Source organism: Gymnoscopelus braueri, assembly GCF_963280865.1.
Source record: "Gymnoscopelus braueri genome assembly, chromosome: 9".
Lineage (NCBI taxonomy): Eukaryota > Metazoa > Chordata > Actinopteri > Myctophiformes > Myctophidae > Gymnoscopelus > Gymnoscopelus braueri.
In genome coordinates, this window is record NC_137610.1 from 220,007 (window position 1) to 292,095 (window position 72,089).

General features: G+C 40.5%; 4 long non-coding RNA genes across 4 annotated transcripts; all 4 read left to right on the top strand.

The window, feature by feature from the left end:
* Positions 1 to 18,080: 18,080 nt before the first annotated feature.
* On the top strand, positions 18,081 to 20,328 carry LOC308091865. The gene is made up of 3 exons (XR_013933747.1): positions 18,081 to 18,150; positions 19,476 to 19,577; positions 20,208 to 20,328. It is a non-coding gene; the product is annotated as an uncharacterized lncRNA (long non-coding RNA).
* On the top strand, positions 20,327 to 21,475 carry LOC308091864. Its single transcript, XR_013933746.1, has 4 exons — positions 20,327 to 20,418; positions 20,542 to 20,716; positions 20,927 to 21,018; positions 21,156 to 21,475. It is a non-coding gene; the product is annotated as an uncharacterized lncRNA (long non-coding RNA).
* Positions 21,476 to 22,397: 922 nt separating this feature from the next.
* On the top strand, positions 22,398 to 22,894 carry LOC308091829. Its single transcript, XR_013933745.1, has 3 exons — positions 22,398 to 22,491; positions 22,669 to 22,783; positions 22,868 to 22,894. It is a non-coding gene; the product is annotated as an uncharacterized lncRNA (long non-coding RNA).
* Positions 22,895 to 28,127: 5,233 nt separating this feature from the next.
* On the top strand, positions 28,128 to 29,947 carry LOC308091501. The gene is made up of 5 exons (XR_013933727.1): positions 28,128 to 28,418; positions 28,736 to 28,853; positions 29,379 to 29,469; positions 29,647 to 29,761; positions 29,846 to 29,947. It is a non-coding gene; the product is annotated as an uncharacterized lncRNA (long non-coding RNA).
* The last annotated feature ends 42,142 nt before the right edge of the window (positions 29,948 to 72,089 follow it).

Here is a 72,089-nt window from a genome sequence, read left to right on the forward strand (position 1 = left end):
AAAATGTTTGAAAATAGACGATCTACAAGCTCACAACGCGTCGCAATGGAACAAACATAGAATACCTTAAGTTCTTATTCTTGGCATCGCAGTGGAAACTCAAGGTTTTAAAGAAAACAATACCATGACATTTATTTTTACATTATTGTTTTATTAATATTAATGTTATATTCTATGACACTATATTATATGACACATATGAAGCACAGACTGTAATGGACACTTTATTTGTTTTTACATTCGTATATTGTTCTGTATTGTTGATGCTTCTTGTTTTTTATTTTTGCCTTGTATTGCTGTACACAACAACCGTAACTGCTGTGCCGCCTCAGGGCGACTGAATTTCCCCCGCGGGATAATAAAGGTATCTATCTGCAGTATATCTATCTATTATTGTTCAAATATTTGTGTTTTGCCAATTATTTGACTCTCAACCTGCCCACAGGTTGAGAGTCTATGGTGACCAAGTTTATTATAGTTAAAGGGATATTTCACTTTAAAAAAAATGTGGGTGATTATTCTTATTTTTTTAATTTAGAGTAGCCAATTATTTTGTACCCCTTTTTCTCCCCAATACGTTATGCCAATTGATTCTTATCTTCCCCACACACATTGCTGTGTTGTCACTGCTGTCGTATCCTACTGACTCACCTGCCAGTGAGGAGCCCCCACCAGGAGGACGTAGAGCCTTCGTCCTCCTCCTGCCCAACACTCCCAGCTGACGTATGAGTATGTGCAATGTACTCGACTAATATCACCCTCCCCGCCCGGCTTCCCTCCCCCCAACACGGGCCAATTGTGTTTGTGTAGACGCTCAACAAAGCCGGATGCACTACGTTGGATTCGAACCAACAATCTCCGTGGTGGTGGGCAGGGACTTTACCATTGCGCCACGCCGCCACCCGAGCGCAATTTGGGTCATTTTATTGTCTACTCAGGCTTTTGGGAGCACCCCGGACAGTTTTTAAGTTCCTCGATTCAGTATTTAGATATTTGATATTCATTTTAGCAGACACGCCCCCTTCCTATACAAACCCATTGTAACTTCAAACTCCATTTTAACCATGTTAGATTAATCAAAAACACCCGTCGTTGGTTCTGTTGACTCATACTGCCCTCCTAATACGTGAGGGGGCCATGTTTTTTCAATAACTTTTTTCATTAGTTTTACAACTTTTCTTCATTTACCCCCAAAAAACTTCTTAAAAATAAATGAAAGATTATCTGTTCTGTTTATCATATATTTATAATATATATATGCATATTCAAAGATTTCCACAAAAGTTTGACGATTAAAAAAAAAAAAAGCAGATCTACAAGCTCATAGCGCGGCACTTCTGTTATTTTTTTAATAGCCAAATAAATCTGAAAATGACAGAGATGCGTTCCCGGTCTTAAAGAGTTAACCCATTAAGACCTGAGGCTGATTCTAAAAATGTCTTCTAAATCCTAACAGTTTTCTTTAAAAAAAATAACATTGTGTTGCTATATATCAGTGATTCTCTGTGTTGTATGTTTTCATGTCAAGGACCCCCAAATGTATTTGGTTGCTGACCCCCATCTCAAAATATTTTGTGAGAGGTACCGCCAAGAAGCAAAGATTTGAGTTTAAAATGTTCGCTTTAAAAGATATTATGATCTGCACACCTTTTCACGATTTTTCAAAAATAGCTTGTTTGTTTGTTTATTTCGGTTTGGGTGATGGGGCATTGGGGCAAACATATTTGTAGGGCTGAAGTGGTTACTGTATGTTTTGTAATAATTATCAAAATCTACAAAGTTTTCAATTCATTGTAGTGGAATAAAAGTACAATATTTGCCTCTGAGATGTAGTGGAGTAGAAGTAAAAGTACTATTCACACCTTAGACCCCATGGAGATGTGTCATTGTTACAGTTAATGGGATCATTTGTGTCCTTTGTGCGTAGCCGTAGATGTGTGTAAAGAGCAACGAGTTGTAGTGTTACTGTGTCAACTCGAATGCTACTGAACGAAGTTTATCCTGGTGTGCAATTCTTCAGATGGCAGCCAAACCAAATCTCATGCTTATCCTGGTGGTGCACTGTGAGCTAGTTATGGGTCTATCTTAATAAAAAATGTAAACTAAATTGTTGTTCGAAATAACTCCAACCCCTGCATGTGTATATATCGTAATTCTGATGTTCAAACATAAGCAACTGGTCTCAACTAAAGTCTAATTTATGTTCCATCACACGACACGCCCCGCGGATCCCGTGGTGTAAAGTAACTAAGTATATTATTTACTCAAGTACTGTATTAAAGTGGGCCTGCAGTTTTGAGGATTTTTTACTTTACTGGAGTATTTCCAATTTTCAGTACTTTTACTTTTACTCCATTACATCTCAGAGGCAAATATTGTACTTTTATTCCACTGCATTTATTTGAAAACTTGAGTTGAATCCCCTCCTGGATGGCACCCTTGCGTGGAAGTCCTGTGTATGGGTTCTCATAACCCAGCAACCCTAGGCAAATTATGCCATTGCTTGGAGATCAGATATTTTGGGCAGCAGTAGCAGTCTCTTTGGTCCTTTCAATGTGAGATTTGCTCTCACCACTTAATGCACGGATAATAGCATTGCGTCTTGCGCTGATCTTAAAGGGAATGGCAGTGGGTACTGTGATTGGATTGATTAAAGTAACGCCCAAACACACCCATGACTAATTCAGAGCAGTTTTACCGCATAGCACCTTGGTGCAGTGCACACTGCACACATTACCACACCCATAATAGCAAAATGGCTTTATTCACACCTCCACGTCTTAAATTAAGTAATAACACCAGCTCTTACCTTTGAAGTCCTTAATAGATCCCAGAGAGAGAGAGAGAGAGAATACATGTCCGTGCTACTTAACTAGGCCTACTCCTGTGTGAGGATCAAAGAGTAGCCACCACAACTCAGTAGTAGTTGAATTATTTGAGACACACATACGGGTATTTCGGGGAGTGGCCGAATCCGCCATTACTTTTTCGTGTACAGCTTTGACCATTGGAATTGCACTACGAAACGTACACGTTGTTACATTTTATGGGTTTATTTCGTCATAGCGCAATATATGGTGAAGTATAGTAGTGCAGGTCATTGCAACAACCACCAGTCTTGTGAAAAATGAAAACGGGACCGCCAAATATTCTAAATGTTCTGCGATTTTGCCAATAATCATATTCTTTGAGACACATCTTTGAGGACATGACGTATATGTGTAGGCAGAAGAATAGACTGCTAACGAGCCAATCAGCGACAACATCATTCCACAGCTGGGGAGAGACAAAGCTTCTCTACAGCCGGGCCATCAGCTGGGCAGGTGGGGGAGGGGGTAATTAGCAGTGTCGTTAGAGGTAGTATGAATTTACTTTTTTGGAAATCATGTCTGGGTCGCATCGGAACTCTCCGCGGGCCAGAGTTATATACCTATAAGGGTCTGTCCATTCAATTTAGTTATTTTGAGATCTACTGGGCCTAGACTTGAAAACAAACAAATTAAATAGTTTATTAACGACATGACTGGTGGTAGCCTGTATTTTTAGCCTATCGTTCTTTGTAAGCAATGGCCATTAGGTTTAAAAGTGTTTCAACTGGTCAGCCAAACTATCCTCCCCCAACTGCCCCGCTAATGTGTGTGTGTGTGTGTGTGTGTGTGTGTGTATGTGTGTGCGTGCGTGCGCGCGTGCGTGCGTGCGTGCGTACGTGCGTCTGTGTGCCAATTACTCTGTAACTGTAATTACAGTGTTATAAGGATAATATAAGAGAGTTATTGATAAAGTTAAGGACTACCTCCGTACAGAGAGCACAAAACACAGCAAGGGACCTACTCCTACACCTACTCCTACATAAATTATGTCAGGCAATAGGTTACTACCCTACTGTTTTTTATGATGTCCATCATGTCCCTTCTTTTTATGCATATTCGATGCTTAAGATACTGTTGCATCTTTTGATTTCTGATTTTTATTTTGCGGCTTGAACAGGCAAATGCATACTTTTTTAATGTAGTTGCTTGTGTGGGGGTATCATTGTTACAATGTTGTTATAAATTTGTGTTTAAAAAATAGAAAGGTTCAAATGCCCAATGTGTTTCTTCATCTACTTTACTTTGGTAGCTTATGTCAGATACTGTAGGCTAAATCAATTGATTTAGCGATTGTTATCGCTCTCCTCCTGCATTCACAGCAAACAGGAAATAAGTACATTTACTCTAGTACTGCATTTAAAGGGATACTTCACTTTCGGGCCGGGGACACATTTAAAAAAAATATTAAAAATAAATGAAAAAAGTTATGGAAAATTCATGGCCCCCTCACACATTAGTAGGACACTGCGTGTCGTGAGGGGGCCATGAATTTTCCATAACTTTTTTCATTTATTTTTAATATTTTTTTTAAATGTGTCCCCGGCCCGAAAGTGAAGTATCCCTTTAAGTAGAATTTTTAGGTACTTTTTTTTTTTATTTTTTTTGACTAGTTCCAAATTTCAATACTTTTTCTTCTACTACACTACCTCTCAGAGACAAATATTGTACTTTTGCTCCACTACAATTATTTGAAAACTTTAGTTACCAGTTACTTTGTAGAAATAAGTTATATATCATACATACTGTATCATATCATATCCACAAATCCACCATCCATTTAACTTCCACATTATGAAAACCATTTGAAAAACAGAAGAAAGAAACCAATGTGTTTCTGATTGAATATTTTATTGATTAAGGACATTTTTGATTCAGTTCAAATAACAGTAGGCTACGTTTACTCAAGTAACATGTTGAAAACAGGAATACACTATGGTATTACTACTGTTACTCATTCCCTGCCTAGAACGTAAAAAACGTAATTATTTCTAATTACCAATTCTGCCAAGAACGTAAAAAACGTTTTTTTTTTTTCATTTTTTTTTTTTTCACTCAAAGACCAAGGAGATATGATTTTTCGAAGATCTAGACTCCTATCCACTTCCTTGTTAACTTAAAACTTAAAAAATCTGTATCTCGGCTCCTGAGTACTTTTTTTTTCAATGACAAATCTCTGGCAGTGGGCAAACGCGGCCAGAAATAATTCAGGCAGTGAATGATAAGGTAATACAAAATCCGGGTCTGTACAAAAAAAAAGTCTGAACATCTTGGAATCGGATGAAATTGTCACGGGTCCACCCGGGTTTGGTTTTGTTATTTGAATATACATCAGAACGAGTTGGAATCGGATCAGATTTCACAGGTCCATTCCGGTTCCGGTCCGTTTCTTTTTTTTAGAGGTCTAATACAAACCTATATCTACAGTACATACCAGACAGACTGTGGATAATTACATTTCTTGAGTGAGGCATTTATACAATGTGCAATTAATCTGTATATGCAAAATGTTGACCGTTATGTGGCCTGTGCTGGATTCGTACCGACCAGCAGTGCTCAGGAGTTGTTAAGTTAACAGGACGAAAATCCACTTTGTTTATCCACTCGACCACCAATCTGGGAACCCATCGCCAAATAAAAAGGAAAAACAGCGCCCTCTGCTGTTTTTTACTCTTTCACTTGGCTCTGGGGGGAGGTAAATGGAGCACCCGTGCGCAAGGAAACGGGGGTTTTTGGTCTGCCCTCAGCGCTCCACTTCCGGTGGTGCGCTTATGTTTTCATTCCCACTAACAATATTTCTACACGGAACACTAACACCACTTCTCCAAGAGAACATGGATCGTTTTGGTTATAAGCCCACTTGTTTCTATGATGAAAGAGCAAGTGGTTTTGTCTGCTCCGAGGACGCTATTGTTAAATGCACAGCTCTGGAATCACCCACGGTTACTCTGAGAAGGAAGGGACAGATGGATCACCGTGCCAAAAAAACTGTCTCCCATCCGCTCCCATTCTATTCCTTGCAAAAAAAGACTCCATATTTCCTTAACTTTTTACAGTGGGGAAAAACGAGTCCCGTTCGATCCGAGATCACTCCGCCTGGTGACTCGCGTGAGAGATGGTATTGTTCCAGGCGTTAGCCAGGACCATCCACCATCGTGCACGCATATATTGTTTACAATAGGGTGCTCGTCGTGGAGTCTGCAGCTGTAAACAGCGTAGCGCTACAAACGGTGAGATCTCTGGCACTCAACGTCACTTAAAAAAAAAAAAAACTCTGGCACCCAATGTTAAGTACAATTTTGAGGTACTTTTACTTTACTGGAGTATTTCCAATTGTCTGTACTTTTAGTCCTACTCCACTACATCTGACAGTATTGTACTCTGCTGTTTTCAAACATTTTAGTACTTTAACTTTTTGTACTTTATGTACATTTTGATACCAATACTTTTGTACTTTTACTTGTACTTTTACACTGCAAAATGTACAAAGTAGCCTATCTTAACGACTAATAATAAATAAAAGTACAGCATTACATTTTATGACTGTAGTGGGGAAAATACAAACTTTAAAAAAACCGTTGGTACGTTTACGTTTACTTAGCATGTACACAGGGTACCTGAGGTATCTGTCTGTCTGTCTGTCTGTCTGTCTGTCTGTCCTAATAAAAGGGGCAATGGACTACAGCCCCCATGTTTCCTTTAGTTCCAGTCAGACCGGCAATGTCAATCACTGTTTTTTCCTGGCGGCTGTTAGAAGATGCTATGGCCTTTGTCACCTTACTGGCTAGGAGGCTTATCTTAATGAAATGGAAATCTTCTGACTCTCCCTCCCATACACATTGGATGAGAGATGTCCTGTACTTTCTTAAATTGGAGAAAATCAGATTGTCCCTGAATGGTTTTGCCGAAAAATTCTGGAAGGTATGGAGTCCCTTCTTCCAATATGTACAGAGGATAAACTTTCCTTTCATTCCAGATTAGGGTGTTGGGTGAGGTCTGGTGGTGTAAATGTTATTGGGATGTTGTGACGGGAGCGCTGTTTTGCGCATTACACTATAATTTTTCTGCAAGGTTCAGCTGACTGACTGATTTTTTTTTTTTGTCTTGTCTTGTCTTGTCTATGTTCTTGTTGTTGATTTTATGTATTGTTGTATTTTATTTTTTTTTACTTCTATTTTATTTCTTGTAAGTCGAGATTTGTCCTTTGTGTTTTCATTTGGGGGGAAAAAACAAAATAATAAGACTATGTAACTCTCTTCTTTGGGCTATACATGGGGCATTGCAATGACATGTTTTTTTTTATATGTATGCTAGAAATGCCTCTGTAAAAAAAACAATAAACAAACGTTAAAAAAAATAAATAAATAAATCATAAACATGCACGCACGCACGCACGCACGCACGCACGCACGCACGCACGCACGCACGCACGCACGCACGCACGCACGCACGCACGCACGCACGCACACACACACACACACACACACACACACACACACACACACACACACACACACACACACACACACACACACACACACACACACACACACACACACACACACACACACACACACACACACACACATTTTAACAATTTATTTATGTCCACTTAAAGGAACGCATACAAGGACACAAATATTAAAGGTGCAGTAGTTACATTCACAAAATCAAGACATACGTATTCTTGATACAATAAGCATGTCATTCAGTATTCTATGGGTATAAGTAACAGCATCTGCAAATTATGGCAGACAGCACCCTTTGCTTTTTGGGCATTCCAAGTTGTTGAAACCCTCTAACAACCAGTCTGTGCATGTGTCCTAGGCTGCAAAAAAAAAAAAAAAAAAGTCTGAGATGGTATGTAGGAGTGGTTGATATTTAATATTTAATGACCTTCGTCATAAAAGCTTCCTCTAGGCGAGGGTCAAAGTTGCAGGCTATCTCTAACACAGACACTTCTCTGGACCACAACAACATCTGGTGTATTAGCTGTCTGAAAGATGTAAAAATGTCTGGGTTGTCACAGAGAGGAAACACACACACACACACACACACACACACACACACACACACACACACACACACACACACACACACACACACACACACACACACACACACACACACACACACACACACACACACACACACACACACACACACACACACACACACACCATGATCTCCGGCTCTGCTTTCGGCGTGACAAAGGCGGAGATAACGAAACTGAGTGTAACCATATAAGGTGATGAATTGTTCAAGCACTTGAGTAGGCAGGATGCAGGTTTGGTGTGGTCACTGTTTGCAGTATGACACCCACCCCACCCCAGTCCAACACCCAATGACTAAAATTTACCATGACACACATCCAAAAGATGGTGTAATCACTATCCTAAATATTATCAATCTGCTCTACAAGTTCACACATTGCATTGCGACACATTGTGAACTTGTAAATTGGCTATTTTCAAAATTTTCAAAATAGAACTTAAGTGGCTAATTCATGATCTTTGTAAGTTTGGGTCCAGTTGTAAGTAGTACAAGTAATTGTTTGAAATGTTATAGTTAGTTGAGTTAAAGTCAAAAGTTTCCAAAAAACAAATACTTAAGTATCAGATACAAAAAAAAAATGCAGTAATCAAATAAATGTCGGCTATTTACTGTCCATCCCTGGGTATGTTGTCATGTGGCACAACAATATGTTAATCTGAAAAACACAATGAACTTTAAATGTAGTGGCACTCCCCCATGTCAAAGGGTTTAACCAATTATGCCTTTTATACTTCATATACTTCTTTTATACTTCCCCCAGGGGTCTAGACTTGGCCCCTTCTTTTCCCCCGTCTCCACCAAATCTCTTCCTCAAAAATAGCTGATCTACAAGCTCACAAAATGTTGTGTTGCCCTGGTGTGCTAGGGTACATGTAGTTAATTGTGAAATAATAAAATATCAGTTTTCAAACAGTCCAAATCTGAAAAAGGGTATTAGTGAGATAGTATAATTTGAAAGAACCGGAGCACACATAAATATATATATTTTTAAACCAGAGAGTTCTAAAATAACTAGAGTGGTCTCCGTGAATCCCCGCCCATTCACTTCCATGGAGTTGCTCAGCCAGTGCATACCCCCTCTTTCCCCCCTTCTTAAGTGTTTGTTGACGATGATGTCGCAGGGTTCATCCACGTCGTTTCACGTCGTCTCGCATGTGCAGTAGTGCCACCTCTGTGCGCAACCCCGTGCAGAGGAAAATCGTGCAGAGGAAAAACTGCTGGCACAGCTGGGGCGCCACGGCCACTATGGCCGTGAGGGCATGTCATTTTTCGAGGGGCTCACGGCCAAAGAGAGGGGCAACGACGGACATGTATAGGCATACAAGGGAAAAGGACTGAGAGAGACCTATATCTCCATATATGGGCATATACATGGTAAATGGTAAATACTGTGACATCAGGGATCTCCATATATGGGCATCGGTCGGATTGGCGGTGCACCGTTGGTGTGAGGGCAGCGTAGCGGCCCGAACCTCTAGTAACTAGTAATCTAAATCTAGAAAGTAACTTGCAAATACAGTTTTCAAATAATATAATATGTGCTCTGAGATGCAGTGTAGTATAACTATTGGACTAATGGACATACTCAAGTCAAGTAAAAGTACTACAATGGAAATTATTAATATCCAGTCAGGGTGAAGTGTTGGCTATTTATTAGGAACATTTGAGCAGAATGACAGCATTACAGATCATAGCATCGGCCCCAATCTCAGACAGTTCTTATAGTCCACTCTAACAGAGGAGCTATTCTAAATGGTCATATAAGGATATGTACTAAAGATAAGGGCAACACTGTACACACACATAGATACAGAAGTACAGATTATAAGCTGACATAAAGAGTATAGAAGTCACAGTCCAAGTATAGATTTGCTGACAGAGTGAGAGTAAGCATGGAGGAGTCAGCTCAGCTGTTAGAATGACATCTGTAGTTGAGTTAGAATTAGCACATTGATGTGAAAGGTTGCTGAATACACGTAGATGCATAAAGACATGTTTTAGAACAGATTGGCATTCTAAAATATCTATTACAGTATCTCAGAACTGTACTTAATAACAGTAATTGAGTAAAGCTACTTAGTTAATTTCCATCACTGATGGCGTCCTCAGGTGATCTGTCTGTGCTGCATGTTGAAGTAGAGCAGATATTTTTATTTACTGTAGGATTAAACTAACACAGCGTTACTCAACCCGCGGCCCGCGGGCCGCATGCGGCCCCTCATGGTCAAATTTGTTTTTTTTTAATTTTAAGTACAGGATAAAAATATACCTTTCCGTTCAAATATATGGGTTGCTTAATTTTTTTTCATACTGTACAGGTGCATCAATTGTTACAGGTATAATGCATAGTTTTCTATGCATTTCAGTTTTTTTTGGGGGTTTGACCCCCAAATGTTTTCGGCCGCGCGGCAAAGCCGCGCGCCCAGGATAGGTGTCCCTTATTTCATATGGTGAAATTTCATTATTTCACATGTCAAAATGTACATTTTTTTATAACAATAACAATGTGTAGTGTGTTACAAAATCGAAAAATCCAAAATAGGACAGAAAGTTTTAGCTTGCGGCCCTTGGACTTTTGGTATTTTTCTGTGTGGCCCCTGAGCCATCTTAAGTTGAGTAGCCCTGAACTAACAGAATAATTTCCCATCTGTGTGTGTTTGCATTGTTCTTACACTCCAAGCTGTCAGTCTAACTAATGTTTGCCTCCGTGTAACAAATGTTTGCCTCCGTGTAACATCTTACAAAGTAAATGTCACACTTCAAGTTGATTTGTCATGTACACATACTAAATATCATGCACCTTACAGTCTAATTCAATGTGTCCTGCCTCTCAGACATTTAAACTATCTTAAAACAAAGACAGATAATAATAATAATAATAATAATAATAATAATAATAATAATAATAATAATAATGTTTTATTGTTGAAAACTGGGCATGTAACCTGTGACATCGCCCCTCTCCCCAACAAATAAATACATTAAAAAAGGAATAATAATAATAATAAAAAATGGTGTTGCGAAAATATGTGTTAAATAACTATATTCTGATGGTAATCATTGCTGTAGTCCTTGTCTCTCCAGCTCTTTAATAAAAATAAAATAAATGTTCAGGTCAGTATACCAATGTTATCCAATCAGGAGAGAGAACAGGATCCAGGATAAACAAGTGAGATTGTGAATACGTGATGAAAAAATAAATGTGCAGACACGTTTGGATCAAATGTGTAAGCCACCTGAAAATAGCCTGGCATCCAGACTGATTCGCTTCGTTCGGTGGATTTGTTTTTTCTCACTTCGCCTCTCAGTCTGGTAAACCTGCTATTTCCAAGGGGCGGGAACATCGGGAAGGGCACCCAGGCGTTTGTGGGGGTGGGGGGCAGGACCACTCGAATTTGACCAATGTCAAATTCGAGTCACTTCCCGACTTGCCAATGTAATTGGTGACGTCTGGAAATCCAGCTCAAACAGGGTGTTGGCCAGACAAAGAAGCAAAGTAGCTGGGAGTCAATTTGGCCAAAATCATCAAGATTGTGCACTTGGTGACACGTTTTTGATACCAACTTGCTCCCAACTAGGGGGCGATCCTAACTTGCTTGCGATGGTTTTTGAAAACCTTATGCCCATACCTAACACCATGCCAAAAATCTAAAGCTTGTCACCAAGTGCACAATTTGTATGATTTTTTACATATTCCCCTCCAGCTTATAGCCATTTTAAGCTTCCAGGCTAACCTGAAAATGTATTTTCCGTGTATTGAAGAGCTGGAGAGACAGGGAGACCCCTGTTACTGAGCAAACACTCCATAGCAATGATTACTAACAGAATATAAGACTTTTTAATATAAGCTTTTTGTCTTAACAATAAATACATAAATAAATAAACTATATGGGCGAGCAGGCCTGCTGTACAGTATACAGTATCCACAGGCGTGTCAGTGGTTAGAATGCAACTGGTGATAAGGCCTGATGGTCAGTCACATAATCTGCTCTGATAGCGATAATGACTGCTGCTGTTTGTCTAGAGGGAGTCATGGACACCAGGAAAGAGGCTGAAACAAGATTTTGTCTCTGAAAATAGCAGATCTACAAGCTCACAACATGTCCCGGGTTCAATCTGAAATGAAATAGTTGTTTTCCAATTACTGCCTCATTTTGCACAATGTTGTTTTGCTATTTCTGTGATGACTAAATATACTAAATATTATTAACTAGTTATTAAAACACTTCAATTAACATTAAAACATTTTATTATCTTGGTTTAGATTTTCTTTTAAGTACTGTAGATAATGTGTTATAAACAAATACATTACTATAAATCATTTTGATAACTATAAGTCATTATAAAAGGCTTTAGGACTATTTTGTTATGATTGCATTGTGTGTGCTTATGAGTGCTTATAAGTACTATTATACAGTACTATATACCCCAGATTATAATGCAATGCACGCATGCAATGTGTGTGTGTGTGTGTGTGTGTGTGTGTGTGTGTGTGTGTGTGTGCGTGTGCGTGTGCGTGTGCGTGTGCGTGTGCGTGTGCGTGTGCGCGTGCGCATGAACTTAATATGCATATTAAACCATGAAAGCCTGTTTTGGGGGTCAAAGGATGGGTCTCCCCCTGTCTCTACATTCCATCTATTGAAGCAGAGGCATGTCTCATTTTAATCAATGACCACATTTGCATCTAAAATGCCCACAAAAAGTTCGGAAACTTAACTTCAGTTGATTATTTCTTATCTTTAATAATACCAATTGTTATTGTGTATTGTGTATAATTTTTATTGCTGATGATCACCTTTACAACGAGGTACAATTTGTAAGGATCGGACATTTGTGGAATGAGCAACCCTGCTAAACGTGTGGGTAGCCCCCCCCCCGCCCCATTTGCCAAAATCCCCCAATATGCTTCTGTTGGTAATCGCTGCCAGCACACACTTGCCACACTTGCCAGTGTGTGCCAGTCACAGGTGTGTGACTGGCACCTGAGCATGGGTTCTGCAACTTTGGAGAGTTTGTGTATGCTCCAAGTAGTAACACTGCCCCCATGGAAAGATGCCACGTTTGTCCCTTCAGGATAAGGCCTGTGCAATAGGGAAAGTGGCAAACTGACACCAAACAAGGCATAACGGAACACCACGGGACAAACGTGGCATCTTTCCATGGGGGCAGTGTTGCTGCTTGGAGCATACACAAACTCAACAAAGTTGCAAGACCCATGTTCAGGTGCCAGTCACACACCTGTGACTAGCACACACCTCTCAGCAGGTGTGATGATATAAAACACAATACCAATTGGTATTATTGAAGGGGGGACATAATCAACCAAAGTTAAGTTTCAGAACTTTTTGTGGCTCAGTCAGCACTCCACTGACACCTGGCGTAATATACAGAACCGAACAGGTGTACCCATTTATTTATTTATTTTAATGCTGAACAAGAATTTCCACATGAAAATATTGAATTGGTGCACTATACCCATTCACAGCAACACCACTCCATGTTAAGAGTAGTGTTGGGGAAGAGGAGCGCTTGTTTGCCTTACTACAACATCCTCAATAGTGAACTGTGAAATAGCTTCTACATTTTTTAACCCAATTTGAACAGAAAGTGCAATGAAAAGGTTCAGATTTGTTAGATTTTCAAATAGCCTATGTATATAGTTGAACATATTCTGATGCTATATTAACTCATTTTGCTGGGGACCCCAGCAAAATTAGGTTCAATTAAAACAAAAGTTTTAAATGAAACATAATTAAGTTAAAATTATCTAATGCATTAAAATGCATGAGATAAATTGATAAAATAAAGATACAGCCGATAAAGATAACAACTGCGAAAACAGCAGCTACTGAGCCACTGAGACAACCTATGTTGTCATTGTTGTGTTTTTTCTCCCTAGATGCCAGAGCAGAACCTCTGCACCAAATTTTTCACATGGGCCTGTTATAGCGCCACCAGCAGGCCAATTTTGGCAAAACACATTTCTTGACAGTACTCCTACAGATTTTGCAAACATCATGCAAATCGGTACACAGTATCTCTATAGTCCTTAAACCAAACGGGTCTTCCAGATTTGTCATAGTCCATGATGATTGGCTAAGATTAGCTTCAAAAGTTTGCAGGATTAGTTTGTTTTGAACAAAATGCCTCAAATCATCAACGCAGCATGCGATTTTCGTGAGATTTTGCGCACACATTCCCACTAAGCAGAGGAAGGAAATGCCACTTGAAAGTTTTCATGGTGGCGCTATAACAGGCCGATTCGCGTTTTTACCTATGGTATGGCCCTGCGTGAAACTTTGCAGGGCCATACCTAGAGGCCAAGGATAAACCTTTGCCCTGCATTTTTTAGATCTTTCTTTTAGAGCACCAGCAGGAGGCTGACTTTTGTAAAAAAATGTTTTGCTATTACTCCTTCAGTCCAAAAATCATGCAAATCGTGTTTTTTTTGTTTACAAATATCCATGGTGTGTTTATAAATATTCTGTATTTGTTTATAAACATTTGGGGTCTGTTTACACATATTCGGGATTTGTTTATAAACATTGATGGTTTGTTTATAAACATTTAGGGATTGTTTATTAACATGGGTATAAACATTTAGGGTTGGTTTATAAACATGTATGGCTTGTTTATTTTGAAAGCTGATATAACACATCAAGAAAACTCATGAAAACTCACTATTAGTCCAAAACCGAAATCCTTATTGTTCAGTAAATCACTTGACACACAAAAGTAGATATGTTCTATTATGTACACTCTCAAGTCACACGCACACACGCACACACGCACACACATACGCACACACGCACGCACGCACGCACGCACACGCACACACACACACACACACACACACACACACACACACACACACACACACACACACACACACCAAGTTGAAAGTTGACATTTGATCTATTTCAATAAGCTAAATAAACCCATTTGCATTCAGCAGCATCCCATAGAAAAATTAGCTGGGAGGGAATATGTAAAAAATCATGAAGATTGTGCACTTGGTGACACGTTTTAGATTTTTGACATGGTGTTAGGTATGGGCATAAGGTTTTCAAAAACTATGTCAAACGAGTTGGGCTCGCCGTCCGTGATGGCTGCCGGGAGCTAAATTGTCATTCATTACTCAACGTAGAAAGGTATTTTTTGTGTCTAACCGTAGGTTTTAGGGCTCAAGGAATGTGACTGAATCAGTAAAATGACCATCAGTATTTATTGCCAAATTCAAATTCATGATGTGTGCGTGTGCGTGTGTCCATGTGGTACATAGACATACTGTAGACTCATATAGTGTGATTATGTAATGCTCAAGGCATGGATTCCCTCCTGAATCTCCTAGATTAGATAAAAACACTGCCACCTGGTGACACAAACCTCTCACTGCACACTCCACTGTGAAATAAGACAGCTATGAATAAAAATAAACTCAACCAACCTTTCCTCACATTAAATATTTACTCCTGAACTGGAAGTGTTTATTTTGCTGAATGTTGTATAATATTCAGTTTTACACAGTCATAATCTTTATTATTTTTGTATGTGAACATAGAGTAGAAATCAACCTTTGGGTGAAATTCCTTGCATTACTCTATGGGGTGGCAGTGGCTCAGGGGTAGAGTGGCCAGTAGAGCAGCCAGATGGAAGCCGTGAGGTTTCCAGTTCGATCCCGCGCTCTCCCAGAAGAGTTAGTGTGGAAGTGTCCTTGAGCAAGACGCTGAACCCCTAATTGCTCCCGATGAGCAGGTTGGTGCCTTGCCATGGTTTCCTCCACCATCGGTGTATGAATGTGTGTGTGAATGGGTGAATGTAGTGCACAATCTAAAGCGCAATCTAAAGCGCCGGATCTGTAACCGTTTACCAGCAGTTGGTCGGAGACAATCTAGTCTGACTAGTCATGGTTAGTGTTATGTTCTTCCAAATATAAAATATATTATTTTAAATGTTTAAATCGTTTCAGTCCTTCCTTAACCAATCTCGTCTATGATGCCAGTGCCACTGCTACCTGCACCATCAAAACACAATAGACATTATATATGTGTATATATCTGGACTGGGACGCTTTGTGTTTCAATGTTAGTGAAGCATCATTGCCAGACCTTGTCTCGCTCCTCCTGCAGACCTTACATGCATCACTATGAATGTACTAAATGTGCTATGGGGTTAAAACAAATTCTGTTAAAACACATTTTTTATCTATTTTATTCAAATCAATTATTTTAATAATCATTTGATTATTTTGATTAAATGTAGTTAAATTACTTTTTATTATTTGTTAACATTTAGTGTTAAACAGCTCTATATTTTGATAGTAATCATTGCTATAGGTTGTTTGTTCAGTAACGGGTTCTCCCTGTCTCAGCTGTTTAGTAAACAGAAAATACATTTTCAGGATACCAATTTCATCCAATCAGTTGAGAAAACACTTACAGGATACCGGATAAAGTGATATTGGAAGTGATGACATGAAGAAATGAGCAGACAAAATTGAAACTGGAACACTGATAAATGGGTACTCTCCTGATTGGATTAAAATTTCAACACACCTAAAAATATGTTTTGTTTATTAGAGGCGGGGAGTCCACTGTTATTGAAAACACTATAGCAATCATTACTATCATAATATAGAGCTTTAACTTTTTAACCAAAAATATCATGCAATATCCCTAGCTTTTACTGTTACACCCCTATTTCAGACTGACTAAAACAATGCAATTTATAATGACAGTAGACAAACAAGGGGTGAAAATAATTGGCTATTGTACATAAAAAGAAACACAATTATAATACTTGGGTTATCTTACATTTCTAGGGGTATTATTTGTCATGATACATTTACACATTACACTATCTGAAATTCTTCCTCTACTGCTCCTAACTATTAGGAGCAGTATTAATACCATTAATACGACACCCGGGGAGCAGTTAGGGGTTAAGTGACTTGTTCCAGATATTTTGACACACTACACTGGACAACCCGAGGGTCACACCTGAGGGTGGCCCCTCTAGCCTCTTGGCTATGGCCGCCACATTCGGTTGACCTCAAGTGCTCTTTTTATAGTGCTAGCCAGTAGCCTCTTCATTGTGTCCGGGTTGCTCAGTCGGTAGAGTACTAGCCTTTGGGCCACATGGTCCTCGATTCAACACTGGGGGTTCGATACCGGGCACCACCAACTGAGTGTATGAGTAGCACTGCTTGGGTAAGATGTGCGATAAGGTCTGGGAGCTTATGGTAGGTCTCATCTATACATCTACCAGGGGTCTAGCGTGTTGAAAAGGGGATAAACACCCTCGTTCCTGGTCGATACTGACAAAAAGCCACTCCGACCTACTCACTCAAATCCTGAAATTAAGAAACGTTTTCTAATCCTAGCATGATTTGACTGGCACACATTTAACATGAAACATCTTTTGATATAGGCGGCGTTTGGTCCAGAAACCTAAAGCGTAGTAGCATACATTTGATGTATCTAGATCCAAAAACAGAGAAATGACAAAAACTGTACAATGATGTGGTCTATATCAAAGCATACAAAACCTTTATAAGTCTGATCCAAAACATATATTAATATAGATTGTGTACAAATGTAATGGTTCTACATTATAAATACTGCTTTAATAGGCTAATGTTTTCTGCATTACAGCTGAACCGTGCCATTCCAGGTCTGCTTCCCCAGCTCCCCCTAATGCAGAGGCGTGCTTTGCTTCAGATGGTAGGTCATTCAATGTATAATGTTTTGTACATTGTATCTGCAAAATAAAGTCAGACCTTTCTGTTTTAGTTTTTTTAAAGCTACTGATCAGCAATCGCCAAACATTATTCACAATGTTTAATCTTAACGCGGTTACAATTTAATGTCCATGTTTTTGTTTTTGGCCAAAAAAAAATATTAGTGGGCCTCTTTCTTTTACAACTGCAATAGAATATCTTCTGCGAGATCTGCTGCAGTACCTGAGCTGTGATGATGAGCCAGAAGAAGACGCAGTTCAAAGAGCTCCTCAGGCTAACTTGGATTGGAGCACACGTAATACTCTTTTTTCAGAAAGATGGAGGGAAAAGAGACCGTGCCATGTTAACAGCATGCTGGCACAGGGTAACGTGGCAACACGCGTCTGCAGCCAGTGTGGGAACAGCATGGCAGCTGTGAAATGTCTGCTGGTTTCTTCCAGCCATTGCCTCCAACCAGTTGTGTTGTGGACAAGGCTATTAGACCCTGTGGTAAGTTACAATTAACAATATAGGCATTTAGCAGACGCTATTATCCAGAGCAAATTACAAAATCAAAATAACTGAACCCTAGTCAGCAAACATGATAAATGGTCACATAAGTAGATTGCAAAGAGAACAGTCTAGTTTCAAAAGTAGGAGGTACCAGGTAAGCATCCAACCCCTTTCGGGACCCTAGTTTACCTTTTTTGTATTTGGTAAGGCGGTAACTAGGGTCCCTCCAACCTCAATCCACTCTCATGGTACCTGAAGGTACCACTGTCTGGTCACAGACAAATATAACGTTGCTCAAGTGTTCCACCGATGTTTCAAAGATACTCACAACTGCAGTAGGCTCCCGCGGAAACCTACGCTAAATCGGCGCTGATCGGCGTTGCCGCTAAACATTTTTAATCTATTTTTTTAATAAAAAAAATTAAGTCTTCTCCACTTCCCATGTCACGCCTCCCCCGTCTTGTGGTTGACTAGATGCACTTTTCCAGCCAATCACAAGACAGGGGAGGCGGGACATGGTGCGCAAGAGATAGCAAAACTAAAATTGAAAAAATAGATTAAAAATGTTTAGCGGCAACGCCGATTTAGTGCAGGTTTCCGCGGGAGCCTACTGCAGTTGTGAGTATCTTTGAAACATCTGTGCAACACTTGAGCGACGTTATATTTGTCCGTGACCAGACAGTGGTACCTTCAGGTACCATGAGAGTGGATTGAGGTTGGAGGGACCCTAGTGACTGCCTTCCCAAATACAAAAAAGGTCCCGAAAGGGGCTAGTAAGCATCCAACCAATCTAAATAACAATATATAATTTTATAATGCTGCCAGTTTGAAGAGCATCCTGATAATGAGTGAAACCTGAAAAAATAAAACGGTTCATTAGTTAAACCACTGGTTCTCAGTATGAGGGAGTAAAGGCCATTGCACACAGGATGCGATTATTCGCACGGAAAAAACGCACCCTGTCTGAGCCAACCTAAAACAAACCCATGTGTTTTTTTTTTACAGGGGCCTAAATGATTTGTAGTTGGGAACCAAATTGACTTTAAAAAACAGGGTGAACTAACAGATTTGTACACCTTCGGGGTAAAGTGTAGATTGGGGTCCTAGTGATTAAAACGTTTATGAAATGGGGTTCCTTGGTCTAATCAAACTGGGGGTTCGGGAAATTTAAAAGTTTAGAGAATCACTGTTAACTATAGGATAGTTCATTAATTATTAACATAAAAACGATAACTTGTGAAGGGAAGTTACAGACTGCTTTATGGGAGTTTCTATAGTATTATGTATATTTTGCTAATGATTAATTATCCTAACTCTTTCAGTGCGATTTGTGCCTATTGAGATGCCTGTCCAAATCTGTGGCGGTCCACCAGAAGGGTTGAGGGTCATCCAAGGGAAGGCTGTTGCTTTGGTCACAATACATGGTAAATGTAAAAGAATTCCTCTGCCCTGTTTGAAAAAAGATTTGGCTGGTTAATTTCCCTTTTCAACAACTCCTTCAAGAACTTAATGTTTGAAAGAAATGTGCACATTACGGTTGTCATTGGCCCCGATTCACTAAGCTGTCCGTAAATAGCGTGTAAATAAAGTTACTAAAGAAGGGTGTATTTTCTCAGCAAAAACTGACGTGCAATTCAGAAAGGGGTGTGTATGTCCCTGAAATGTGCGGAGTTGTCAGCTGATCGTAAATTCGTGGCTGTTGGGCACATTTTTATTTGAGGTTTGGCAATATTTTAATTGATTCAGCATGAAGAATAAAGCATTATAAAAGACATACGCAAGCTTTGGCCTATGTACACCAGCCTCACAGCAGACGTGAGAAAGAGCGCACCTCCCGTGAAATTGACCGACAAAAAAACATGAATGAATCTGACACCTCTAAATATGGGCGTAAATCGCTTAGTGAATCGGGGCCAATGTCTTTTTGGGGTGGGGGGGCTACTAACACTTATTAATTCTTACTCTTGACTTGCTTATTATAGTTCCTAGACTTACTACCAAGTCAGCCGTCATTACTGTATGACTAAGTCTAACTTTGGCATGTTATTTTGTAGGACGGTACGATCTCCACATGCCACAGCTGACTTGTGCAGGATGTCAGGCTACTTGGGAGGCAGGAGTGGAGTTCCTTATACAAAGTGGCTACTGGCCAGCCACCCTCAACTTTGCTACAATAGTTTTGAAGACATGAAGATGGCATCACCAGGGCTGTCACTTCAGGCATTTCTGCGAATGCTTGACAAGAGGACTGTTTGCTTTGGCCGTGTAAGTACTACTGTCTTCATTCTGCAGCATTGTAAATTTGTTAGTGTTTTGATATGAACAGTTTTGATATGAACATTTCTGTTAAACGAAATTAACGCTTCTGTTTTGTGGTGTTTTTTATAGACTGGGAAAATCTCATCGGACAGCTTTTAAAAAAGCTTTTTTGAATGGGCTGCTGTTCAACATGAAGTAGATTCTGCAAGGAGAAGCCATTAAGCTGTCCTGCTTGCACACCATCCATGCTTGCAGTCTCTGTTGATGGGAACCGCAAGCCTTACCGTTTCAAGAGTACAGCAAGGTAAATGTCCACACAAAGTAGTCAATTATGTATTGTACACAAAGTAACCTGTCATCACTGTAATGTTCCCCACAATATCATGGTGAAAGTTTGAGTGATCCCACATGATTAGTCTGGCAAGTTTGAGTGATCCCACATGATTAGTCTGTCAATGTCAATGTCAGGCTACTTACACTGTTCAAAATCTTAAATTTAACTTCTATTTCATAGATCTAAGGAGCAAGCCATCTTTGACGGTCTCTTCATCGCTAATGATGAGGATAGGCAGATTTGTGGATCACATACGCAGCAAAACCAAACATGTAATTGCAGACTTGCACTTCTATCTCAATATTTAACGTAAATAACAGTATACTATATGTCATAGATTGAGTACTGCCATGTAAAAAAACTACTCAAAGTATCTCATAGAATTGTCAATCATTATTTTCTACCATAGGTCCCTGGAAGGGGCGTGTGTGGTGGGGAGTGGACAGCAGCCAGAGAAACTTCCCAAAGGTCCAAGAGTAACGTGGAAGAGGAGGGACTGGAACTGGCTGTCTGCAGACATGGTGTCTTGTTGGCTGCCCTTAATATGTTTAGGGGTGAAATATTTGCATACCCCATGTTTTTACAGAAACAACTGGCGTCCAAGCATGACATCACATTTTTTTGTATGGACGTTGCCTGTAAATACTGGCCGTACCTACAAAGAGTCTGTACTGACTGTCCAGAGCTTCAGCCCCTTCAGACCATGAGGCCCTTCCTGTCTGTTGTACATGCTAAAGCCCATGACTACAATAACTATATAACTGACTGTTATAAGAAGATAATGTGCAATCCTATACATTATCTCTAACAATCATGTACCACAGTGACTGATAGCAATACCTTCAGCCAGGTTCAAAAACGTTTTGTGAAATGCTGCTTACGAGCAGAGGCAGATATCTGCCTCTGCTCGTAAGCAGCATTTCACAAAACTCTGTGGAAGAATATTGTAGCCTTTTGAATTAGGATTTGTCTTTCATTAAATTAAAGGGCCTTTTGAACCTGGCTGAAGGTATTGGCAGTAATGAATGCCCTTGATATTCAGGTTTGTGTATCTCTATCCAGGTGAAATGGAGCGGTGCAAATCAAGAGGGTGCTGGTTCCACACTAGGGGAGGAAGTGGAACAGTGTAATGCTTTTCTTTTTAAATATAAATCAAAGTTATTGAGCACCCTTTACGTCTGTGTGTTTGTTAAAACATATTGAACCAATGAAAAGTATTAAAAAGCGCTTCTGACGAAACCTCCTAACTCCATTGGATCCTCAAACTGTCGTCCAAACCAGCTAACTCCACCCCCTCTCCCCTGGGTGGCACACAGCTGCAGACTCAGAGCGGAGGAAAACAAACTTTAACGAGGCAGAAGTTATTGTAATATTTAAAGTCCAGCTTGTTATTGTAGGCCTATATAATAAGCAGAAGCATCAGGGCATTAATTCACTTGTTGTGATGCATTGTGAGCTTGGAGATCCATTGTCAGCTGTTATTATCAATGATGGCCAAAACCTACTAACTCCACTTGAGTTGGATTGGGGTAAAGTGGTGGTAATATTTTGGAGTTAGCCGGTTTCTGCCCGACAGGAGAGATACAATAGTGTGAATGACATTATTATAATTACATGGGAATTGTTGCTGAACTCATCTTTGTGTACTTGCAGGACGCAATGACATGTTGACCCTTTTGTCCATAAGATGGAACCAGCAGAAATGTGACAACCTGGCTAATTCACTTGCCCAAAGATACCAGAAGGTAGATAGAAATGTGCCATGTGATAAATTACACCTAGACAGCTCTGTGCACTTGCTTATAGCCTTTCCACATGTAACTTTTGCATGATTAAAACAGAAAATCTTGATTTGAGTTGCTGTTATAAACTTGAATGACTTGTAGGTTTTTGTAATGTTGTCAAAAATCTTGTCATTTTAGACTTCTAAAGCTTTAAAAGTCAAGTTGGCAGACCTGGAAACCCTGAAAGCCCAACTTCATTTGGAAGAAGACAAATTGGAAGAATTTGTGCAAGATGTCAAAGAATGGGCAGATGGTAAGCAATTATAAACATTATCTGATATGAATATTTTTTGCCTATTATAGTGAAAGTGACACTGTGTTGGATCACTTTTATCAGGAGAAACTGACCATCAAGGCACACCGCAGACTTTGTGTAAAAAGATTGAAGCCCTCACGAGTAGTATTAAAACAAGAGATCAACGCCTCTACCGAAAAAATGGTATGTTAATATTTTAGGCCTATTAGGACCTCAGTCTGAACATTTCCTTTACTATTACAATGTCCATACAATAGTAAAACGTATTGTTTCATGTGTTGTACCTCCCAAGTGGATTTTCTCAAGTGAACAACACTTGCACTGTTAATGTTGCACATTTAGGCTGTCTGAGAGCATGAGTCCAACTTCTAACAGTTCTTTTGCAAGAAAATTAGCATATGTTTTTTCTGGACGAATCCTACACCTCTCCTGGCTAATAGTGTCTCCAGCAATTGAAAACACTCTCTCTGAAGGGAGTGACTTGCCTATTGCTGGCCTTGTCTGCACTTTCTATAGAAAAATATAACATTATATTCATCATGATGAACGATTAATTTAGAGCCAATTTAACAGCAGCTTGTCGGCAGCAGACGTTTTCCGACTTCTCCCGCCGTCGGGCCGATATCGATGCGGTGGATTTCGGACTAGGCAAGAGGCGTTTCCCCGCAAAATTCGGTATTCTATGGCACCCCCCTGACCCGCCAAACACCTGAGCTACCCGTTACATTATGCATAGGTGTAGTTTGGGCGTTACAATGATAAAACCAATCACCGTGCCAGAAGCCATTGCCTTTAAGAGAAGACTGCGCTAGCCGTCATCCCCGATCCAATATATGCTCTAGCCTATCTACCTGTCTGCACTGTTGCCTGGTCTGATTATTATAAGCCACATTGGGCTTGTTTTCCTTCTTTTATTTTATTTTATCCAAATACATTTTTATATTAATTTGTAGCCTATTGTGTTCACAATAAGCTTGTCATATTAGTCAGATCCGGAATAGTATATGAAAGCCATTTAAAATATGTATACTATTGGTACACACCGGCTGCTCCCAAATAATTAATTACATCATGTTGCGACAACGCTCCTACGTGGTACACAGACAAACAGTAGCACATGGGTATAATAAATTGGACAGTTTTAGGAAAGGTCTATAGCCTATGTACTCACGTTGGCTGTTATCGTTCCACCATTCTAATGGATTCCAGGGGTGTGTAAACATCTCTGAAGTTGCTCCATAGTTTCCTCTGAAGTGACGCAGTTAAAGTTAACTTACATCCATATTGTCCCCGTTATCTTTCATCATCCACCTTTGTTCAGTAATCCCGAACAGAGCTAAACTTTAAGTTTACATCAATCAAAGCCTCTCAAACCCAGACACATTGCTGCGATGCGTATGTGCGTCGCCTACCTACCCAAAATAACAGACATACAAGCTATCAACGGCGCTGCGTCATGTCGTGTCGACAGCTTACAGATCTGTTATTTTGGACAGCATACAATGAGGCGCGCGCGCCACGGAGTAGCCTATCACTAAACCAAAAACATTACATTACGTGGTCAACAACATACTAGACATGTAACTTGCTTGGAGCTTTTAATGCAGTGGTTCTCAACCTGTGGGTCGAGACCACAATGGAGCACCAAACGCCTGGCGAGCTTGTAGATCTGCTATTTTCACAATATTTATCTGTGGAACCGAGTCAAACAAAATGGGGGGGTCCCCAGTTCAAATATGGTTATTTTGGGGGGTCATGAACGTAGCGTTTATGCGGGGAATATAATAATAATATAGCAGGCTAATATATATAAAATAGGCTATAATATAATATTCACCCGCAGCATGGGTTTAATGAGACAGCAGCCAAAATGAAAATCACACTATGATCCGATCATCTTATAAAAAATTTAAGTGCTTAAGATTTTAGCCCAAACCCAACGGGACCCGACCCGGCCCGTCGGCACCGGCTGAGCCGGGTCTACGTTTTTTTTACATCCAAATAAATTCACATATTAATTAATTTGTAGCGTAGGCTATTGTGTTCACAATAAGCAACTTGTCATATTAGTCAGATCCCCAAGAGTATATGAAAGCCATTTAAAATAGTTATATATTCTTACACAGCTGATGCCAAATAATTAATCAACAGGGCAGCGCAACCAAAAGTAGGTCAAATCAATCAATCAGTCTTGTCATGACGGCAGCAGCCCCCTTTAAAGTTTAAACCATAACATGACATCTTCAGACTATTGAGCTTTCTTCATGTCTTTTTCACCTCAAAGTAAATGTTGGATTATTTCTTCAAATGAGACACTATGAGAGCACAGGCAGCGGGCATTAGAAGGTAACATTGGATGTGATTTCTCCATCGCAAAAATGATTACGGTTATTCTATGAAACATATATTTCATAGAATAACCATAATAACTCCAAGCTGTTTTTTAAATAAAATATAGACTGTTGGAATAGGGTAGAATGACTCCTGTTCTTAACAAATTACCAAGATTTAATGAGAAATAAGGCTTCTTTAGAAAAATGACTGACGGGCTGGGCTGGGTCTAATTTGTCAATTATTAGTCGAGCCGGGCTGAAATATTTAGGGGATATGAAAGCTCTAGTTAGTAGTTTGAAGTGCTCATGTGGCCTTATAGTTGCTTCTTTTTGTTTTCATAGACCTGCGGACTGCGGTTGCTTATTTCTCGCCAAGGCTGGCAACACGGCTCATGGTCCAACGCACAAAGCCATTGTAGTGTCTGTGTGCACTTGGCGGGTGATTTTATGAACCGGCGGGTGGTATTAGATTCCACTATCCCCCCCCCCGAAACCCGTACCCATGTGTGTCTGTAGAATTGCAATGTGGGGGATATAGCAACAACACGCCCACGGGCACACCTCCATGCGCAAATAACGGTGTCGGCATAATGGTGACGGGTAGAGCAGGTGCTAGAATAACCTATTGGGGCGGCGCAGCTCCATTATCTGGATTTAACGTGGTTTAGAGGGGGAGAAAACTGCCGCAGAATAGAGCGGTCTTTGCCTTGATGAGAATGGCCTGGTTAACTAAAGACATCAGGTTAAGGACTGGCACACCATGAAGAGCTTTAAAAGTTAATAATAAAACTGGCAGCTGACATAATTTATCTTGTTAACCCATTCAGACCGAGGATTAATCATAGTCCTAGTGAAATATCTTGCAGTGTGTGTGTGTGTGTGTGTGATCCCTTGTCATATAGCAATCAGCCACAACAATATTTGAACGCTGATTTCAATCAGAGTATCAAGTGCATACCGATTTGTATAACTACTTGCCGACTTTGAAAATATTGCTGTGTACCTAGCATTATTCTGTAAAGGGATCTAACTGTTCTTAACATTTACTGCAGCATTACTGTATAATTTAACAGCATAACAGGCACTTGTAAACAGACATGTAAAGGCTCTGAATAAGATTCAGATACTTTAACAGGAAATGCGATACACATACAGGGTTAGGCAACATTACTTTACTTAACAATAGTTTGGACTACACCCTGGAGATTTCAATTACATTACCAGATTAGACAATTAATATGAACACAAATGGAAATATAATACAGCAGTTTGTTATTATTTACACACATATCCCAAAAATTTGCTGAAATTTGAGTTGTCATCTTGTTAGTATATCTGGAAACCGAAACACACCACCTTGCTCTTAACTCAGTTGGTGAGTTATTTTTAGGTGTGCATGTACACATTCAAAGAACTACAGTATAAACAAAAAAGATTTCATAGCTCAGCTCCAACTTTCCAGAGTCACTTTTATTTCAAGGAACCATGAAAAACAAAGGATTGCTCACTAACTAAGTTGCTGTATCTTGTTTCATGAGATAAAACTAAAAACCAGTTTGGACATGAAAACTGTATATAATATCTTGTATGGAAAGCAGGACTCACAGATTCTCCTGGAGGATATCAAACCCTCGTCTTTCATTGTCTAACCTTTTTATCTTTTCTCTCTTTTTAGGCTGCTTTGATTGTAAAAAAAAAGAGAAAGCTCTGGAACTGGGATAAAATCATAGACAGGAGAACCACGGAGGTAAGCTGTTAAATTTGACTCGGTGTGAAATGGTACTGGATTTACCACTACCTGCTGAAATGGCTAACAGTTATTTTTGTCTGTTTGTGTGGCCGTCTCTAGGAAGGAGAGAAGATGGTCAAGGTCGTGTGGCTGCCTTGTGCTTCATGGTAAGATCTCAGCATTTTGGTCACCTTTGGCAGTTTTCAAATGTGCTTCTGTAAATATATTTACTTTTTAGTACCAGGCTCAAAAGCCAAGTTATTTGTTTTTATGATACCCTATTCAAATGAAATAATCTGTTGCATTCATGGATGTTTTGCAGTGGGAAAACATGGAATGACAGCTGGCAGCCAGCAAAGGATTTTGATTGATTTTGATTTTGTTTTTTTGTTTTATTGGCTTTGTTTTAAAACTTGGAAAAGACTCTTTTACTCTTAAAAAAAAAAAATATTCATAAAGTTAAATGTATAAGTAAAGGCATTTGAAATTAAAGAAAAATGTTACTTTTCAGGATTCCAATTCAAAAATAGCAAAAATAGCTGATATACAAGCTCAAAACGCGTCATGATGCGACACGTTTTGAGCTTGTAGATCGGCTATGTTTTGCTACTTTTGTGTGACATAATAGAATGACGAAGTAGGACATTCATTTACAGAAAAGGTTAAAATACGGAGATAAGAGGTTTCTGCCCCGTCAGCAATGCAATGTGGCCCCCTGAAGTTAGTGTGGAAATATAGTGGCCCTCTCTATCATCAAAGCTGCCCACCCCTGGTTTGGACTGTATAAATACAATTGTTTGTTCACGTTTTATTGTTGGCGTTCGTTTGTGACTGTTTTATTGTTGACGTTCGTTTGTGACTATAAATAAAATTGTTTTATAAAAAAATTGATTCCTTCATATGCAGTCTCTTTAGAGTTTCTTATATGCAAGTTGTGCAATTTTATCAAACAAGCTGCTCATGCACAGCGTGTAGATCTGTTATTTTTGAGTAGTGATAACCTACTATGGCACTTCACACTGGGCTCCTCTATGCAGCTGGATGGACGGATGGCGCATATACAAACTATGCACTTCAGTCCAAAATAAATCGCATTCATTGTAATGCAGTAATACAGCGTTACTTGGATAAGTAATACTATATGTCATAGATTGAGTACTGCCATGTAAAAAAACTACTCAAAGTATCTCATAGAATTGTCAATCATTATTTTCTACCATAGGTCCCTGGAAGGGGCGTGTGTGGTGGGGAGTGGACAGCAGCCAGAGAAACTTCCCAAAGGTCCAAGAGTAACGTGGAAGAGGAGGGACTGGAACTGGCTGTCTGCAGACATGGTGTCTTGTTGGCTGCCCATAATATGTTTAGGGGTGAAATATTTGCATACCCCATGTTTTTACAGAAACAACTGGCGTCCAAGCATGACATCACATTTTTTTGTATGGACGTTGCCTGTAAATACTGGCCGTACCTACAAAGAGTCTGTACTGACTGTCCAGAGCTTCAGCCCCTTCAGACCATGAGGCCCTTCCTGTCTGTTGTACATGCTAAAGCCCATGACTACAAATGTGAGGTTAGTGTATTGCAATACATTGTTATAAGAAGATAATGTGCAATCCTATAAATTATCTCTAACAATCATGTACCACAGTGACTGATAGCCAATACCTTCAGCCAGGTTCAAAAACGTCCTGTGAAATGCTGCTTACGAGCAGAGGCAGATATCTGCCTCTGCTTGTAAGCAGCATTTCACAAAACTCTGTGGAAGAATATTGTAGCCTTTTGAATTAGGATTTGTCTTTCATTAAATTAAAGGGCCTTTTGAACCTGGCTGAAGGTATTGGCTGTAATGAATGCCCTTGATATTCAGGTTTGTGTATCTCTATCCAGGTGAAATGGAGCGGTGCAAATCAAGAGGGTGCTGGTTCCACACTAGGGGAGGAAGTGGAACAGTGTAATGCTTTTCTCTCCAGGATAGCAGTCACAACTAAGCACATGTCAAAAGAAGGTGCTTTTTTCTTTTCTTTTTAAATATAAATCAAAGTTATTGAGCACCCTTTACGCTGTGTGTTTGTTAAAACATATTGAACCAATGAAAAGTATTAAAAAGCGCTTCTGACGAAACCTCCTAACTCCATTGGATCCTCAAACTGTCGTCCAAACCAGCTAACTCCACCCCCTCTCCCCTGGGGGTGGCACACAGTACAGAGCGGAAGAAAACAAACTTTAACGAGGCAGAAGTTATTGTAATATTTAAAGTCCAGCTTGTTATTGTAGGCCTATATAATAAGCAGAAGCATCAGGGCATTAATTCACTTGTTGTGATGCATTGTGAGCTTGGAGATCCATTGTCAGCTGTTATTATCAATGATGGCCAAAACCTACTAACTCCACTTGAGTTGGATTGGGGTAAAGTGGTGGTAATATTTTGGAGTTAGCCGGTTTCTGCCCGACAGGAGAGATACAATAGTGTGAATGACATTATTATAATTACATGGGAATTGTTGCTGAACTCATCTCTGTGTACATGCAGGACGCAATGACATGTTGACCCTTTTGTCCATAAGATGGAACCAGCAGAAATGTGACAACCTGGCTATTCACTTGCCCAAAGATACCAGAAGGTAGATAGAAATGTGCCATGTGATAAATTACACCTAGACAGCTCTGTGCACTTGCTTATAGCCTTTCCACATGTAACTTTTGCATGATTAAAACAGAAAATCTTGATTTGAGTTGCTGTTATAAACTTGAATGACTTGTAGGTTTTTGTAATGTTGTCAAAAATCTTGTCATTTTAGACTTCTAAAGCTTTAAAAGTCAAGTTGGCAGACCTGGAAACCCTGAAAGCCCAACTTCATTTGGAAGAAGACAAATTGGAAGAATTTGTGCAAGATGTCAAAGAATGGGCAGATGGTAAGCAATTATAAACATTATCTGATATGAATATTTGTTGCCTATTATAGTGAAAGTGACACTGTGTTGGATCACTTTTATCAGGAGAAACTGACCATCAAGGCACACCGCAGACTTTGTGTAAGAAGATTGAAGCCCTCACGAGTAGTATTAAAACAAGAGATCAACGCCTCTACCGAAAAAATGGTATGTTAATATTTTAGGCCTATTAGGACCTCAGTCTGAACATTTCCTTTACTATTACAATGTCCATACAATAGTAAAAAGTATTGTTTCATGTGTTGTACCTCCCAAGTGGATTTTCTCAAGTAAACAACACTTGCACTGTTAATGTTGCACATTTAGGCTGTCTGAGAGCATGAGTCCAACTTCTAACAGTTCTTTTGCAAGAAAATTAGCATATGTTTTTTCTGGACGAATCCTACACCTCTCCTGGCTAATAGTGTCTCCAGCAATTGAAAACACTCTCTCTGAAGGGAGTGACTTGCCTATTGCTGGCCTTGTCTGCACTTTCTATAGAAAAATATAACATTATATTCATCATGATGAACGATTAATTTAGAGCCAGTTTAACAGCAGCTTGTCGGCAGCAGACGTTTTCCGACTTCTTCCGTCGTCGGGCCGATATCGATGCGGTGGAGAGCTGGCTTAAAGACTCTTTGCCTTGATGAGAATGGCCTGGTTAACTAAAGACATCAGGTTAAGGACTGGCACACCATGAAGAGCTTTAAAAGTTAATAATAAAACTGGCAGCTGACATAATTTATCCTGTTAACCCATTCAGACCGAGGATTAATCATAGTCCTAGTGAAACCCTAGTCCAAAAAAAAGGACCAAAAAAATCGTCCTACTCATATATACATATTTTGATAAAATTCATTGAAAAAGCTCCCTCAAATTCGCAAGTTTTGACAAATCTAAGTTTGGGGCATCACAACACACCCCTCTGCACTGTTTTTTTGGTTTAGCCCAGACTGTCTCCCATTCGCGTGCGGTGTGCCGGGTGCCCTGCAGGAGGGGACTCCCTCTTTCTTTGGTGTTTCGACCAGGTGGGCGTGGTTGCATCCTGAACCGACGACCGTGCACTGCTCTCTCTCTCTCTCTCTCATTCCTTGGTGTTTCGACCCAAACCCCGCCCCTGCACAGCAGCAGCTGGTCGAAACCAGCTTTGTGTTTCGACCAGCTGCTGCTGTGCAGGGGCGGGGTTTGGGCAAAATGCCCTGTGACTGTGTACACAGGTTGTAGACACTTACGTACAGCATCATTTGTTAGATTAGAAAAGTAGATTTTCGTCCTGTAGTGATGTTGTGATAATGTCCAAGAGACAAAGTAAAGAATCTGGTGCACAGGGAAGAAAGAGAAGAAAAGAAGAGGAAGAAAAAGGGCAGAGGTAATGTGAAATAAACAGTTATGAAATTAATGGTCTATTTTAGATATAAGTTAAAGTTACCAGAGCTAAGCTAGCTGCATGTGTTAGCTATTAGCTCATTAGCTGAGCTATACTTATGGGCCTATGTCAAAGGTTTAAACTAAGTTATTTCCCAACTTTATTTGTCCCCTGAGGCAATTGTTTTTGTTTTGCAGCACAACTATGGACTAGAATATAAGGTTTTAATTTCAACTACACCAATTGTACACTCTCAGAGTTACAGTCCTGTAAGGGTTCATTTGGTGTTTTGATGTTTGTGATTAGAATGTCATATGGCTTAAATGCTATTACTGGCTGGTTTCACTGTCAACTGTTTATTTTATTGTATTAGACATGATGAAGATGGTCTGGTACTAAGCTCCATATGTAATTTTAGGATTGAGAGGTTCACAATAGAGTGCTCCATTCTAACTGTTCTAAATTGTAGAACACCGTATCTCCTATTTGATGGTACCAATTCATAATCTGTTCAGAACATGTATTTGCATTTAAATATTTTTTAGTTTCCTTATGGATAACAATCTAATTTTGACAAGTTCTTTGCATATATTATTAACATGTTACTTCTTCAAATAATGATAACATACAGTGTACTCCTCTTTCTCTCCCATCTTTAGATGCACTGCTGAAATATTTCTCATCCCAGTCCAGTAATGCAGCACCAACAAGTGCAACTGTCCCCTCATCCCAGAGTCAGACTACTGATGCAGCAGCAACGACGACGACAAGTGCACCTGTTCCCTCATCCCAGACTCCTGAAGTAGCACAAACAACAAGTGCACCTGTCCCTTCCACCTCATCCCAGTCCAGTGATGCACCAGCAGCAACAAGTGCACCTGTCCCTTCCAGCTCATCCCAGTCCAGTGATGCACCAGCAGCAACAAGTGCACCTGTCCCTTCCAGCTCATCCCAGTCCAGTGATGCACCAGCAGCAACAAGTGCACCTGTCCCTTCCAGCTCATCCCCAGTCCAGTGATGCACCAGCAGCAACAAGTGCACCTGTCCCTTCCAGCTCATCCCAGTCCAGTGATGCAGCATCAAGCATCTCAGCGTTGCTTGTGTCAGCCGACATAAAGGCAGCACCAATAGACCCTGCTGACTGGCCACCTGTCCTATCTGACAAGGTAAGAACAGAGTTTGTTCTCAGAGGACCACATCAAATGGACCAACGTTTCACTTTCCCCAAACGGATAGGAGAGACCAGAAGGCAGACAATTGTTCAAGTCGCTCCGGTCCGAGTCCAAGTCGAGTCCCAAGTCATTTGGTCCCAAGTCCAAGTCGAGTCCCAAGTCATTTGGTCCCAAGTCCAAGTCGAGTCCCAAGTCAATCCAACCCTCAGGTCCGAGTCCCAAGTCGAGTCCCAAGTCATTTGGTCCCAAGTCCAAGTCGAGTCCCAAGTCAATCCAACCCTCCGGTCCGAGTCCAAGTCGAGTCCCAAGTCATTGGTCCCAAGTCCAAGTCGAGTCCCAAGTCTTTCTGTTGTGGGCAAGTCAAGCCGAGTCACAAGTCGAGTCACAAGGTTGTCAAGTCGAGTCACAAGGTTGTGTCAAGTCCCTCACTACTATTGTTCCCCAGCCCACCCACAAAGCACTCAGGTTTATATCTTGAAGAGAGAAACTGTATCTTAAAGTCAAGAATTAAACCAGCATAAAGCTGTTCATTTATCCATTACAACATTACATGTCTAATCATTTAGTTAGAACTAGGGAAAGGCTAAATTACACTAAAGAAATGGCATGTTTGATACAAAATTGTTTATTTTTTAACATTTGGCAGGCTCAAACTGGCACTGCCTTTCTGAGTAGTTGGTGTGTGACATTTCTGTGTAGCAGACATTAAACTGCATGCACACACACACACACACACACACACACACACACACACACACACACACACACACACACACACACACACACACACACACACACACACACACACACACACACACACACACACTTAATTAATTATAATTTACTGACAGTACATTTTGCAGTTTGGGTGCAGTTGGGTCAATCAAAGACAAATAGCCTATAATTATATTAATTATTAATGAATATTGGATAAACTGTGGGTGAAATGATGCAGGAAAGGAAATACATTAATGGCATTTATCTATAGGCCTATTAGGCCTATAATCCTGACGTGTCTGTGTTTGTTTTGTAGTATTTTAATATTACGTTATTTTCCATCAGGCACAGTTCAGCCATCTAGTACTACAGGACACATGTAGTGTTGCCAGATTCTGTGAGAGAAACAAGCAACCAGGTCTATGAAAACCAGCCCAAAATCACCCCAAAAGAAGCGACTATGGGTCACATGAGCACTTTAACATATACATCAGCTATTTGAAAATAGTACATCTACAAGCTCGCGACGCGGTGTGAGCTTGTAGATCTGCTATTTTCAAATAAAATCTTGCGGGGAAATGATGATAAGCAGATCTGGCATAATAAGCAGATCTGGCAACACTACACGTGTCTTTATTTTGTTTTGCAAAGGGGTCCTTGGTAAAAAAACTTTTAAAAAATAAAACACTGTGGAATAAAGGCATCTCCTTTAAGCTTATATATATATAGCAGAGAGAAACTTATGGTGGAAAAAAATAAGGATGGAATTCAAGTTTGGTGGGAGTGATTTGGTGAAGTTAAAGTTATTAAACCTGCGGACGAATGGAAAAGTGGCAACGTGAGAAAGTGATGGATTACATTACATTACATTACAGTCATTTAGCAGACGCTTTTATCCAAAGCTACTTACAATAAGTGTATTCAACATAGGTAGGGAACGAAAACTACTAATCACCAGAAGTCTTTAGTGCATTTTCTGCAAAAACAAGCAACCAAGAGTATACCTAGCGCTAAGGTAAAAGTGCAATATATCAGCTACCTATTTCCTTAAACAGATGAGACAAAATAGCTAAATCAAATGAGCATGAGCTAAAACAAATAAGTGTATCGACTAAACAAGATCCAATAAACAATACAGCAATAGAAAACAAGTGTTCGTACAACTAGTTAACAACAAGTAGGTCAGGCAGAGAGGAAGGGTAGTGTTTCCTGAAGAGGTGGGTTTTCAGTCTGCGGCGAAATATGGGCAGTGACTCTGCTGTCCTAACATCAGTGGGAAGTTCATTCCACCACTGTGGGGCCAGAACAGAAAAGAGTCGTGACCGTGTGGATCGGCCAGAAGGACCCTTGAGTGACGAGGCAATCAGTCGCCCCGAGGTGGCAGACCGAAGTGGTCGGGCAGGGGTGTATGCATCGACCATAGCCCGGAGGTAAAATACATACAGATTACATACAGACTTTATTGCTGTTACCATGGATAAAGTAAATTCGACAGTGGTGAGTGACTTTCATGTTTACAAGTACGTATATCTCGCTGGCTGGTGCTACCGTGCTACTGTTGTTGTTGGGGTGGTGGCTGGCTGGGGTCATAAACAAAACACGAACGACTGTAGTTGCATCGCGAGGCGTTGTGAGCTTGTAGATCTGCTATTTTCAAATAGCTGATGTATATGTTAGAGTGCTCATGTGGCCCATAGTCGCTTGACTCGCTGCTTTTGGGCTGGTTTTCCTAGACCTGGTTGCTTGTTTTTCCTCACAACACTGGCACTGATGATAACTAGACGGCAGCCGTCGTAGAATCAAAATGACCCCGCTGGGGGTGGCGGTGGCGTTTGCAGTAGAGTGAGCATGGGTTTGTATAAAGAGAGAAAGCGCATTTGCGGTAGAGTGAGCATGGGTTTGTATAAAGAGAGATAGCGCATTTGCGGTAGAGTGAGCATGGGTTTATATAAAGAGAGAGAGCACATTTGCGGTAGAGTGAGCATGGGGTTGTATAAAGCGAGAGAGGCATTTGCGGTAGAGTGAGCATGGGTTTGTATAAAGAGAGAGCGCATTTCACACACAGATCATTCATAGGGGAAAAAACAAAACGAGTCATTAGAGTCATCTTGTCTCGAGTCGAGTCGAGTCGGGAGTCATTGGCTAGCAAGTCCGAGTCGAGTCTCAAGTCTCGTTGGTCTTTTACCTTCCAAGTCCGAGTCAAGTCGCAAGTCTTTACCTTCAAAGTCCGAGTCGAGTCGCAAGTCGTCAAATATGCGACTCGAGTCGCGGATCCCCCCAATCGATCGGGGCTTTCAAGGCCAAACTCAAAACTCATATTTTCCCCTTTTTTTTTTTGTTCAGCTTGCCTGTTTGTAAATGTGCTATATAAATAAAGCTTGATTTGATTTGATTTAATTAGTTCTTATAACTATAATTATACAGTGTTATAAGAAGATTATAATACATTATAAGTATGTTTATAGTGCATCATAGACATCGGGTGCATCTTATAACACTCTTGCACTCTTAAATGGTAATAATCAATGTTCTGCATTGAAAATTACAAGCTGATGAACATGTGCTCTCTAGGGGCAAAAGCATCTAAGGCTAAAAGCAGCTCCAACCTGGTTAAATGTTCTCAGTTATGTGTGTGTGGATGCATGTATTATTATTTTATTATTTTATTATTAGATACTGTATATATGTGTGTTGGAGGGAATCATATCCTGCCAAAAACTAGACTACACCGCTGGCCTGTAGCATGTGTCAAATAAATAAATGTAGTTGAATACATATTTAACTATTTAATGGTAATAGAATAAATATGTATTCATTCACATTTATTTATTTGACCCATGCTACAGGCCTATACAAAAATACAAATAGGCATTTAGTCCTGTGTGTTTCAAATGTGTAGGCTACCACTACAGAGGTGCTACAGGCATGAGAGGAAGTAACATTGGGAAATATTAGCTTACTGTTATGTTTAACTTTAAAACCTTGACAATATTATTAATAATATGTATTAGAAACACAGGACTAAATGCCTGTGGCATGTGTAAAATAAATAAATGTGAATGAATACATATTTTTTACCATTAATTACCATTACCATTAAATAGCATATAAGAGTCATGTAGGCTATTAGAAGTATAGCGAAATATGTATTCAATTACATGTATTTATTTGACACATGCTACAGGCCAGCAGTGTAGTGTAGTTTTTGGCAGGATGTGATTCCCTCCAACACACATACATTATCTATGTATAATGCATTTTAACAGTGATTACAATGCATGATAATTGGTGATTATAAAGCATTATAACATGATTATAATGTCTTACAACTATGAGAATTGCAATGAATGCATAGAAAGTGTCATTATAAAATGGTTTATAATGTATTAGGATTGCATTGTGAGTATTGTTATGAATGCTTATAACTGTAATTATGCAGTGCTATATGCGTATCACAATGCATTTATACTTGACCGTATAAGTCATTATAGAATGCTTTATAATTTGTTATGATCATTGTTATAAAGCATTATGAATATTTATGAGTTCTTATAATAAAGAAAGACATCACATGGATGCAACTGGGACGTATCATCAGTGTTGTAGCCTGGGGTCATCGGGTGTTTCGGGTCTCGCAACATACAACATACACCCTCGCCCAGGTGACCCAGCCAGGGTTGATCAAGCCCCGACTTACGTCCCAGTAGCTACCCACGGTCAGTCCTATAGGACAAGACAGGGCCACTCAGTCCGCTTCTCCGGAAGTACTCTGCCGGGACTCGGGGAGGCTCTGGCATGTGGAGGGACTAGGCTCTGTGGGTTGTCTCCTGGCCGGGCTCCTCCTTCGTCTCACCAGGTCCAGGACCTGAGCGCTACGCCAGATCAGGTGCACCGCCCCGATCCAAACATTTCCTTCTGGCGTGATGGTTCCTTGGGCCGTGGTGGTACTGCAGGCTCCACTTGCGGATTGATTGAATGGCCCTCCTAAAGGCCTCACCGCGGGTTTGTTGGGCTTCTTCCTCACGGAAGACACAGCCTGGGGCGCTAACCAGGCCCCATGTATCACAATGCATTTATACTTGACCGTATAAGTCATTATAGAATGCTTTATAATTTGTTATGATCATTGATCATTGTTATAAAGCATTATGAATATAGTTCTTATAACTATAATGTGTTATAAGCATATTATAATACATTACAAGTATGTTTATAATACATTATAGACATGGTATGCATAGATAGCAAGTGTTAACGTGTTGGGTAACACTTTGTATTGTAAAAGCAGAACTGTGATGTATGTGCAGTTTCTATTATGAATACTAATGAAGTGGGCAATTACAAGGGTTCTCACATTAATAAAGGTAATGTAAACGTAACAAAGTTGTTTTCCTTGTTTTTAAATATATTATATATTTTGTCAAAAATATATAATATATTTTGTCATATCCAGCCTACATTTGCAAACATTTCAGTGCTGAGTAGACCATGTTGCATTTGTGCAACATGAGAAGAGCCAGTGCCATATTAATGTTTGAGCATTTTGGGTACTTTCCCCCCAAAAAAACAAGCCTTTGGGGGGCCTTTACAGTTATGTTACAGCAATTTCACATGAGAAATGTATCATCTGATGTTATTGTTATTATTAACTTCTTCCCGCCATTAACATAAGACATGCAATGCACTACATTTTCACCGATGATACACATGATGAAAACACATTATATATAAATATATTATGTCAAAATATTAGATATTGTCATATCCAGCCTACATTTGCAAATATTTCAGTGCTGAGTAGACCACGTGACGTTTGTGCAACAAGAGAAGAGCCAGTGCCATATTAATATTAGAGAATGTTGGGTCTTTTAACAGAGATACCTGGAGTGTGTAGTTTGATGTTGTGTGTATCAGACATACCTGCAGTGTGTAGGTCGATGTCCATATATAAATCAATGTCCAGCAGTTTGTTTTGTTTCTCCAGCAGAGTTTCTAGTGTATCTATACTCTCTGGAAGAGGTTGCACATGAACTCTGCCGCCACACTGAGGCGCTCCAACACAAACACTCTGACAAGCTTCACACAACAAACATCAGCACCACACTGATGTTTGTCCAAAACACACAGTCCTCTCTACCACCGACGTCATGTGTTCATTTATCTTCAGCCATACAGACTCCATTTGACACCTCCTTTAAGACACATGTCCGAGAGTTTCTAGTGTCTCTATCACTCTCTGGAAGAGGTTGCACATGAACTCTGCAGCCGCACTGAGGCGCTCCAACATGACGCGGTGCAGCCCTTTATTTAGCAAACACTTAAAAACATAGCAGACGTACAAGCTCACAATGCTGTATTTTGTTCATTACTGTTAAATTCAGTGTTGATGAACAGGGGGGGATGTTTATTAAAATACTGAACAAATTGTGTGTCTCTATCACTCAATTCAATTCAAAGGGCTTTATTGGCATGAGAAAACATACGTTTACATTGCCATATCACTCTCTGGAAGAGGTTGCACATGAACTCTGCAGCCGCACTGAGGCGCTCCAACATGACGCGATGCATCCCTTTATTTAGCAAACACCAAAAATGGGACTGGTCTTCAAAAATGTAAATGCAGATTTGCCCGAAATGCCCCCTATACCTGCATAGGGCCTATCTGTATAAATACCTCGAAAAAGTTAGTGACACCCACAGTCACGAAACTAGAGGGAGCGTAAACAACAAGCTGGTACCACCCACCCATAAAACAAACATGGGCAAATTCTCCTTCTACAGCACAGCCACCAAGGTATGGAATAGTCTAACCCCATCCCTCATAAAATGCAGTTTGCTGGGCTCATTCAAAACAGCCCTAAAAACTAATCTTTCTGGAGGCCAAAAGAGGAGGTAGTACCAGTTTCCCTGTAGACAGACGACCCCCCTCCCCTTTTTTTTGGTTTATATTTTTTATTGTCTCTGCCAGGCCGAAAGGCATGGCGAGAGAGTATGTTTTACCCCCTGTCCGTCCGTCCGTCCGTCCGTGTGTGTCCCCGTGTGTCCGTGTGTGTGTCCGTCTGTGAACAGCTAATCTCCGGCACCGTTGGCTTGATCGCTGCGAAACTGTGCACACACACTCCCTGGATGCCAATTCAGATCCTCTGCCCCACATTTTACACATGGGCCTGTTATAGCGCCACCAGGAGGCCGATTTGTGCAAAACCCATTTTTGGATATTATTCCTACAGATTTTATCCAAACATCACACAAATCGGTACACAGTATCTCTATAGTCATGTGATCAAGACGGATCTGTCCGATATTTCATATTCCATCCTGATTGGCTAAGGTTGGCTTCCAAAGTTTGCAGGATTGGTCCGTTTTGAACAAAATGCCTCAAATTATGAACGCAGCGTGCGATTTCCGTGAAAATTTGAATGCACATTCCCACTAGGCCAGCGATGTCAAACTGGTGTTTCGTGGGCCGTTTCTGGCCCGCGACGTCGTCAAATCTGGCCCGCGAGGTGATTTGAAAAAACGGCATTTAATACTACCTCTAATAAAATGACGAAATTCCAGGCCTGAACTGCAGACATTATATTGCCTTTTGTTAGGCTATTCAATGTTAGTTTTAATTTCTTGAAATCATATTTATTTAATTTGCAATGCTTCAACTGTATGGCATGCTAAGGTTTTGAGACATATTGTATTATATTACTACACAATAGTAAATAAATAATTCTAAAAATATGCTTTAAATAACTGATCTATGGATTATAGTTATGATAAGTGTTGCCATAATCATGTAGCTCTACAACAGAGGCATAGCCATGACAGCAATGGTACAAAATAATATTTAAGAAAATAGTATATATATTTTTTTTAAATAATAATTTTCAGCCATTCGGCCAAGTGTTTCCTATATTCGGTATTCGGTTTCGGCCAAGAATTTGATATACTGTACTAGTTATAGCAGTGACTCAGGTGTAGTGGAGTAGAAGTAAAAGTACTGGAAATACTCTAGTATAGTAAAAAATACCGCAAATCTTTACTTAGGTACAGTACTTGAGTAAATGTAATTAGTTACTTTACACCACTGTTGTTCTATAAATCTAATTATTTAACCACCCACACACATTACCAGGTATTGTTTAACTTCAAATTGAATTATTCTACTTAAAATGGTTTATTAGGGCGGCCATAGCTGAGTGGTTAGTGAGCCCGCCTAGGGAGCCAGCTGCTGGCCAAAACGTTCTTGGAGTACCAAACAATTCCTGTTGTAACTTAATGGGTTAATTTGTGAAGTTAATTCATTTGCATGATTGACTAAAAGCTGCTAAATTCATATAGTATTATTTACAGTTAAAAACAGAGTTAAAAAGATTGATTTAATTGAATACAGTCTATTGATAGTGATTATTTGGGAAACATTGATTGACACTGAATTGTGACTTTTCTATTGTGTAGCCTAACAAAGGGTTAACTTGAAAACTGCATGTTCCACAATGCTTTGCGGCTAAAACTGGATGTTAGAAAAGACCAGGACAGTGTTGTTGTTAGTCAGTGATGTTGAGCAATACTAGCTTTTGGAGCGAATTAATGAATGCTAAATGCTAACCAGCTAAAAAGACCGTTTTGCACTATTTGTATGCCACCTTTTTTTCTTATATAAAGTACCTGTCGCCGTCCTGTCAAGTACTTTTGATCGTAGTTATAATGCTGCAGGACCCAAAAGATCCAATGGAGAAGGGCGGCTTCTGGGCTGAGATGGCAACCCGAAAACACAAGTTATGAATTATTCCTGCCTTATGTTCACAATAATTCCCAATTGCTTGATTAAAGCCATATGATAATGCTTTAAACTTGTAGTATTAATGTGGTACTTTATTTTTCAAAGGTGACAGGGGTGTATTGTATTTATTTAATGCATGTACGCATGTATTTATTTAATATATGTACGCATGTTTATTTAATGCATGTACGCATGTTTATTATCTAACTTATCTCACTTATTTAGCTATTTGTGAGTTTATGTTTGTCTGACCGTTATTATTATTTATTTATACTTAATTTTGTAATGTATTTTGTATGTCTACATGTGTGTGTGTGTGTGTGTGTGTGTGTGTGTGTGTGTGTGTGTGTGTGTGTGTGTGTGTGTGTGTGTGTGTGTGTGTGTGTGTGTGTGTGTGTGTGTGTGTATACATTTTTCTTTTCCTTTTTCTGTCTTGGTTTTCCCTGTATATGGCCTCTTATGTGCAGTGGTGATCTCACCTGTTTCTGTTTACCTTAAAAAACATAATTAAAAAAAAAGTGACAAGGGTCCCAATGCTCACCAACCATTGCCAAGCTGGTCCTGGTTCTGTCCCACTCCGATGCAGAGGCAGAGAGTGTTTTCGGTGGTGGGGTTGAACAAGACCAAGACCAGGAACAGCGTGGCCCTGGATGGAACCCTGTCATCAATTAAAATGGCTGACCTGGAGCTCTGGTTCAAGTGGGAGCTCTCCCAAATCAAGGCTTCAAAGAAGGCCACAAGCAAATACAACATGGCACACAAACATTGATTGCATTTATTATTTGTATTATTATTTTATGTATTATTTGTCATTTAAATCATTTGTGTAGCATTTGCACATTCTTGAATGGCCACATAATGGCCAATTTATGTTTTCTCCACATGTCATTTGAATATCTCCAGCAACATATAGCATTTGACTGTTGGCTGTTAATGTTACTTACTGTTTGTTGAAGTATTTGTCCACGTTAATTTCAGACGCTTTGTTAAAAATAAAACAGATTTAAAAATGTGAAAATAAATGAATGTTAAAGGCATGAGTCTAACCGACGTCTGGCGGCTGTGAAGAGACCTCCCCTAGATGTGTCTAGATGCACCGACCAGGAAGAAGACCTGATGAGGGAGGCAGACTACCAACGTCAACCCAACATTGTTCACCTCTTTTTCTCCACTAAGGACCATCAGTTCCACTACATGGCCTTCAGTTCATCTGACGCAACACTGCAGGAGGTACTGCACTGCATAACAGATTGACTGACCTCAGTAGAACATTATGTCTGAGTTTAGCAGACAGGACAAGAGAGAAGTCTGTAAACACCACTTCAAACCTGGTGACAAACAGTGAAGCGTCTTGTCATTTAGAAATGCACTGGACCACACTAACACAGTTAGTTGGACAATGTCATCACACTTTTTGTCCTTCTTTATCTACAATGGTGCCTTGTGTCTTTTTCCAGTACATATTGCAGGATAATCTGGATGAACGCCTTGATGGACTAAAGCCAGTGATGGCGCTTCAAAATGTCGTACAAGGACTAGGTCACCTACACTCTCTAAAAATAGGTAACTCAGTACAACATCATGTTGGAATTAGTTATTATTATTGATTGTTCATGTACACCATCTTCATGCCCTGTGTAAGTCTTGGCTTCATATGATTATATCCTCCAGTTCACAATGACATAAGTACAAGCAGCATCCTGGTGTCCACCCCTAATCCCAGCGGTCAGTGGAGGGCAATGATCTCTGAGGCCAAGAAGCTTCCTGTGGGCAGTGAAATGTGAAAAGAAATGAATGTTAAATGCATGTTTGTTTGTTACAGAACTCATTTTGAAATGACCTGAACAAAATAGTCATGCACAAACTGAGCCATGCTGTGTCTTGTCTTGCTGTTTGTGTTTTTACTTTTCTTTGTTTGCCCCTATATATAGAGCAGTGGTTCTCACCTTTAAATACCAGGACCCCATTTTTTATGGGGCACATGTTTTACAACACTGTGATTCCTGTCCTGCTGTTATTGGGTCTGATAATAGTTTAAAAACTACAGAAAACTTTTTTTTTTCCCCCCAGTCAATGTGTGACCACCTTCCTGTGACCCCACTTTGGGTCCTGATAACCATAGTTTGAGAACCTCTGGCCTAGAGGAGAGAATGTTCCTCACCAGGTCTTGTTTCCACATTGTTAAATACTGAGTTAGTGGTCTTTGGCCATGGCCACCAGGTGGCCAAAACTGTTGTCCATTTGTCTTTAATGGTTGCGATTAAAAGTTATGAAGCGAAGGAAATGGATGGAAGTTCAAATTGGAATATAGCTGCAAGCAGCGATAATACGGGGCCAGCGATTGCAGAGAGAAGAAAGAAAGAAGCAATGATAAGTAATATGCACAATAAGCCATAGAAACATAGAAGACTGAACTTGAGAGAAAGAAGACCATGCAATTAACATGAGCATTTTAAACCCTCACTAACCCTAACCTCAGTAGAACGCCTAAGCCTATCCTCAAGAAACACTATGTGTAAACCTAATGATGCCAAATCATGATCACTTCAATACATTGTCGGGGACAGGGATCGAACTTGCGACCTACAGACTCAAAGGCTGCCTATCTTCTCATTGAGCTAGATACATGGCCTCCCTGATAGTGTCTGTTGATATTTATAAGTATTTCCGTCCATTATGAACCAAGCCTCTGTGTCCCGAACTACTCTAGATCACTGGTTCACAAACCATTTACCAATTACTAATAAAGACATTTTTTGTCTCCTCGGAACAAAAACTAGTGAAAGTAGCCGATCTACAAGCTCACAAAACGTTGCTATCTGAAAAGTTGTGAGATTGTAGATCGACTATTTTCAGAATGAAGTATGGGTTTAAGTGTTCTTCAAACTGCTCAAAATTGCGGAAAATCTAAGGGCGGAGCTTACTGGTCAAAGTGATACATGTGTTCCTCATGTGTCAAGGCACAAGTGTAAGCAAGTTTCATGGTTGTCGGCCAAACGAGGCATGCGTTATGCCTGTTTAAAATGGAATGGAATGGAAAATCCGCTACTAACGTTTTGTCGGCAGAGGTCCAAAGTTCATGTGTAAAGAATTTCGTGCAATGACTCAAAAATCCCAGGAGGAGATAGATTTTAACTATTGCAGTTTTATGAAAATTATTCATCTGCCCCTAACACACACATGCAGACTCACATTTCTTTGAAACTTTGCAGAAAGGTTGAGGGTCGTTCCAAATATCATTGAAACCAATCTTACTCCAATGGGCAAAGGGGGGCGCTACAGCTATTTTTTTTAAATGCAAACTTTAAACAGGCATAAGTCATGCCTTGTTTGGCCGAAAGTCGTGAAATTTGCTTACACTTGTGCCTTGATTCATGAGGAACACATGTATCGCTTTGACCAGTAAGCTCCGCCCTTAGATTGTCCGCAAGATTGCCGGTTCAAGCCTCACTTGGTGCAGACTTCATTTAAAGTGCATTGCAAACAACAAGACTGTATCAATGAATACATGTGCAATTGTTAAAGATAACATGAAATGCTTATTTGAGAGTGTGTTTTTTCAATGTATGACATGGTTCATGACAGAAGGCAAAAATTTATGATCTTCAACAGACAACTTCAGCCTGGACGAAGCTATAGCCCTACAGGTAGTGTCTCAACCTGTGAGTCCGAAGGTCAAGAGTTCGATTCCTGTCAATGGCAATAGGTTGAGGTGTCCCTGAGTGAGGTTCTTAACCTAGAATTGCCCCCCTGCGTCCTATGTATGACCACCTCAGCTGGGTTGAGCTGAAAAGTAGTTTTGGCTGTTGGAATCATTTGCTTTGTCTCAATTTCAATCTATTCCGTGTCTGTCTGTCTGTGTCTATCACTTTGTCTCTCACTCTGTCTGTCTGTCTGTCTTTCTGTCTGTCTGTGGGTGGGTCATTCCACTTTTCAATTGCATCGCACAAAACATGAATGCATCAAATATTGCATGTGCAATTGTTAAAGATAACATGAAATGCTTATTTGAGAGTATGTTTTTTCAATGTACGACATACTTCATTGTGAAAATAGCCGATCTACAATCTCACAACCTTTCAGATAGCAACATTTTGTGAGCTTGTAGATCGGCTACTTTCACTGGTTTCTGTTCCGAGGAGACATAAAATGTCTTTATCGGTATATGGTTAGGGAACCAGTGATCTAGAGTAGTTAGTGAGGGTTTAAAATGCTCATTTGTTATTTGCATGGTCGTCTTTCTCTCAAGTCTTCTATGTTTCTATGGCTTATTGTGCATATTACTTATCATTGCTTCTTTCTTTCTTTCTTTCTTCTCTCTGCAATAACTGGCCCCGTATTATATTCTTGTATTTGTTTTACTGAGGATAAGGTTAGAAATGAAAGTGTAGTTGCTTATTTGGCCTTGTTTCCTAATGTTGTTTGAACATTTTCATGGCAAGGACCCCCAAATTAATATTTGTCCGCAGACCTCCCCCCTTCTGAACATATGTTGTGCCATAGACCCCCATACAAGATCTGAGTGGATTTGGAAAATATTCCACAATTTTCTATTTAAAAAAAAAAAAAAATTGAAAATAGCTGTGATTGCTTGTAGATCGGCTATTTTAAAATATGCAATGTATTTGTATATATATATTGCCACATGTATATAACAATAACAATGAACTCTTCTGTCTTTTCACTTGCTAGCATCATTTGCTTCCACGCATTTCACTCGTTTCCATTTCCTATCCACTCATCTGCACTACCATCATTTGCTCACATTTACATACATTCTCAAACTATGTTATAACTACCAATGCCAACCACATCAATCACCTACATAGCAGAAATCACACGCATCACACAGACCAACAATCCACCATATGCCAGAATATGGCCTTCCAACACAAACCCACATCCCACACACATCCAGCGACTGCCAACTCTCTGTTCACCATGACAGTATGTAATTCATTCTTGTTTCACAAGTTGGCAGCCCTGCAGACCACTTATATTTGTTTGTAAACAATCTGTTGTAGTCCTACTTGCCCTATTATAACTAACCTCACACAAATCTAACGGTCAGCATAATGGGATGTTGGAGTTATGAGCAGACCCCAGCAGACAAACACAGCAGGGAACAGCAAATGAAGACATGTACGCACACAATGAATTCAGGGTTGAATGTATTCTCCTGCTATGCAACAAAAATGTAGAAGGCCCTACCAAAAGTAGTGAAGTAATGTAAAACCCTACAAAACTGCCCTAAAAGAGTACCTTCAGGTGGCTGCAATTTGAAACTGGCCCCCGTAAGTCATAACCCAGCCCCCCCCACCTGAACTTTTTACTGTACACATTTTTTAGTTTTTCTTATTTTTCATCTTTAAACTTCTGTTCTGCATAGTAGTGTATATCTGTCTGTCATTTAACATCACTATGAATTGAGTACAAAAGGACCCCAATTGAAACAAGCCAGTGGCTTTCGTGTTTTAAAAAAAATCTTATTTAGTTGACCTTGTACTTTCATGTGCTTTTTTCTGCAAACTTCTAAATAAAGTATTCAATCAATCAATCTCAAACATGTAGGAACTACTACGAGAGAGCGAACTGATGTAAATATAGTCAGTTAAATACAGAGAGCTGAGGCAGTAACATGGTTTAAATGCAGAGAACTGATGCAGTGACATGGTTTAAATACAGAGAACTGAGACAGTGACATGGTTTAAATACAGAGAGCTGAGGCAGTGACATGGTTTGAATACAGCGAACTGAGGCAGTGACATGCTTTAAAGGTAGAGAGCTGAGGCCGTGCCATGGGTTAAATGCAGAGATTTGAGGCAGTGACATGGTTTAAATACAGAGAGGGGTTGATGAGGGAACAATGATCAGGTGTGTGAATGCAGGCAGACTGATCTGATTGGATGAGGGGGAATGAGATGAGTAGATTGGCAGGACTAAAGAGAAAGTGGGTGTGCAGGTAACAGTGACTAGATGACACTGTGGGAGTGACCAGAGGGAATGGAGAGACAGACATAGACAGACCATGATAGTCTGACCTCCGTGAGAATAGTTTGACCTTAATATGCTGAGTTCAATTACAGTCACATGCAATAACTGACTACTTATCAAATTACAGCAATGAAGGCAAGCTTTCACATGGTTTGTGTATTTAACATGCACGACCGCTGGCTGATGGTCAGATTTAGCATACTCAAACTCACATTGTCATGTAGATGGCATGGGATGTCATGCTGTGCTTTGCATGTCAGAAATGTATTCCACTCTACCCACAAGCGTAGAGTGGAATAAATTAATGTATTTATTTAACACAAGCTAGCTCTCGGAGACAGCCACATGCAAATGCAGCCTAACTATAATCACAGATAAAACATTGTAGTAGTAGTTTGTGCATGTCACTCGTAAAATTAGGCTACAATATTCAGGAATTAGGAGGGAACTGTGTGACATGATTTTATCATCAGAAATGTGAGGTGAATTATTATTATTACATTATCAATAAAATATTATTTTGAGCATTCCCATGTCTGGGACCGATGTTTAATGTTTAATTTAAGATTGTTTTCATGATGTTGAATAAGATAATAAGAGATTCTACTAGGGCTTTTTGCTTATATGTGACATTTGAAATAAATTGACAAGTAACACGTTAATAGTCACATCTTGTTTCAATTCTTGTTGCCGGTGTGAAGTACTCCCTCTTGTGGTATAAAAGTGAATTGTGATCTCCAGAGAAAAGACAGAGTTTAAGATCAGGTCAGATTTAACATATCACTATTCAGGTGAATGTAAATGACAAATTGTTAAGATTAGAATGTAGCCTACATAAAACAAATCATCATGTATTATTATCATACATTACTTTATCTTTCATTTTATTCAGTACTTTTGACTCATAAGTTCATATTGTTGTCTTATAATAGAACATTCAAATATAAGAGGTGGTTTGCCATGTGAGGTTTATTGGAGTACTGTGTGTTCATGGTAATGTCAGTCAATCACATGAAAGTCCATTTGGAAGACAATAACAAACCATTCTGAAAGAGTCACCAGTTCCTAAAGGCCCCTACGTGCTCCAAATTAAGCCATCCACCCACCTTTTCAGTGATCACTTAAATCCACCTAAAAGTTCCTTATTGATAAGACACCATCACAAATACTCATTTTACTGCCAACCAAACATTAATTCTATGGAAGTTATTGGTCTAAAAACCAAACAATAAATACCACAATGAAAGCAGCAGGTGTAAATATAGATGTAATTCTATAGCGTGGATATTTTAACACCTGGATATCGGCCATTTGGTCGATTTTGTCACAGAGGTGACATTATGTGTTGCTATAATTTGACTGTTTGTGTTCATGCATGGTCACTAGAGGGGGACAACTTCTTTGTATTAATTCCTCAGTCCAAGTCTGCTCCCAATCACTCTGGTCTGAATAAATGAGTTGCGAGAGTTGGCACGAGCTAGTTCGGAGAGTAAAAACATGTAGGTGTACTGAGGTGACCGGTGAGATATTCCTCATCATCTGACTCTTCTGTCCCATCTTCTCCCTCAGTGCAGAGATCCTGGCCTTCTCCTCTTGATGTAGGAACTGGTGAAGATTCTGAAACTAGTTGTTAATCTGTGTCTCTGTGTGTTGAGCTTGGACCTTAATGTGCCCTGCTATTTGAGCTAGTTAGTTGTAACTTTATTAAAATCCTCCAGTTTCTCCTGTTTCAGCTTTGTTGATGGTTGTGAACTTATGTCCATCGTGTTTTTCTGAATTCTGACACAAGGCATGCTAACTGTTCATCGTCCAGACAGAGGAAGCTGAGTTTGTAGTTCTGTGACTTCTCTCCTCTAAGAAGTTCTCACACAGGTTCTTCAATGCCAAGTTGATAGGAGGTTCATCCTGGGAGGAGTTTGTTTTGCAACTAGGACATTCCTTTTTCCATGTTGGTTTTCCTGTCCACCATTGCTGCACACAGGCTTTGCAGAAGCTGTGGCTACATGACAGGATAACAGGATGTTTAAAAATGTCACGGCACACAGGAGGTATCCAGAGGTAGGTTAGACATGATTTGCATGAACATAGCAGCAGGGATGTGCAGGCTATTAGGCTTTAAAAGTTCTATGACATTCATTTTCACTTTTTTATGTTTTTTGGGGGGTTTTATGACCTCAATTACACCCATTAATTAGGCTGAAAAGTAATCTGTGATTGCCCCTTGGAGAGTGAAGTCACAGGCCATTAATCCCGCCCAATCTCCTCCTCGCCCCTCCCCTATCCTTTCCTTGGGGGGGAGCAGAAGCGATGATTGACAGGCAAAATCCCTCAACAGCGACACCCGGAGGCAAAGATTTATTTTTTCATTGCAGTTGAAAAGGCTTTAGAAATGTGAGAGAAAAACACCTGCAATGGCTAACTGGAGTGGGACTTTCAGTTAAAACTCTTTATACACGTTTGAAGGACCATGACAAAGACTTAAATGTGTTGTAAAACTGAATGTCATGAAACCTTTAAGATGCAAAAAGAGTATCAGCACATTGTACATGAGATTAAGGAGCAAAGAGAGTATCAGTGGTAGTTACAATGTAATTGTAGCATAGATGGGTTTCCTGTTTGTAAACATGAGAGGATGATGCGCGCGCAGTGGAGGGTTGAGCAGTAGAGGGCGCTATTACCCGCAGCAGCTCTAGTCAAATGTACATTAATAAAATAAATGGTCTTCACCGGGTTTAATGAAAGTAGATTAAATGATGCAGTTTGTAATATCTTCTTTACTCAATAAAAATGATTTGTCGGAAGTTGGATCTGTTTGTATATAATAGCAGCATTATGCCTATTATGCCTAAAATAGCAGCATTATGCCTATCTAAATCCCGAAAATAACAACAGAGTGAATGGCGCTTCCGGTTCGTTCTACCACCCGCATGCGCAGATTGCGCACTCTGCTCTGTGATGACGTCGCGCGGAAACCCATCTATTGAGCTGGCTTTATACTGTGAAACACATATGGTAACTTATGGTAACTTATGTTATGTCATTTACTCTTACTGTACCCCGACATAGCCTTTCAAATCAGCTAGTCAAATCAAGACACACAACATTTATGAAAGTACAAACTACATACCTGATTACTGCACCAAGTCCAGAAGAGATCAGATCAGCACTTAACAACAACACAGATTAAAGTGACACCAAAACAAAAAGAGTCCTGCTAAATACTCACAGAGGGTGTCTGATGGCCCAATCAGAGTGGGTGGGAAGGAACCAACAATAGACAGAAACTGGTCATCTGTTGGTCAACAGCCCCCACTTAACCCTTCACACCACTGCAACACCAAATAATCCACTCCCATGTTAAATCAAGTACACACACAGTTTATACAAAATAATACAAACAAAGTCTACAGTAGAGGTTTAGTTATTTCAATGCTCAATTTGTTGCTCAGCTTATGTATCTTCCTTTGACAGGAAGATACAAACTATATTATCTAGTTTAGCTGAAAAGTTAGGCTTAGTTAAGACACAGGGGGGAAAACACAACAATGGCAAAACAGGTTGTATCAGTGGCTGTATTCTTAGCTGCTGTTTTCACAGTTGTTATCTTCATTTCTGTTTCTTTATTAAAACATATCTCTTCCTTGCAGCACACTCCCAGCTTTGAGAATGACAGAATGGTCAACTTCTCTGCTAAATAACAATCAGGACTGTCCATTCTAGCCAATAAGGAACCATAAACTGAGAACAAAAAATGCATTTGTAATGTATTAAACCTACACATTTGTGTTTTAACTTTGAACTTCTAGGGCAGTGGTTCAGGGTTCCTTGAGGGGGTTCCAGGGGGTCCCCAACAAATTTAGTTAATATAGCATCAGAATATGTTCAACCACTTTAACCCTATGCTATTTGAAAATCTAACAAACGCTAACCCTTTCATTGCACTTTCCGTTCTAAGTGGGTTAAAAACCTTAGAAGCTATTTCACAGTTCACTATTAAAGATGTTGAAGTATAAGGCAAACAAGCGCTCCTCTTCCCCAACACTGCAATTAACATGGAGTGGTGTTAATGTGAATGGGTATGGTGCACCAATTTAATATCTTTGGTGGAAACATTTTTGTTATGCATTAAAATAAATAAATAAGTGGGTACACTGGTTCGGTTCTTTACACCAGGTGTCAGTGGAGTGCTGACTGAGCGTACTTGCCTACCTGCAGAGACTGGCTGGGTCAAATGAGCCTTGAGCATAACAGAATAAGATTGGCTTATTAAAGCCTAAAGGTCCACATAATCTGGCTCAAACTTTGATATGTTTTCATACAAGAGACCCATCTTCACACCCACAGCAATTTTAGTGGAATATATATTTATAAATGACGTTTAATTAACAAATCCATGGAATTACTTTATTATTCAGAATACTTTAAATATTATTTAAAGGGGCCACACCATGAATTTCATTTTTTATTTTGGGGGGGGGGTATTTTTTGGGCTCCCCAGTGTCTCTTGTACCCCAAAAAATATTTATTTTTAACATTCAGTCATTCATTCTCATTTCAGAGATTTTCAGAATGGGCGTGTCTGAACAGGCCATTTCAGAATGGATGCCATTGCATTGATGCTGGCCAGACAGAATTGCTCAGTAGCCCCCCCCCTGCCCAAGAGGACGTTTTGGTATTGCAGCTGAAAGTGCTGTATAAGCCAGAGACAATTGACTTGGGATGAGTATATCTGAGTGATGATTTAGGCTCAAACCTTTTGAAAAAGGTTTGAGGGACAGACATATGATATTAAATATCAAAAAAAAAAATTAATTCATGGTGTAGATCCTTTAACAATATTCAATATGCAATTAAATGCAATTCCACCACAGTGAATGATTAAACCAGAACTGCCTTCTTCAATTGTCGAGCATAAATCATCATAATCTGTCTTTAATTATAGCGGTCCAATTGACATTTATCAAACTCAGTCTGATAGGTTATTAATTTAACAACATGGAAGAACATAAATTAGCTTTAGCTTTAAATTATGATTAGCTGTCTTTAGAAAAGTAAGTAAATGGATGCAAATGTGGTCATTGATTACAATGAGACATGCCTCTGTCTTCAATAGATGGCCCTGATGTGTGAACAACTCACAGGAATGTGGAGACCCAATACAAATATTATATTAGCATGTCCAAGACAAGAATGTAAAGTACAAGACCTGTGTCAACAAGGTGTGCTCAGCCCCTCAAAAGCAAATTTATTCAGTCTTCAGTCACAAGGAACTTGTATCAGCACACACCTTGTTCTAATTCCCCCAGTGGAACTGCTGGCAGACTTATTCAAATGTAAAGTAACATTGTTCTCTACATTTGTAATCTATAGCAAATCAGATTAACCATGTCATATTTTCTCATACTGTATTAATACTCCACAACATTGGCAGGTCATATGTTAAGGTAAGGCTTGGTATATTATACAATGTCATAAAATCTACCTGTGGTTTGCATCTATAATATCCTAATGTTGTGGATGACCTAAATATATGTATTTAAAAATATTAAAATACAAAATTAAAGTATCTATATATATATTTAGTACTTGGTATGAGAGGGAGTGGATTTGTGTTCAAGCTTTCAGATACTGTAAGGGTTAAGTGTTAACAAACTCGTGTTCAGTTTCAGTCTATTGTTTGTCTTACACCCCTCCCTTCTCTCTGATTGGGCCATCAGACACAGGGTATTTAACAGGGCTCTGTTTTGTTTGGTGACATGTTTATTCTCTGCAAGTTGTTAAGAGATGAACTTCCTTCTTCTGGACTAGGTCAGGTAGACTATCTAGTTTTTGTGTACTTAATAAGGGATTTTTTTGGCTTTTAGCTGCTGAATAGATCTTTGGGACTGTTGGCAGAATTCAACAGTATGAGGACAAAATTACACAGAGAAGGTTTGTAAAATGAGTTTTTTATTCTGTATGTGATTTGGATTCAAGTAGTTGTATGTGTATGTGTTTTAAGAATACATTGTGGTTGCAGTATCCATCATGGAGTTATTTGTGGAGATTCGTTCTAGTCAAATCGTGTTAGTTCCTCCCTTGTGTAAAAGGATCAACTACTGTTGTATAGTATACTGTGTTTCCTTCAACAGGCAGCCTCTCAGTATTCTCTCAGAATGTACAGATGTATTCTACCAGCAGCATATAACAGCAATATTTTGTCTTTGCTGTTTTCAATGCATTTCAGAGCAGTTGCTCTGGGAATGGTAGAGGATATGATTTATGAATTAGTTGCCCTCTAAAGCTTATAAACTATAGAAATAAAAAAATATTCCAGTATAACCTTTGTACACTGTGATATTAAACAACACAAATTTCAGGTTATGGTGAACATTGCTCAAGAGAGAGCGTTGACAGCAGTCAAAGTGTATTATTAAATCATAATGGTTGCAGCCGATAATGGTCCATATCCAGGAACCAAAAATTTCAAGCATGCAATGGTTTTGTCTGATGTTCTTATGTTATCTTTCTCCTAGATATCCTGCACCTCCCTTTGTGTAAATAGGAGTTTTCCCCTGAACAACAGGAGATAAACTCCATTCTGGTCCAGGAGGAACCGGAGCCTCCAGTGATTAAAGATGGACAAGAAGAGCGTCCTCTAAGACCAGAGGAGGGGTTGACATTATTAGTAGTGAAAAGTGAAGATGCCAACGTGAAAATGCAAGCTGATCGAAAAGGAGATAAGAAGAGGCACACAATGACTCACACAGAGGGAAAGCCCTTTACTTGTACAGTTTGTGGCAAAGGCTGTAGTCGAATGGGTCATCTAGAAGAACACATGAGGTCCCATACAGGCGAAAAGCCATTTACTTGTACAGTTTGTGGCAAAGGGTGCAGTCTAAAGGGTGATCTAAAAAAACACACGAGGACTCATACGGGGGAAAGGCCCTTTACTTGTAGAGTGTGTGGCAAAAACTGTAGTCAAATGAGTCATTTAAAAGAACACCTGAGATCCCATACAGGGGAAAACCCTTTATTTGTCCAGTTTGTGGCAAAGGATGCAGTCTAAAAGGTTATCTAAAAAAGCACATGAGGACTCATACAGGGGAACGACCCTTTACTTGCATAGTTTGTGGCAAAGGTTATATCAGCACAAGTAATCTAAAAATACACATGAGGTGTCATACAGGGGGGAAGTAATTTAGTTGCAATTAGTGGACAATTATTTTGTCAAAATAAACCTCTAGACATATGAGGATTGATATTGAGAAGTATGCTTTGGGAACCTACTCTATGTAGCTCTCTGCAAACTCTGCCCCTGAATTCCACTGTTGATAATAAAAATGAGCAATTTGAGCAATGAGAAAAATGTCAATATGAACAATATGAGCATAAGTCCAACATTTCTCAGAATGCAAAGACATTTCCATGGTTATATTCATTAACATGCATAGAATAATGGTGAAATGATGTAATGTGTTATAGGATTGTCAAATGATCATACTATCCATCACTTAGTTTGATTACTTGTTAAGATTCAACATACTTTTCTTCACAAAGCAAACATTTATTCTGTTATTCCTGGAAAAATAACTATTTTGTCTTTTTTTAATAAAGGTTTCACAGTTGGATCATTTGTGTGTGTGTGTACATCATTACAGGACGATTATCAAAATACATGTGGCCAGCTCAACACACAATACCGATTAACACTGCAACTACCCTCATATCAAATTGGCATTGAAGATCATGTGTGAGAACCTCTTAGAGGAGAGAAGTCACATATCTCTGAGGTTCTCTGCCCTCTGCATGGTGAGAAACTCTGGTTCCTCTGCCTGGACGATGAACAGTTAGTCCTGTGTGTCAGCATTTAGAAAGAAAACATGGTGGGCATAAATTCACAACCTTCAACAAAGCTGCAACATGTTGCAAAGAGGACGTTCATAAATCACTGAAGTCCTTACAGGAGAAACTGCAGGGGCGCCGATATTTGTCGCATTGGTTGTGCTAGAGATTGAGACTTCGAGAGCTGTTTCATCATGCAATATAAGTTTTTGTTTTTATTATTCTTGTCTAAACAACTGTGAAATGGAGCGACAAGGACAATAACAACAATATGAAGACAGCTTTTGTTTGCTTCAAATATTTGCTTCAAATATTCAGAATAACACAAAGTGAAATTTGAATCAATTTGAAAAATAAAAAAATTAAAAATCTCCATTTACAACTATAGTAAGTAAATCAACAGTATCCCCATGTCAACTATGAAGTATATCAACATTAAGGCCCACATTCTATCAATGATAATCACACCTGCACACACCACTTCACACATACACAGCCTGTCCAGGAATTGTGATGCAAATGTATAGGTTGTCCAGGCTACACAAGCCTATTTGAAACTTGCTGTGAGGGTCCATGCAGACAGTTTAAGAAGCTTAATTGCGATAACATAGGTTTCATCAATAAGTGATGTGATGAAGAAACATAAACATAAATGGCGTACTAGCCGCTATAGTTCATATAACTGTTAGCATAACAGTTTTCCTCACAGTCAAATGCCATGCAATATGTTTCGGATCCTCTACTTTCTCAAGATGCTACACAGTGAAAATCATCAGTGTCAATTAAAACCAGCAAGATTAGAAGTGGACAAGATTACAACACACCATTCTGTTTGATTAAACAAGATAACAGCGAACCCAGTCATACTGGGTACTCAGTTTATTCATTTTCAAAAACTCAGTTATAGGTAATAATTTGATTTCTAAATTAGCTAATTGTCTCAACAAATCAAAGCACATTTCCCTTTTCAAACTAAATGAATGAATGTGATGCCTATACATCACAACCTAAGGCCTGACACCAAATGTACAAATAATGTTTTGGCTCATTATACTGTATAAGTGCAACATATACTGCTAAACATTACAGCAATCAAATATCAAATTGTGAAGTCAAGTCAAAATGTGTATTTTGTACTTGTATGAGAGGGAGCTTCATTTTGTTTAGATGTGCAGTGACTTGAAGGGTTGAGTGTGGGCGGTTAACCTACTATTGGCCAGTTTCTGTCTACTGTTGTTCCCCCCCCCCCTCTCACACACACCCTCTCGCTCTGATTGGGCCATCATACACACCCTCTGTGAGTATTTAGCAGGGCTCTGTTTTATCTGGTGACACTTCAATCTGTGTTGCTAAGTTGTTAAGAGCTCAACTTCTTGTTTCTCTTTATGGTCGCTTCGCTTGTTGGTCTATTTGTCACAAAACTCAGAGAGCTAGCTTTCAGAAATGGCTTTACTACAATCACTGAAGTCCTTGGTCAATAAGCGACTATCTGCAGCTGCCGAAGAGATATTTGGGACCGTTGGACGCATTATAACAGAGTATGAGGACGAAGCTTTCTCCTTGAAGCAAGAGATTGACCGCCAAAGCAGACTGCTGGATATGGTTTTAAAACCGTACATCAAATTACACAGATCAGGTTGGTACAATTATTTTAAAACACACTTCCATATTGTAAGACAATGACTCTCAGAAAAAAAGTAGATGTGTGGTTTAATTGTATTTAAGTGTGAGATCCCATTGTGGTTTTAATATCCATGATGGAGTTCTTTGTGGGGATAATCTAAAAACACACATGCTGACTCATACAGGTGAAAAGCCCTTTACTTGTTTAGTTTGTGGCAAATGTTTTAGTCAAAAGGTTGTTCTAAAAAAACACATGATGACTCATACAGGGGAATACCCATTTACTTGTACCGTTTGTGACAAAGGCTGTAGTGGCCTGATTCATTTAAAAACACACATGAGGACTCATACAGGGGAAAAGCCATTTACTTGTACTGTTTGTGGCAAAGGTTTTAATACAACAAGTAATCTAAAAACACACATGCGGACTCATACAGGGGAAAAACCCTTTACTTGTACAGTTTGTGGCAAAAGCTGTAGTCAAAACAGTCATCTTAAAATACACATGATGACTCATACCCGGGAAAGACCCTAACTTTAATGTTTTTGGCTAAGGCTTTGGTCATAAGGTTAGTGTAAAAAAACACACAAGGACCCATACTGTTGAATGACCATTTACTTGTACAGTTTGTGCCAAAGGCTGCAGTCGAGTGGATGTGCTTTAGAAGAAAAGAAAAACAGAGAACAGAGGCACACCCATAGCGAATCTGGACTCATATCTTAACGCATGAGGATTGATACAGCGGTGAAGCTATTTTTTTAACGGTAATATTAGTTTTTGTTTATCTGTTGAGTGTCATTATCTTGAGTATAGATTAGTTGTTTTCACAGTCAGTGAAATGCATACATTCACCAGGATGGACTATCAAATGATTACCTGCAGCTAATAGTCTATTGGCCAAACAATATGCAGCAGCATCGGTTCACGTTTGTCATGTTAAAAATACATGTTCATTGTTATATTCATTAATGTGTATGCAATAATGGTGAAATAAAGTTTGTAACATGTTTGTGGTGTGTTTTTGTCAAATTATTATTGTACACATTTCATCACTTAATTTGAGCCCGGCCAGGAGGCCACCCACAGATCCTAGTCCCTCCACGTGCCAGAGTTCCCCGTGTTCAGGCAGAGTAGTTCCGGAGAAGCGGACTTCTCCGGCTGGGTCACCTGGGCGAGGGTGTATGTTGCGAGACCCGAAACACCCTATGACCCCAGGCTACAACACTGATGATACATCCCAGGTGCATCCATGTGATGTATTCTTTATAGTTAGTGACTCTATTTATAGTGGCTCATAGGAATTAGACTATGTGACAACCAGGAATAGTTTTGTGACCACCGGAGAGACAGGTGACAGCCAGAATGTAGACGGCATACCGGGAGCAGTATGGTGAGGCCTTTAGGAGGGCCATTCAAGCAAACCACAAGTGGAGCTAATACCATTAGTGGTGTCGGTCCAAGGAACCATCACGCCAGAAGGAAATGTTTGGAACGGGGGCGGTGCAGCGGATCTGGCGCAGCGCTCAGGTCATGGACTTGGTTAGACGAAGGAGGAGCCCGGCCAGGAGGCCACCCACAGAGCCTAGTCCCTCCACGTGCCAGAGCCTCCCCGTGTTCAGGCAGAGTAGTTCCGGAGAAGCGGACTGAGTGGCCCTGTCTTTCCCTATAGGACTGACCGTGGGTAGCTACCTGGGATGTAAGTTGGGGCTTGTTGCGAGACCCGAAACACCCTATGACCCCAGGCTACAACACTGATGATACATCCCAGGTGCATCCATGTGATGTATTCTTTATAGATTAATTAAGATTGTTTTCTGTTCTACCAGCTGAAAAACAAATGTACTTAAAGAGGTGGTGCCATGGTTTTGCACTTTTTCTGTTTTTCATGTGTCTATGAGGTTGATAGAACTTTATTAAGCCCCCTGGTGGTGTTTTTATGATGTTTTATGTCTTCTCTGACTACTTTGAGTTTCTTCCTGGAGGCTGAAACCTTGAGGGTCAAACGTGCCAATAGAAAAACAGCGCTTTAGTGACATAGTAAAAACATGCCCTCCCCCTCATTATCATAACACAGCAGGTGTGGGCATGAGGAGGAGGAGGGACTAGGACAGGTGGGTGGTGCTAAGGTGGTGGAGGAGGTGCTAAGGTGAGAACCAGGTATACTTAATGAACTGGAGGCGTGTCCACATAAAAACAATTTGAACACTTTCTGTACACTTTTTTAAAAAAAATCTTCCTCCTAGTATAACCATAATACCTGATGATTATGTTTTGGAGGGGGGGAATCACTGAAAATCACGGCACCCCGTCTTTAATTTTACAGCCAGCATACCATGTACTTAATGTTTTTTTTATTACAAGAAAAACTAATAGGAGCACATTATTCAATTTACGGCATGCATTCCATGTACTTAAACTATTACTAGCTATAACTACATAAACTAACAAAACTATATATATGGCTAATCACAGCGCATCCTTACCGGACATGCTTGCAGAGACTTTGCAGAGGGTAATGAAGTCAAAGACTTTGGCTGCCATGTTAATTGTGTCCTAAGTGGTCACTGATACCCCAAACTACATATTGCTGCTTTAAACGGGGGGTGTGGAGTTAGAACAAGGTGTATTTACATGGTTCAAACTTCAAAAGAATACAAATGACATGGTACAACGTTTCGGCCACAGTCGGTCTTCATCAGACACCCGATGAAGCATGTACAGGCTGTAATGGAGAAAGTGCAAAAACCAGGTTGAAGTTCAGCCATGACGCACAATTTATTTTATTTGTTGCTGTTGGTGCGATCGTGTTTCCACAGTATGTGTTGCTTTTTTCTGTATAGTTATTGTTTTGACAAGGTGTCAACTGAACTACTACAGTACTAGGCTAATGTTAACCTAGCTAGTTATAGTGTTATGTGTGCACTACAGTAGGTCTATGTACATTATGTGAAGGCCTGTTATGTGCACAGTGTTTTTTCTCCCGCTGTGGAGATGGTGACATTACATTAAGACATTATAATGCTATCATTGTATTTGTTGTTGTTTTGGTGCATACTTGTAGCCTATACTTGTAGCCATTTTCAAAGCACTTTCACTGTGGCATTTCTAGGCTACTTAAGTTATCTGAAGCAGTAAACTAATTTAAATTTAGATTTTCAGATAAGTCAAATGACTCAAATGTAACGTATGTGAAACTAACATTGAACCAACTGAAGTTCAACAATATAAAGCCAGCTCAACACACTATTACTATTACTATTAACACTACCCTCATATCAAATTGGCATTGAAGATCGTAGGGTTGCCACCTTTCAGAAAAGGAAAAACGGGCACGGTTTGGGGCTTTTGTAACTTTTTGGTTTTTTTTTGTTACTTTATTTCGGTTTTAGGGTTAGGTTAGGGTTATGTTATTTAATTATTTTGGGGGAGCCAGCCCAGACCCCCCCAAACTCCTGAAATGCATAGAAATCTATGAAATCTAATAAAAAAAATCTATGAAATTTATATAAAAAAAATTCAGCCATCCAAACCCCTAAAATGTATAGAAATCTATGCAATTTGTATTATTTATGTATTTATTAACTGTTAATCCATTATGAAGATTTCCAGATGAGCAACATAAGAGTTGTTCTTTAAATGGGCACAATATTTATTTATATTGATTAATATATATTAAATATATGTTTATTTATTAGACTTTAAAAACTCAACATTAAAAAACAATCAACCATATTAGTCTACTGAAATAGCCTAGACTATGCCCACATCAGCAGCCAATATGTAGGCTGCCAGGGCAGGTAAAAATAAATACTGACATCTTGTTAAAAACACAACCAGATAAATAAGATGTAATATCCCATACCTAATCGATCTCAGGATATGTTTCAGTCATGAAGAACTGTGACGCTTGGGTCCTTAGATTTTTGGAATGTTGTTGTCCTGAGGCATGCTCTCTGATGTCAGCCAGTCCACCAAGCGCCACAGAAAACATATGCCGACATGCTTTACAGTTTGCTTGGCACAGCCGCACAGAACGTATCTTAGCAACGTGAAAGCGCTAACTCTCATTGCTCGTGAGCTGCTGAGCACACTCCCAGACTATGGCATGATACCAGCGTTGCCAAGTCTGTTTATTTACCGCAACTTTAGGACAACATTTGGCTTGTTTTTGGTTTGTTTTTGTAGGTCGGGCTGGCTCATTTCTCTAGAATTATGGCAGCTGAGCCCTCACTCTCCCAGTAACACAGCAAAGAGACAGGACGGCACATACATCGTCCTGTCATTCATATTGATTCCCCGACCTTGAAATACTATGGAAGCGAAAACGTGCCATAATTCAAATGAAATTGCAAAATGAAATTGAAATATGAGAAATGCTTTTTAATCTTCAGGAAATGAATTTTTTGAGACAAAAATAAATGTAAAAAGCAAAATTATTGCATTTAATCTACAGGTGTGCTCATTCTATGACAGAATTAAAATGATAAATAAAAGATCATTTGATTTTTAATTTTCCAAAAATGCCCCGCTAAATAGTGGACAATATTAAAAGGAAAATGCAATTTTGAAAATGAAAATGAAATATGAGAAATGCGTTTTAATCTTCAGATAATGAACGCATTTATTGAGACAAAAATAAATGTAAAATGCAATAGCATTTGCATTTAATCTACAGGTGTGCTCATTCTATGACAGAATTAAAATGATAAATAAAAGATCATTTGATTTTTGATTTTCCAAAAATGCCCCGCTAAATAGTGGACAATATTAAAAGGAAAATGCAATTTTGAAAATGAAAATGAAATATGAGAAATGCGTTTTAATCTTCAGATAATGAACGCATTTATTGAGACAAAAATAAATGTAAAATGCAATAGCATTTGCATTTAATCTACAGGTGTGCTCATTCTATGACAGAATTAAAACGATAAATAAAATATCATTTGATTTTTTTTTTCAAAAAATGGCCTGCTAAATAATGGACAATATTAAAATGAAAAGGTTATTTTGAAAATGTATATTAAATAATTGCTTTTTCATCTTAAGCTAATAAATGCATTTTTTGAGACACAAATTAATGTATAATTCAATAGCATTTACATTTCATCTCCAGGTGTGCTCATTCTATGACCGAATGAAAAAGCAAAAGCAAATGACATTGCTTTTTCATTTTCGAATCCTACCCTGCGCAGTGGGTGACAGAATTCAAATGCCTCCTTGTCTATTGATGGTGCGGGTAAGTGACGTCATTGGACGAATCCTTCAAGATCTTCTCCTCCAACCGTGACATACCCAACCCGGTACGCTAGGTGGCAGTATTCCCCTGCAGGTAGTCTCAGCTATCAGCTGCACCCTGGCTGCCCAAGACTGAAGCCCAGGCAGGCATGAAGTCAGTTACGTCGAAGCTGGTTGCAATCCGCTTTGGAGCAGCAGCAAGAACATCTGTTTACCTCCGTACCGTAGGCCTAAGGTAAAGAACATTTTAGTTAACGTTAGCTTTTAGCATCGACGCTACGCTAACACTACGACACAACAACATTGTTATTGGCATAGTATAGAGTATTTTTTAGCAACAAACTAATATGTATGTTTTGATTGTGATTTATGTGCTATGGTTCACTCTGTATTGTATTATGTAACGTTATGGAAAGTATATATGATTATTTGGTGCCAGACACCCAGTGGTGGAAAAAGTTTTAAAACATTTACTCAGTAAAAATATCAAAACGGCAATGCAGAAATAAGTAAAAGTCCGGCATTCAAACTTTACTTGAGTAAAAGTACCAAAGTATTGGCATCAACATGTACTTAATTTCACAAGTTTTCGAATGTTTAAAAATGTTTTGAAAATAGCAGATCTACAAGCTCACAATACATTGTAATGAGCTTGTAGATCGGCCATTTTCATATGGCCGAAATGTATATAGGGCTGAAGTGGTTAATGTATGTTATGTAATAATAATCCAAATCTACAAAGTAACTAGTAACTAAAGTTTTCAAATAATTGAAGTGGAGTAAAAGTGCAATATTTGCCTCTAAGGTGTAGTGGAGTAGAAGTAAAATTATTGGAAATACTCCAGTGAAGTAAAAATACCTCAAAATTGTACTTTAGTACAGTACTTGAGTAAATGTACGATCCTATAGTGTGTATAGTTTCAATGTAGGCTGATGATAGGTTCCTGGTTTAGGTATGTATTAGTTATTACTAGATTACTATGTCTATGCATTTGATGTATTATTGATGTATTATCTTGTGTCCTTGCTTACTAAATCGCTCTGGATTAAGAGCGTCTGCTAAATGCCTAAACTGTAAACCACAATGGAAATAAGATCTCAAGCTTTGTGTTATTTTGACAGATATATAAAAATGATGAGGATGTTAATCAATGTCATAGCTTTTTAATGCATTAGCTATATTTTATATTTATTTTTCTAACAGAACTGTGATGCTGGGGAAGGAACATCATCGGGAACTGCACAGAACCAGGAAATACACCAGGCAGCTCAGAGGGAACATCTTCGGTAGCCCAGCCTTCAACTTCAGGGTCGCTGTCAGACAGAAGAAGGATGCTGGAGAACTCGCAAAGCCCGCACACCTCCAGCGAGCACGCCTCAAGGAACCCTGAGGGTCCCTGAACCCCACTTTGAGAACCACTGCATTACAATGTCATCCAGGCTATACCTGGATTGTTATAACCTAGTAACAGGCTCTGTGCTAACTTAAGTCCCAGGTTTCCAGTAGGTAGCATCCATTTCTTGGGTAACAATATTGACACCTGTATGTGTGTTAACCGTTCAAATCTGCTGCCGAGCCAATCGAATGATGCTATGGAAAAATGCCACGTTCTGATGTGAGATTATATAGTGTAGGAGGAAATGCTATATCTTGTGTAATTCAACACACAATATGGAAGTGTATGCCCAATGACATGAAACATTTGCATCATTAGGTGTACATTCCGTACAGATTTAGGTCCCAAAATCTGAGGTTTCCCTTAACCACAATGTTATCTGGAAAAAAGCTTTACACAACTATATGTGGACTGTCAATACTAATGGTGAAAAAAAGGCATTTGTGTGTTGAAATGTTGTAGTAAACCCCCAAAATAGTATATTATAGTACCATTTCCAAGATCTGCAACACAAGTGATAGACCCAAAGGTAATTTTCTTATTACTGTACATCAGACTGTTAAGCACTATACATTATGACTTCATGAGACCCATGTGTGATGGCAGTAGTGATATGACATATCAAGGCTAGATAGTGAAGATGAGGACCACGACAGCAATGTGGAAGAGACCTACCAAATCACAGGTTCTTTACAAAGCTACATTGAGAATGCTGAGAAGAATATCAATCAATCAACGTTATTTGTGTAGACTGGGGCCCCTTTAAAAACAAGCAACAAAAAAACACTACATGTTAACAAATTTGGCATTTCTTAAATAAGTTCAAACAGTTCAATTCATAAATTACCGTTGCTCAGTGATCACAATTAAGAATAAGTGATCACAATTTGTGCAATGTCCTGGTACATATTGCAATGCAAACCTGTAAATATGCATGTTATTCTGTGATGCTTTTGGGGCCTTTAGAGAAAGGTCCAGTATAGATGTTCTGTCAAATGTGGAAGACACAGATTCATGGTCCAACACATGCTTAAAAATGAACTGCTTTGTTCTAATGCATTTTACAGTGCAGGCTAGCATTGTTGCCATCCATAGCTTTATAAAAAGTTGATGTGTTTTACCATGCAGGCATACTACTGCACATAGTTTTAAATTTACTTTTAAAATGTCTGGACTTAATGTTACCACACCCATTTTATGAATGTTTACAGCTAAACTTAACATGTTGCACTATGCTGTGCCTTGAAAAATAGTTGCACTTGATGTTTACCAAAGATTTACTGTAGTTTCAGGATATACACATTTAAGCTGTAGATATAAGATGTAGTTTTGTCAAGGAAATGTAATGCTAGATGTAGTCATAAAGTAGTCAAAAATAAATAATACTAAATAATTGTTGTGCTATCTGCATTCTTATGTCTCTCTTACTCACCTCTTGGACCTACACTATCCTACCCACTATCCTGACTAAGAATCAACCTGGGGACTGTAGGTTAAGATAAAGACTTTCTTTTCTCCCTGTGTCACAGTTTTGATATTCTTGGCTATTAGTAGAGTACAGTCTGATGTCATTTTCTGGCTAAAACCTAGTCCTGAGTTGTTCTTCAGGTATGTCAGTGTGGAAAAAACTGTTCTCACAGAGATATGTAGTTGTAAAAAGATAAAACCTGGTCCCTGTTAGTGATGAGCCAATACTTTGAACCATCAGTAAGGCCCTGCCCGAGGATCTCAGGTAGCAAATAATACATACTTATAGACAATTTACATTCACTGCCATTGGCAAAGGAACATGCTCTCTAGAACTCATTTCTAGACTGATCCAGTCTAGAGGCAAAACACTCTAAATGTGCTGTTCTTTACCAGAGACGTAGTGGTGGCAACCGCTGGTATAAATCTACGGCTGACAAAAGCCCTGAGTTTACCATCAACTCAGAACCTATTTGTGTGTATGACCTACATGATACATACACCTACCTAGGTCATACATTTAATATTGCAGGGGAATGGAAAGAACAGGTTGATTACATCACAACTGAGTTTACAGCTAGGCTGAATCTGATCAATACTTCAACACTGGCACTGCTGATTGATTGAATATTTTATTAGGCAAAAATGTAAAACAGCACAATTACATTTAAAATACTTTGTCTAAAAGGTCCGTTCAAAAAAGTGTTTCCAGTGAGGTCCTTGGACCCCACGATGAAGTTGGAGGCTATTAGGCAGGTGGCCCTGTCTAGAATTCAACACCTCTTCTCCAACGTTCACCTAGCATGCCAGTAATACTATTACATTATATTTCATGACCTCAAACATTGCTTACATAATTACAGAAAAAGGGTAAAACATGTTGTCAGCTGGCAGCTCTCAATATGAAGCTTAATATGAATATGAACCACTTTGTGAACTAAATGACAAAATAGTTTATTTTGTGAGGAAGTGGTTTGGATTTAACACCCACACCACCAGAGACATTATTTTCCAGTCCAAACGGGGGTGGGTTTGGCGTCCCAAACGTGGAGTGGACAACGCTGGCTCACTTGATGAGCATGCTGAACAGTGATGACAAAACTGTCAGGGAACTTGCTAGATCTTCTCTGCTTATAGATATGAAACGGTGTAAAGTGCCCCTGGAAACTTTCCTGGGGTCCAGAAGAAAACCTAAGCTTAGAATGGACACACATGCTAGTGGGTTCTGTTAGATTGGCCTGACCTCAATGACCTTTGTGTGAGAACAGGATTATCCCTGCACTGTGTACGACCTGACTCGGTCACTGTAGTTGTCTCTGAGGAGGACATTATTATTATTACCAACTGTTTGATCTCAGTAAGGGCTATTGCAAGTGATACAGAACACCATTTATCACCAGCTAATGCACAGAGGTATCTTGTAATGTTACAACAGCAAAAACAACACTGAAACTACAAGGAAAGCTAACTTGCCTTCCTGCTGGAGATCACACCGTGTCTCATACACTATTCAAAGATTATGCAGTTGATGAGGATATAGTCATCGTTAAAGTCAAAGCCAGATTACAGATCCTTCGAACCACACTCAATCTTTCTCTGTGGTACCCTGTTACAGTATGTTTCCTCCTCATTGTCTGCACCATGACCATAATCCAGTTACTTAAACTCTGTCACATATTCTGAATGGCTGCTACTGTATGTATATAAGGGAATGTATATTGCAACAGGATTGTGGATCTATTAGTTAAGGACATGTAAGTTCATATGTTTCATCATGTGGGGACAAGCCTGCTCCTCAACAGAGTCAAGCTCAGGGTGTTCTTTCCCCGCTGAATCTGCCCCGTTCCCGGGAGGCGCCGTCACCCCTGGGAGTGCGGCGCGCTCTGAAAAAGGTTGTTAGTTTAACGTCAGGTACGCCGGGGGGCCACGTGCCGGCCCCGGCGTCCCGGACAAAAGGTTGGATCGAGGGTTGACTCTCAATAGATCGCGGTCATACAGCCGCTCTGCTACTTACGAGACCCTGACCCAGAATCAGGTCGTTTACGAGTCATTTGGCGCCAAGTTGTTCACAAACATGAAGTGCGCGTCCGGAGGGGGGCCGCCATCTTTTGGCGACCCATCGTAAAGCTCAGGCGCGCGAGCAACCTGAGCCACCTTTGCCGCAAGCCCTTCCAGGCCGACCCAGAGCCGGTCGCGACGCAGCGCCGCGGAGAAAGTGCGCCCGGCGAGGGCACGGCAGCGCCCGGGGCGGGGTCCCCCTGAAAGGGAGATCCCCGGCCGGGTTGAGTCCTCCGGGCAGACTGCGCGGACCCCACCAGTTTACCTCTTAACGGTTTCACGCCCTGTTGAACTCTCTCTTCAAAGTTCTTTTCAACTTTCCCTCACGGTACTTGTCCGCTATCGGTCTCATGCCAGTATTCAGCCTTAGATGGAGTTTACCACCAGCTTTGGGCTGCATTCGCAAACAACCCGACTCCGAGGAGACGTTGCCCCGGGGCGACGGGGGCCGCTACCGGCCTCACACCGTCCACAGGCTGAGCCTCTATCAGAAGGACTCAGGCCCCCGATCGACACCCGGGCGACAGCCGTCTCCTGTACGCCACATTTCCCGCGCCCACCGCGGGCGGGGATTCGGCGCTGGGCTCTTCCCTCTTCGCTCGCCGCTACTGGGGGAATCCTTGTTAGTTTCTTTTCCTCCGCTTAGTAATATGCTTAAATTCAGAGGGTCGTCTCGTCTGATCTGAGGTCGTAAAGCAACGGGTTGCTGGTGGCGGCTCCCCCCGTGAGCGAGGAGGCTCGCCGAGACGCGGTGAGAAGACCGCCAGCCTCCCCAGGAACCGCACGCTCCGCGCTGGGTCGGCCGGAGTGCGCCGGGCGCCAGCAGGCTGCTAGAGACACACGGTCCACAGGCAGCCGTACGGCACGCACGGCGCAGAGCCGGCTCCGACCTCCGCGGGCCCCGGGCTAGGGTGGCCGACCGGGGCCCACCCCGCGAACGGGGGGGACTGACCGGCCGGCTCCCCGGCCGGCTCCCCGCCCGGGGGCGAAGTGACGGCAGGGGTGACGGCCCTGCAGGCTGCAAGCAGCGTCCGCCGAAGCACACGAGGTGCCGGCGGGGCCCTTGCAAGAGGCGGGCTACGAGTGCCTATCGGTCAGGAAAAAGTAGCGGGTTCCACGGCCCTCGCGGGCGGCGTGGTTCCCGTGGAACACAGTGCAAGACTAGAGTGGCCACCGTGGCCGACGGCGGGCCCTGCATTCGGGCAGGCCTGCCGTCCGTGTCCCCAGTGTCCGCAAGCTGGTCCATATATCCGGGCTGGGAAAAGTTGGCGAGACTCCCGGGAGAGAATTTCAAAGGAGGGGGCCATGGCAGAGCCCAGGTCCTCGTGGGCTCCACGAGAACTTCCAGGGTGCTAGGCCGCCCTACCGCGTCCGACCGGAGGCCTCTCTCGGGCCTGCCGTCGTCGCATCCTCGGCGTCCGCACGCCGGTTCCATATATCCGGGACGGGAAAAGTTGCCGAGACTCCCGGGAGAGAATTTCAAAGGAGGGGGCCAGGACAGAGCCCAGATCCTCTTGGGCTCCACGAGGACCTCCAGGGCGCCCGTCCACCCGGCCGTGCCCGACCGGCCGTGCCCGACCGGCCGTGCCCGACCGGAGGCCTCTCCTCAGCCACCACCACCGGGCGCCCCGCTCGGGCCACCTGGGCCGAGACGGAGCCTCGCCCCGGGCTTCGCGACGGCCAAGCTCCATAGGTGCGTTCTGGAACAAGTCGGCGCCTCGCCCGGGAGACTTTTTCACCGGTTCCGGGCATGGTCCTTACCCGCTGGCACCAGTGGCCACTTTCCCCACACGCGAAATTTCACGCAGGGGAGAGGCCAGAGCCCCAGGGACCCAGGGACCCGGGGGGGGCACCGACGCGTGCGCACCCCCGGCCCGGATCCAACGAGCCCTCCGCCAGCGCCGGGCGACCCAGGGACAGGGAGGTACCCGAAAAAGAGCAGATCGACAAGCCGAAAAAAGTTGAGATTTTCGGCCGGGGGTCCACCAGGGGGTCCCCGCGGACCTCTGGAGGCCATACAAACACTATGGGAAAGCTATGGGAAACACCAAATTGGGAATATGTTCTTTAGATATTTTTGTGCAGGATGCTCAAGATGGAAGGCCTGAAAGGGTTAATGTGCATTCATCCAAAAGGAAAAAAGTTCCACTAGTGTAGAAAGCAGATCTAATGCATTTGATTTAATTTGATTTCTGTGCATGTACAATATCACAGTTTAAAGACTATGTTGTTCTGGGCAGGAAGGGGTTAATATTAAAAAATGCATAAATATTAAATCTAATGCACTGTACACATCCACTTACATGGATACACACTGTAGAAACCAAATGTAAGCATTTAGATCAAGTATTTTGCATGAAATACCATAGAAGTCTATTTTGGGTGAATTTTTTGTGTTTTGGGCATTAAGGGGTTAATAATTAAAAATGCCCAAGGGATTTCACTGGGCACCCTCTTGAATCCTTAAGAGGGGACCCCCAGCAGCAAGAATCAGTTGAGAAAAAAACTTTAACCGACGAAACCACGTTCAGCCAAAAATCACCCTTTGACTCCCGGACTATTATGAACGGCCCGCCTGCACCTTAAAAAAAAAAAAAAAATTATAAAAGTGAAAGTTGCAGTGAAAGCCGGACTTCACATGACGTGTCAGCCTGCGTCATGTGAATCAATGATGGACCGACATTTATGCCCATGTATGGACGACATAGGGACAAAGCCTCATGTAGGCCGACCCTTTGGGTCTGGCAAAAAGCTAGAAGCTGGCCTGGCTTCTCAACAGCAGACATTCACCCGAGCTCGGGATTCAAATGAAAACAGCACCAAAGCAAGCTACGAAGTGGCGATGTTAATTGCCAAACAGTGCAAACCTTTTACAGAAGGCGAGTTTGTTAAAGACTGCTTGATGAAGGTAGTGGAAAACATTTCCCCCGAAAAGAAGCAAGAGTTTGCTAATATGTGTCTTGCTCGAAACACCGTGGCCAGGAGAATTGAAGAAATATCAGCAGACATTAAAGATGGGGTGCCATGATATTTTTCAACACTCAAACCTGATCATAAGGTATTATTATTATGTAAGGATTTTTTTCAAAAAAAAAAAGTGTACAGTAAGTGTTAAAATGTTGTTTTTATGTGGACACGCCTCCAGTTCATTAAGTATACCTGGTTCTCACCTTAGCACCTCCTCCACCACCTTAGCACCACCCACCTGTCCCAGTCCCTCCTCCTCCTCCTCATGCCCACACCTGTTGTGTTATGATAATGAGGGGGAGGGTATGGCTTTGTGATGTCACTAAAGCGCTGTTTCTCTATTGGCATGTTTGACCCTCAAGGTTTCAGCCTCCAGGAAGAAACTCCAAATAGTCAGAGAAGACATAAAACACCATAAAAACACCACTGGGGGGCTTAATGAAGTTCTATCAACCTCATAGACACATGAAAAACTGAAAAAGTGCAAAACCATGGCACCACCTCTTTAAGAGACAAGTGGGTGACAAGGGAGTGAATTTTGAATATTTGAATTTTATTTCAATAGCCTGTGATGAAAGCACAGACCGGTCTGACACTGCCCAGTTACTTATATTTTTGAGAGGAGTTGACAATGACATGAACATAACGGAGGAGCTGTTTGATCTCCAAGGTCTAAAAGGCCAGACAAGAGGAGTGGATTTATTTGACTCTCTCTGTTCAGCTGTTGATGACATGAAACTTCCATCGAGTAAAATCAGCGGAATCGTCACTGATGGCGCACCAGCCATGGCGGGTGATCAAAGGGGATTAGCCGCACAGATATGTAACAAAGTCAGTGAACAGGGAGGCAGCGCAGTTAAATTACACTGTATAATTCACCAACAGGTGCTCTGCGCTAAGTGTCTTAATACATTTGACCATGTGATGAAACCGGTCGTAAAGACTATAAACTTTATTCGCTCCAAGGCGCTGAATCATCCTCAATTTCAGCAGTTCCTGCTGGACATGGATGCAGAATATGGAGACGTCCTTTACCACAACGACGTGAGATGGCTCAGCCGAGGGACAGCGTTGCAGCGCTTTTTCTATCTTAGGAAGGAAATTGGGCATTTTTTGACCGACAAGGGACACCCTATGCAAGAACTGTCAGATCCAGACTGGCTGTCAGATTTGGGTTTCTTGGTCGATATAACAAAGCACCTGAATGTACTAAACATCAGCCTACAAGGGAAAGATGCCGTGGTGAGCCAGCTTTATGCACACATCAAGGCCTTTAGAAACAAGCTCAAACTATTCCACGGACACCTGTCACAGACGGAGCCCAACACCTCACATTTCCCTGCACTGCGTGAGGTCCTTGGGAATTCTGGTGTGCAAACCAGGAGGAGCCATTACATCTCTTTCTGATGAGTTCAGCGGGCACTTTAAGGATTTTTTTGCTATGGACAAGGACATGCTACTATTCTCATCTCCATTCTCCGTGGACCCCGACACTGTCCCGCATCAACTGCAGTTGGAGCTAATTGAGATGCAATGCGACGATGTGTTGTGCGGCCGACAGCAGCATCTCGCACTTGTGGACTTTTACCGACAGCTGGAGAAAGGTAAATACCCAGAAATGCGAACATTTGCAAAGAGAATGCTGAGCTTATTCGGCTCTACATATTTGTGTGAGCAGACATTCTCTGTAATGAACTTGAACAAGAGCCGCGTGAGGACCAGACTAACTGACCCCCACCTACGTGATATTTTACGCATATCAACCACTGCTCTCACACCAGACCTGGCAAGTGTACTTAAGTCCAGATCTCAGTTTCACCCCTCTCACTAGTTTAAGAAAAATCAGACCTCTTTGTTTTCACTGACACACAATGTTCCTTTTTATTGTCTGAAAATAATAATAAAGAGAAGAGGAAAAAAAGAGTTGCTTGTCTGGCTCAGTTCATGCATGTGAAATGTATCATTTGTAGTTTCTGCGTGGTATGAGATAAATGCCCACCCACATAGAAAGCTGGCCCACCCAATCGATTTTAGAAATGTATTTTTTAAATGTTTTTATAATTACTTTTTTGATAATAAATCGGTTAAATCAGGCAAAAATACGAATTAAATAACATAACCCTAAACTTAACCCTAAAACCGAAATAAAGTAAATAAAACGCCCAAAATCCACCTGAAAACCGCATATTTTCGCCCAAAATCCAACTATAACTAGTGTATAACCGAATTCTTTTCTGTAGTGGAGCAGAATAATTGAAAATTTGATATACTCTGGTAAACTACCCCTCTCACTCTTTCACGTCTAAGCTGTCAGTACCAGAGGTGTCCACAAGACTTTTCTTAAAGTGCTCTTCCGGTGCAGGGAGACACTTTTTGGTACATAGGGGCGGTCCTCTTCCCGCATCCAGCCAATTGCAAGAAGGTAGGGCGGTGCTGGGAATGACACTGGTGTCAGCACCGTATCTGACTGGTGTAGGCTAAAATTACGCGGGATCGAGTGCTAGTTTAAAAGAAAAAGGCGCGCAGAGCTAAACAGAAGCGGCCAAGCCACTGAGGGGAACGCAGGCAGCAAGCAAACACAGGATCATCAAAATGGCGAAGCCAATGTATCAAATGTTAAAGGAGGCCGCAGATGCTTTGGAGGAGCAGGATAGGCATAACATGTCTGTGGACACAACACCACCGCCACCACCGCCGGCTGTAGCACCACCT